Source organism: Lissotriton vulgaris, chromosome 10 (genome assembly GCF_964263255.1).
Source record: "Lissotriton vulgaris chromosome 10, aLisVul1.2, whole genome shotgun sequence".
Lineage (NCBI taxonomy): Eukaryota > Metazoa > Chordata > Amphibia > Caudata > Salamandridae > Lissotriton > Lissotriton vulgaris.
The window spans coordinates 918,648,970-918,721,058 of record NC_141698.1 but is presented as its reverse complement, the minus strand read 5'-3'; positions in this window follow the sequence as shown (position 1 = coordinate 918,721,058).

Sequence of the window (72,089 nt, the reverse complement as noted above, 5' to 3'; positions counted from 1 at the left end):
ATTGCACACATTTCCTCTCGTTTCCTCAACCACACCCTTCTGAACCAAATCATGAATAATAGCCAAAAGCGCTCTCTCACCATCACTAGATATTTTGTATTGAGGAATACATGGCAATTTGACATTGGGCTTAAGTGTAACAACATAAGGTGGAATTTCAAGACGCCCACATCATTTGGGCCTGTAGCCCAGAGCTTTTCAGGAAGAGAAAGCAACTCAGGTGAAAATTGGTCTCGGGACAAGTACATTGATGAAGTCAATTTTCTACCTAGTGTGAGATGCACACCAGAAGGAGAACAATGTAATGTCGCATACAACCTTTTCAACAAATCCAAACCCAATACGTTCTCACCACAACTAGCTGTCAAAATAAGTGGAGCCTTCAAGTTATAAGGACCAATTGTGATGGGCAGTGGGCAAGAGACCGGATTACAGACAGGGGCACCAGAAAATCCTACAGATGTATTCATTGAGCCAGACAAAGGTGCCCCAGGGAGTTTAGAATGAATGATAGAACTTCTCATCGCACCAGTATCCAAAAGAAATGGTTCTAAAACACCCATAGTATTGACGATAACATAAGGCCAATTCTGGTCTACTGGAATCGATACAACTCCCTCACTTTGTCCATGGCTGTCCTATTCAGTGTGGAAACCTTCGTTCCCATTGTCCACACAACAATCATCAGTGCAGTATTGTGCAGACTGAGCTTTCTGTGGATCGAAATAATTCATAGCATTCGGAGGCGGGAAAGAACGCTGTTCTTGAGGGAATACACCTCTTCCTGTACCCCTGGATGGTGACAGAAAACCACCGCGACCACGTGGAACAGACATCCCATTACTACGCTGTAACAGAACTGGGCAACTAATCTTAAAATGGCCATCCTCTTTACAATAAGCACACTGGTTAGGGCCCAACAAAGGACGAGGAACAAAAGGCTCAGGTTTTTGAAATACCTTCTGAAATTGCGGAGGCTGGGGGAACTGATGCTGAGCAAAACGTGGAGGATAAGCCTGTTGTAAAAGGACCTTAGTTTTCAGATCTCAATTCTTCTTCTCTTGCTTATCTTTCTCCTCCTTATCCCTATTCTCATAATATTGTGCAGTGGCTAATATCTGGGCAGGAGAGGAAACAGCCCATGAACTCTCGGAACTTTTCAATTTGTTGGATAACTCGGGAAGTAAGTTAAATACAAACTTGTCCACAAACAAACGTTGGCCACTCTCAGTAGTCATGTCCTGCCCGCTGTGATCAATAAATGTCTCCTCGAAACGAGTAAAGAAATCGGAGACACTCTCATCTATCTTTTGTTTACATGCAGCCAGCTTATCCCAATTTACTCGTACTGCGGGCATCATTGTCTTCATTAGAGTAATGATTCTACCAGGGAGTTCCGTAATCAGGACATCGGGCTTCGCACCGCCCACTTGCGTTGCTTCTGCGGCACGTATAGCAGCCCAATCACCACCTAATTCTGCTGCATGGTCCTCTCTACGAATCCGAGCCCATAAGGATTGCGGGACTACATTCCCAAATAACATATCGATATCGGCTAAGTTCATAATACAAGCCTCAACCGTCTGGGACAATTCTTTATAGTAACCAGTAGGGTTTTTGCAAGGGTCTGGCAGAGTCTGTTTAAGAGCCAAAACTTCAGACCTTTTCCAGGGGACATGAACCCATACACGCTGAAAGTGGGCTGGTACGGGATGGGCGCCACCCACTGCGTCCCTCCATACTGGAGGGACTTCACGCATCGGATAGTGCTTTAATTCCTGGCCGACAATAGGATCACATTCTGGAAGAGTCAAGGAAGAGAATATCGTTCTAAAAGCAACGAGCGCATTTATAGCCTCCTCGACTTTTGGTCCCACTATAAGACCCTTGTCAAAATCAGCCTGAACTCTCAACAAATCCGGGGGAACTGTATCCAACTCCATATCCTCCCATCCCTTAACCAGAGTGTCACACATAACATCGAAAACATATCTCTGGGTGGGCTCGGTCCATTGGCGGAAAGAACTCATAATATCTCATGCACTATATATTGCACCTTCCTTAATCCACCTGTGAGCGAGAGAACCCAACACCGTTTTCTCGTCTGAAAGCGGAATTTGCCGACGGGATTGCCGTTGAGAAAGAGCCGGAGACATATTTAACGGTCCAAGTAAAGGAGAAAAGAAACCTGAGACAGCGTCTACCAGTCACTTATGCGTAGTCGGGGTATCACTTAAAAGAACAGGTGACATAAGGGAAGTGGAAGACGACACCGGCGGACGCGTAGTAGATTGCAGAGGCAAAGAAGTTGACAACGAGGGAGGTGGGGGCTGAATTACTGGGAGGGGCAAATGTGGGGGAATAGGAACAGGCAAAGCAGCAATGATCGGTTGTGCTGGTGGCTGGACAACCGGCAACTGAATGGCCACTGGCTGAGTGAGAGGTGCTAACGGGGGTGCAGTAGCACCTTGTGCATAGGGTGGAGGCAACCTCAATAAGCAGGCCATTAAAGGATCTTCCTCAGGATCCCTACTCTTCTCTGGAGGGGAAATAGGCAACGCCGGATAACACCTATCTATCGCCATACGATGTTGTCATTCCGTTATCTCCATCGCATAATCAGACTCATTATTTGCAAACTGTTGGGCAGCCTGTGTAATCGTCATACCTTGCACTTTCCATTCTCTTTTTGCCAGCTTTATTTCTCTCTGTTTGGCTTCTTTTCGCCAGAGGCGGAAAAAGTCAAACATTGCCGGCCGGGCTTATCTTTTAAATAGACTTGTTTCTTTCATTTTCTAATATATCGGTATCAAAGCTACCATTCTGTGGCCAATGCAGAACACCATCCTTTTTAGTATATCGGATCCATGTCTCATTAAAGGTAATGGGGCCGATACCATGTTTTGAATATAACTCATAAGTGGGAGTTCCAACCGGAGGGATCGGACAAGAGTCCTCCAGCTGGGAATCCCTATCACAAGAACAACAACACCAACGTTTAAACTTACTGAAACCAGGCATCGTTATTTCACTGGTCTCTTCTCAATCATCAAGGGGTTAATGCCAATAATACTGCACAAACGTACTTACCCCTTGGCTTTGGCCACTGCAGTAGCCGAATAGAAACACAAAACAGAAACAAAACAAATGTGTGGGAGCGACCCACCAAATACTTAACTAAGTGTCTTCTTACACCACCGGAGGTCCGTCCACCGTCTCGCAATAGCAATCATCACCGAAAGGACCAAGGCAGGGCGGCAGTCAGGGCAGCAGTCGTCAGCAGCCGTCAGCAAAAAAGGGGGAAGCCGCGCTGTAAAGACCTTCGGTCCACTTATGACATGCAGGGGCCAATCGTGTGGTGCGCTTCCTCCGGGATTTCTTGCGGGGCTCCTCACAATCCTTAGGCTGAACCGCTCCCACTGAAGCCGCCCCACGTTGGGCGCCAACTGAAGAACCGGGGCCTTAAGGGCCCGGCGGCGCAGAGTACGCCTAAATCTTCGAGTTCTCCTGCCTGGTCGAACAGAGACACCGGACACTCCGTTGGCGTAGAAGATCATATTTTATTAGCTGCAGCCAGCACAGTTGTCCCTGAAGTACAGAAAGTATGTTCAAAGGAGACTGCTCTCGAACTCCGTGGCACACAGGTTTATATACATTTGAGATACACAATGAACAATCCCAAGACATACAAATCCGACAAATGCGAGGGGCTCGGAAAGCAAAGTATTACGTAACTTCAAACAAGCTTGGTTGTCGGCTGTTTTTGTTACCCAACCCCTTAAGCTATTTGCAAATGAACCCACACAATCCAACTTGCAGGTGAAGAAACACATTTGTATGTTTAAGAAGGACAGTTGTGGAATCAGAGAGTTCATGGAGGGAATGGCGAAGGACAGCAGATAAGATAGCCTCAGGAAAGAATGGTGCGAACCTACAGATAGTCTGGACGGGGATTAGTTAATGATACATGGATTGTTGTACTCGGTCAGACCCTGACACTAGACTAGTAAATAGAGGCAAAAAGGTTACTTAGTATGTGAATGCAGGAAAACGACAAAGAAATACCTGGCTGGCTGTGCTGCCTGAGTGAGGACAACACAAAATGGAGGCAAGTCGCAAAATGGCAGCCGAACACGAACAAAGTCGCGAAATACAGAACCTCAGAGTGAGAAGCTAAATGGAGGCAACACTCGCCTCCCTGAATATGGTGAATAAATACACAAGAGATGGCTAAGCTATCTAGTAGTGAACTCTTAGGGCCTGATTATGAGTCTGGTGGTCCACGGACTGCCAGACTCATTGTGGTGCTTCAATGGCAGTTAAGCCACCACCGCACCGGTGGTCTGACCACCTCATTATAAGTTGGGTGGTCAGACCGCTATTACACCTCCGCAACCGCCAGGGACCCGTAATCCCAGGTGGTGGCACAGTGGTGTGAGGTTGCAATATGCTTGGCAGGTCCGATGTGGCCCCACCAAGCATATTACGAGTTTCCTCACTGGCAGCTGTCTCATGGTGGGCCTATGATCCTGTGAAATAAAGCGCTGTGGGCCAGCCGTTGCAGGACACCCTGCCCGGATTACAACTGCCTTCAGGATCCTAGTTCTGTTTAGTAGCAAGGTCCTTTGACAAGAATAAAAACCGTGGGATGTTTAGCAGTATAATGGTCCCTTTGAAAGAGCTTGGCTTACAAAGTGCGTTGAGCCCACCCACTCATACTTTTCATTCACTATCCAAAATTGCCTCATCTCTCACCACCAAGATTGTTCATAAGTTTAAACGTGTTTCTGAAACATTCACTCAGATCAGATAAAATATACAATCCTGTACAAAACCACAAAAAAAAATTGTGCTGGGAAAATTTTGAAAAAGGTTAACATGAAGTCCTCAATCAGTCTAGGTCCTCCAGAAAAAGTTCTTGTAAGACAAGTAAGCCAATTTCTTCCACTTGGCAAAGTAAGTTAACGCTCACACCATTGTGGCTAAATACTGTAAACTGTTCCAAGGCACATAGTGCCATTACATATGGCCTTAATATTGGCCAAGTCAAACTTCAAATCTAGAACAGAATGCAGACCTAGATGACCCCAAATCTTCCAACTCATTAAAATTCTTCAATTGCTGTCAAAGACACAATAAAATGATTCTGCATCCCACATCAAAGGCTTCATTTTGTATAAAAAATTACTTGTAGCCTATCAATACTGTTTTTGGTCATTTCTCAGCATAGATGTGTTGATTTTAAGGATGTTAAGTTCAAGGGCCAAATGGACAAAGATTGCCATTTGTGAATTCCTAATAGCGAATTTTTGTGATTCGCTATTTGCACATCGCAAACAGCTATGTGCTAATGTGTCTTTGATACTTTTAGCGATTCCTAAGGGGGTCGCAAATGACCTATCTCATTAATATTCATGAGGTAGGCCGCAATTTGCGAGCCATTGGAAATCACTAAAAACATAGATGATGCCTGCTGGGGACAGCAGACCACTATGTCTGTGTTTGCTTTAAAAAAACAAGTTTTAAAAAATTCAGCCCATTTTTCTTAAAGGAAATGAGATGAGTTTCAAAAGAAAAAACTAAAAGTTTGCATTTCATTTTTTAGGTGTAGGCCGTGGTCTGTGTGCCTGCTCTTAAAAAAAACTTTCACATAAATTCACAAAGGGGAAGAGGTTGCCTAGGGTCCTCTAAATCATATGCTCATACGGGTACCCTCAACTTCAGAGATGTAATAATCCACATTTGTGAAGCGCACAATCACCCGTAAGGGTCTCTAGGTGCTGGGGGCCGCCGGGAAGATTAAGCAAGCTATTGCCCAGAGTCACATGGTGCTGGGCTAATCTGCCGCCGGCCCTGGGGATCGAACCGTGATCCCCAGATTCCGGAGTCAGTCACCCTGGCCGCGGCACCACACCTACTACTGATCCTAAACTCCATATGGTGTATCAATTTCAGAAATACATAGGTTACCTTGATACCTATTTTTACTCAGTACACATTGACAAACCCTTGTCTGGTGCAGCTCAGTTGTTGGCTCTGGGCACCTCAGGTTCCTGGAAAATCTTCAAACCCTATAAATCCACACAACCTAAAGGGTCTAGCTAACGTAATGGTATATTGTTTTTGTAAGTCGGCCAACATGACAAAAAGTTACAGATGAAAACATTGTTACAAATGGATGTTTTTTCCTACTCGTTTTCAATATTGATTTATTTCAACAGTTAGTTTCTTTGGGAAAACCTTGAGGGAGCGACACGTGTGACCCATTGCTAAATTTCGAATTTTGTCTACTTTGCAGAAATTTATAGCTTTCCTGGATCATCCATGGGTTTCACATTGGTTTCCACCGCAAACTGAAAGTAGGTTGGAAGCACAACAATTAGGCTACCTCTAAAAAAAAATGCCAAAACTATGGTAAAAAGTTAGTTTTTTTTATTCAACTCTGCATCTTTGTGAAAACTGGGAGGATGGTGACTTAAGCACATCAAACCGTTTGTTGATGCCATTTTAATGAAAAAAAGACACTTTTATTCAGAGCACCTGTTTCCTATTTTTCCCCAAAAACTCAAAATGTAGCTATATTTTGGCTATTTTTCTATTCCCCTATGAGAGAATCCACAAACCCTGAGCACCTTTAGAATTCCTAGGATGCTTGAAAAAATGGCACAAATCTGGCATGGATAGCTTATGTGGACAAAATGTTATGGATACCTAAGGGCAAGCTACCCCAAATAGCCGAAAAAAGGTTTAGCACTGGAAAAGGGAGAGGGAAAGTATAGCAGCGAAAGGGTTAAAATGATTAAAAACAAATATTTTTACAACTTTATTAATGAAAACAATATTAAAAACATTACCGAACTTACTAAAAATGCAATATTCTTGACAGCGATATTCTGCACTGCTATCTTTTTGTACTAACAATATTTTTGGACGATACTTGTCTATCACGATATTCAGAACTCAATGTTTTGTCCAAATACCACTTTACTAGCTCAGAGCCTGAGAAACAAGAAGGCCTTCACCCTGGAATCTGACTTTGAAATCGTGGTCCACTCACTGTTATCTTTGAGATTGATTTAAAAATGTTCTTTTCAGAAAGACAGACTAATCACTGTACACACTATACTTGATGGCTCTCGTTCCTGCCCTCTGTGCTGCACTGCTTTGGCCACATGAACCTTGCGAAGAAATCCATAAACTGACTCTTAAAATCAGGAACACCTTTAAAACTGCCAACCTGCCTTAAAATATGGAGCTCAAATTACACACTTCTGGGAAGGGACATTCAATTCAGAGCAAAGACTCACTGTGTTTGGAGAAATGAGCCTACAGAAAACAAAAATGGCTTATGGGGATCAATTGTTAGCTATTCCCTCCCCAATTTGAATCTCCTCACCTCTATCCTACATTTGCCCACAATTAACTCGATCTTAAGACCATACTGTCCAATACTGTTTCACATGAATCCTACATATGTCTTAGGTAAATGACTGCCTTATTGTTGAGTTTGTGGAAACCCTGTCCATATCTGTGGGATTCTGTGACCATATATCACTACCGGAAGTGGTGTTCACTGTATCCCTTCTTGCATCTATTCATTATGACTTATTAAAGAAACTATAATCTCTTATTGCATGTTAATTCATTGTGCATGTTTTGCTAGGTCTCCTCCTCTCATTTGGTGTGTAGTGTTGTGATGCTTGTGGGCCTGGTTAGTGCAATATTATACAGCAAATATAATGACAAATATATCTGGTATTAAATTGTTGATGTATAGTCTGTAAAAAGTGTAAACCGTTTCTTTTGATTCAAGTTCTACCACAATTTAAACACTCCCAAATAAGAAATAGTTGTTTAATATTTAAATGATAGTGAAAAATAATTTCCCATGAACATTACTTCTCAAAATTACAATTGACAACTATCACAAAAATGTGTTTGATCTTTTTCTAAATGTTTACTGTTTTCCTTAATAATTCTGCCTTTCAGCATTTCACTTGGCCCCTTCATTCTCACAAAAGCTCCTGCTTTTCACATATATTTTCTCATTGGCTCAGTAGAACTTTGGGTAACAATTTGGCATAGACATCTAATTGAAAAACTTTCAGTCCTGCTTTAAGGAATTCCAACAGATATAAAGAGATGCCATCATCAGAAAGAACAAGTATTATTCTGGCATGCTGTCAAGGGTATGTTTTCCCTTCTTTATCCTATGATTTACCCAACTACCTTTTTTATTACAATTCTTGCTACCGTCTAACAACTATAAAATAATTCAGTTAGAAAGCTACCAATTTTTCCTTTCCTGATGTAGGGCAAAGCTTAACGTATCACCCCGAATCCCTGCCTTTGATGCATCCCAAACTATCGTCTCTTCAGTTGTGCCCTTATTAACTTCTAAAAACTGAGTTGCCCACCTTTGTATGTGGTCTAGGTATTCCTCATTGCGTAGGCGTTTCCTATCAAAGGTCAATGTGGGTCGTGGTTTACACACCTCTTTCAAGGAAAACTCAATGCTGAGGGGATTGTGGTCAGATAGTACCCTAGGGGGACTCCGGGTCTTAGCTGGGTTGGTCAGCACCCTAGATACGAAGAAGTAATCCAGCCTGACTAATTTATTGTGACGATGTGAGAAAAATGTATATCCTGGATTTGGGGCCATAAGCTTCTCCCACACATCATCACGACCATGGGTCTGGACTAGACTGGTGAGTGCTTTAAATACCATAGGTTTCCTTCCTGTATATCCCTGGGTTGTTGTTCTTTTTCCCACCTCCAGATGTATATTAAAATCCCCACATATTACCAATGGGGTTGGCAACTTCAAGAACTCAATATTTAAAAAATTCAACATGTCGGCTGCATCCATATTAGCCCTGTAGATTGAACGCAACGTAAACCGCCCTCCTATCTTACAATCTAATAATACCCACCTCCCCATTTTATCTGATAATTTTCAGGGGACAATGCAACAAGAGTGCTTCTCTAATATAGATACCCCTTTAGAGGTCAGGCCTCATGAGATATCCAGAACATTAGTAACCCCTAAACTCACCGGATAATAGTAGGAGTTAGAGTTAATATAACACACTTTGTCAACTGTTAGAATGCTATTAATTATCATCAAAGGAAACTGGAATGTTATGAATATGGGGAAAATGTGGGTCATCTTTTAGCCCTTAGTACTAGGCAAAGGGAGGTAGCTGTGGGGATTGAGGAAATTGAGGATGAGGTATGGAACAAACATACAATACCCTTGAAAATTAATAAAGTGTTTAAAGCATTTTATGATAAATTATAAACCCAATATAGGCAACTTACAGTAGGGGAGGATCTCGAGACATTACAATTATTTGAAGGGGGATGCAGGATTCAGATGATCAGTTGACTCTCGAGCAACCAGTATGCCAGTGTGGCAATAGGGTCCCTTGACTTTGGTAGGCTATGGGACCGGATAATATTACTTTAGAATTTGATATTGCATTGCTGAAGAAATTAATGGAAGAGATGTTGACGGTCTTTCAGAAAAGCTCAGGGAGGGAAACACCAACGTCATAGGGAGAAACCCACATAGTTGTGTTTAAAAAAAAAACAATCCCCTATTAAAGCCCAGATCTTATAGACCGATATTAATTAATTGCGACGCTAAGATCTATTCTTAGATGGAGAGAGGATGTAGCCTTACGGCTAGAGCTGCTGACTTTGGTGCTGGGGAACTGGGTTCGAGCCTTGGTGTTGGCTCAGTATCCTGTGATTCTGGGCAAATCACTTAATCTCCTGTGCCTACTAAATAATGAATGTGCCCTTGTGTAATGTAACTGTTGCGCATGTAAAGTGCTCCAATACCTTTGGGTCAAGTTTCTGCTATATAATCTGCAAAACAAATAAAAAATGTTATAAAATCTTAGCAACTCGTCTAGCAAAAGTAATTAAGAAATTGGTATGTCTAAGGAAGCACAGCTTCATCCCTGGTCGTTGAACCACAGATCACATTAAAAAAGTGATCACGCTTTTTGACATTGTAAATACCACCCGGGGGAAATGAGACTGATTTTGTTAGATGCTGAGAAGGTATTCGACCGAGTGTCCTGGCCCTTTCTTTGGGCAGTACTAGGGAAACATGTTTTTTGTCCCAGATATATCAGGGCTATTAAATAACTGTATTTAAATCCTAGGGCTAAGCTGCGCATCATGGGAAGAGAATGTGAAGAGATCTATATCTCTAGGGGCACAAGGCAAGGGTGTCCATGCTCACCATTACTGTTTGCTCTATATATTAATCATCTGATTATGATACTAGAAACCAGCCCTCACATTAATCCAGTAGTGGCTGGCCAGGCAGAGTATAAAGTATTTGCATATGAAGACGACATAGCAGTAGTGGCCACAAACCCACAAAAGGCTTTGAGAGATATTGAAGGAATAGCTAAATCATTGGGCTCCTCACTGGGGTATAGGATTAATCAGAAAAAACTCAAATATTTTGCACTAGTAATATTGGGCAGCCCGACCCCCAGGTAGTGAATGAGGCAGCCTATCTAGGAGTACACATGACTTCAGCGCTGGATGATATTGTTAAGCTAAATCTTAGCCCCTTGTTATAAAAGGTTGAACAAGATTTGAGAAGATTAAACCATCTGTATCTCTCGTTGGTAGGAAGAAGGAATGTGATTAAAATGACAGTTCTATCTAAATTAATGTATTTATTCAGAGCCTTGCTGCTCGAAATCGAATGCAACTAGCTAACGAAATTGGAAAGCAAATGCTATGGATTTTTAAGGGTGTTCAAGAAGGTAAGAAGAGCCTCGAAGTATTCGACACTGCCTAAACATCGGGGGATGGGGAGTGCCTAATATAGCCATGTACTATTGGGCAGGTATGTTACAAAATATGGACATTTCAACACCTGGAAACTTGCAGGTGCCTGGCCCAGCAATTTATGAGCTTATGATGGGGGAGGAAGCCAAAGGAATTGTTTTGAAAAATCTTGAACCAAGCTACTATAAAAACAAAACAAAATTTAAGGTCTTGATGGAGGCATTTAGAGTATGGCGACAAGTGGGGAAAACATTTAACTACCTAAGCATAATTACTACATACCGCTGAGGGGGAGTCTCAGCCTTCCATGAATATTTTGCAATCCAATAGTGAGGGAATGGGGGCAGAAAGGTATTCACTGGTTGGGGGATTTCTAATGATAATGTGATGTCTTTTGCTGAGCTGCGGGAGAAATTTGGGATTCCTACGTAACTTTTTTTTAAATGTCTCCAGATTCAGGATTTTTTAAATAGACAACAGAAGACCATGGGAGTAATGAGTATATTCATCATTGAAGCAATGGGTAAAGGAGCTAGGATTGGTGTAATATATGAATTTTTGATGCCACATCTCCCAGATGATGTAGCTACACAGAATGTGAGGTGGGAAAGGAGACTAGGATTGGAGAGAATGGTTCTGCAAGAATCTTAGGATATGGGCGATAGAGTATTATTAACAGCTGGTTTCAAGACTCAGCATTTTAAAACTGTATTTGATCTGTATTATACGCCTGATTTTTTAAATGAGGAAAGAGGCAGGGTGACGGATGTCCACGTTGTGAGGAAGTTGGAGCAGAGATCGTACACATGTTTTTTTGTTGCCAGAAGCTAGGACCCCTAAATCGGGATATGGCAAAGTTTCTAGAAGAGGTGATTGGAACCCAAATAACAATCAACCCCATATTGGTACTCCTAATATGGTACTTCTAATATATAAAAGAAATAAATAAAAAAAAGAATGTATCACAAAGATTTCATAGCTTTAAATGCAAATATGTGCTTGTTAGATCTTCTTGAATGGCATTTAGCCTTAGCTAAAGACCTTCCTGACTGTGCAATTGTAAGGTTTAAGTTTCCTTCTTTTGTATACTATGACAACAAAGAAGAGTGATTGATATCATTGTGGCACAATCAGCTTAAAGACCACGATCAACATTTCATTAAAATGCAGTCTGTAATTATTGAGGCAGAGGTATGGGCTTAGAACACAAATTTGGTATTGCACTCTCACAAAGGGTCTGATTATGATTTCTGTGGTACTCCCACGGGTCTAGTAACAGGAGTTTCCAGTCTCAATGGGATGACAGTAACACCTTTGCATTCATAACATGTCAGAGGACCTCTGGAGAAAATGGGGAATTACTGTGTGTTTGAGGTGCCGAATAGCCAATTCATCTAGTACATTTTTAAATTTGTGGATAGCCTTCTACTACACCTTATAATCTCATTGACTCTCACCACTATCCTGTGAAATCATCAATAGCCCCACATCAGTCATATGGGAAGGGAATACTGGGCCAACATTTGGTGCAATTGTAATGAGGCCCAAAATCGGAGGTCGCAAAAAAGGTAAACTATTAAAACAGAAAGTTAATATCCAAAGAAACTTATAACAAAAAATAACAACTTTATAATATTAGGAAGTATAAATTGCCTAGCTGTAAAAACTCTGTTAAGTAAAGGAGAAGGATTAACTTCTATTTATATTATGGCAAAATATTTTTTTAATGAAATAGCGCACAAGAGCAGAAGAACGCTTTTGCCCTGGTGTACCTTGGTGAAGGGTGTCTGGTGCTCTATCACTATTGATTCTGCAATTTGGCTCTGTTCTGGCCTTTTTGTCTTTGTACTAGGACCAAAGGTTGTGCTATAAAGGACAACTGACACTCCATTTTCTCACGTGATACTGAGTAAACCTTCTATGAAAGCACTTGGTTAATACCAGTGCGCATTACTGATAAAGGTATTATAGCACATCAATGACTACATTTCTAAATAAATATGTAATGAAAATTTTGCTCCGTCAACACTTACATGTAAACAGGTAAACTAACACAGGGCCGAAACGAATATAACCCCCTCCAGTCCAGATCTTCCATCTGGCTTGATCAAATACAGTGGTTAACTTGAGCAGTTGATTTAGGGTGGGGCCCACCAGCATGCATTTTTATGAACCAGCACTTGGTTTTCCACATCAGACTTTGGCGCATACCAGGAGTGAGCAAAAAACACAAGGGAGAAAGAAGAAGGAAGAGAAAGACAGAAAAAGAGACAAAAGGAGACAGTAGGAATCTGAAGAATGAAATAAAGTGATAGAGAGTGTAGGGTGATTGGTGAAAGTGGTACGAGGTGAAATCAAGTCTACACACCCTTGGTATTCAGCACAACAGCACCTGTGGGCTTCTTAGCAAAGCTTTGTGTCACATCACTTATTCTTTTTGCAAATTAATCCCTAGCGATTTGCCTTATGTTTACTTTCTGGTCCAAAAAATAATGTATTAAGTAGTTATTAAAATTGTTTGCTGGGCTGCTGTAATTTGACAGTCAACTACATTGGAAGATTTGGAAATCGTTATTGATAGCAGGAAAGTTATTTATGTGTCATATACAGTACATGTATGACGACTGCAATATTTCATCTAATTTAGTTCTTTGACTACCCTTATGCTGGTTCCTTTGCAAAGTACTTTAAGTAGTGCACCCTGCCTTAGAATATGAAGAGTCATCTCATTAAATGTTATAGAAATAGTTACTTACTTATCGAGTGTTCACATTTTTTAATCAATGGACGGATTAAAGTTATAATTTATTTGACAAATGTGTATTTCGCCACCTCTATTTTCCAATTACATTTTTACTTTCATGTGATGTTCCTTAACTTCACCTGACAAAATCCTCCAACATCTGTAAACAGATACGCAAAGGTATTTGTACAACTAAAGGACATTTACCTGTACACAAATAGCTGTATTTAAGGAGACAGGTTAGTTTTACCCTACTGATGATGTGTTGTTGCAATAGTAATCCTGCTCAGTACGAGAGGAACCGCAGGTTCAGACATTTGGTGTATGTGCTTGGATGAGGAGCCAATAGGGCGAAGCTACCATCTGTGGGATTATGACTGAACGCCTCTAAGTCAGAATCCCCCCTAAACCGTAATGATACCGCAGTGCCGTGGAGCCTCGGGGGGCCGTGCGTAGAGCCGCTCGCTTGGGGACCGGAGCGCGGACGTAAGGGGGCCGCCTCCATCGCCCTTAGTGCACCGCATGTTCGTTGGGCACCCGGTGCTAAATCATTCGTAGACGACCTGATTCTGGGTCAGGGTTTCGTAAGTAGCAGAGCAGCTACCTCGCTGCGATCTATTGAAAGTCATCCTCTGAGCCAAGCTTTTGTAAAAAAATAAATAAAAAAATAAAAAATAAGAGCAACAGTGCTTTACCAAATGTGGACATTTACTCATAAGTGGATTTACTCACATGTCACATGTTGACAGTGTGGTATGATTGGATACATGAGCACATCTCCTCACTGTCAAATGGGTGCGCATTCCAAGGTGGGTACATCTGCAACAAATGGCCATTCACAAGCACTTTGCAAGAAGTCGTTTCATCATTACAAACTGTTGCAAATTGAGATCTTTATTAAGAGCTGCATTAATTTCTAATGCACTCTAAATACTAAGGAAGGGGCATTGTCACTTTTTGGTGGATGTTTTGCTCTGTCAGATTCTAGATAAGTCCCAAGGTCCTATCAACTTTATGAGAAAATCTGTTACAAGGTGCGAAAGCGTTTGGCTAAACAGCTATAAAGTAGCAATTGGAACGTTAAATGTCATTAAATGTGTTGTGAACTTTCTTATTGTCACCCTACTTGAAGGATAGAAAGTTTCCTGGCTTACCTTTACTTTCGCAGAGCAAAGTTTTTTCTGCTTTGTTCACATTATGATAACATAATTTTCACTCCAAACCGTCGCTGTCATCTGGGAAATGCATGCAGACTATTTCTCTGTATCTTTACCTTTGGTAAACCTTCTATGTACTAGTGTGTTTTTCTATGAATTAGCAATTTGCAAGAAAAGAAAACTAAGGGTGCTGTTTTTGAGTTTGGTGGTCTGGCCGTCAAATATCTGGAATGGTGGAGGCCCTGCTACTCCAACTCTGAAGCAGCTCACCCATCATGTTATAAGTTCCCAGTGGTGCTGCTAAAAGTGATCCTACCGATATGGCATTCAGTGAGAATTTGATACGATGTCCATAATCTCAGCACTATTTTGTTCTGCTCAGACCAGTACCTTCAAAGTGAAGGTTACTTTTAGAAAAAAATTAATTTTCCTGCTATGTACCGCTTTCCTTTACCTGGCGGAACTGGAAAGACACAAGGTGTGTTTTAAGTGCTCTCTTGCATAGTGAAGGCTTTCTGGTGTACTGAAGCTGGTTGCTGTGTGACAGGTGGGGTACCGGAGCAAGGTTTCTTATATTAGAGCTAACAGAGGCTCCAAAGTTGGCAATCCGAAGGTTTCACCACGACTATGGGCCAGATGTAGGTCACCTATTACCGGTCGGTATCGGCCGAAAATCGGTAAAATCGGCCGTTACCGACCGGAATCCATGAAATGAGATGTAGGAGGCCAAAAATTTCTGAATCGGAAAACACGAGTCGGAATAAATCCGACTCTGTAAATATGAGTCGGAATGTTACCGACCTGGTAAATATGAAAGTGCAAAATTACCGTGGCGGAATCTACCGAATTCATATATACCGAATTCTAAGTTTCCGAATCGGTAAATAATAAACGATAAAAAAAGGCCATGGAGATGTAGGTAAGCCCAAAAATACCGAATTTGCAGAAATTCGGTATTCATGAGTCGGTATTTACCATTAAGTGAATGCAGGTGGTAACCAGGGGAGGGCTACAAAAAGAGTCCCAAAATGCACCTCTGCACCCATAATGGCGGCTTTTTACGTCATAGCAAGACGGCTAAGACTACAGGCAGCAGGAGAGAGAGAATGGCTAAGGGAGGAACAAGTGTACAGGCAAAGGATAACACTGTTCCCACTGACAGAGCCTGAAATACTCCAAAGGTACAGGCTACACCCTGACACCATCAAGGACTTGATCAGGGACCTACACCCACTCATGGACCACCCAACACCCAGGGCCCATGCCATCCCACCCCATGTCCAGGTGCTATGTTGCTTACACCTGCTGGCCTCTGGGAGCTACCAGAGCGTGATAGCTGCAGTCGGTGGTGTGTCCCAGGGCTGCCTGTCCCACTTCTTCAGGAGTTTTCTTGACGCCATGATGCAGAGGATGGGGCATTACATTTCATTCCCTGCTACACCAGCAGAATTAGCAAAAACCAAGACAGATTTCTATCACCTGGCACACTTTCCTCACGTGATAGGCTGCATCGATGGAACCTACGTCCCACTCTGTCCACCTGCAGCCACAGAGCACATTTACAGGAATCGTAAATCGACGCACTCCATCAACATCCAGGTCATTTGTAACGCAGGGAACATCATCACAGACATCGTCGCCAAGTTCCCCGGGAGTACCCATGATTCGTATATATTCCAGAATAGTGGAATTTACACACGCCTACTTGCCGGAGAATTCGGAAATGGATACCTGCTAGGTAATTCACATTGACACACCATAACACTCACAGCAGATCTACGTCTCATGTACATGCAATTAATGTCATTCTTTCTCCCCCCTAGGCGACAGTGCATATGCCCTGCGGTCCTTCGTGCTCACTCCCTACCTCAACCCATCCACCAGGATTGAAAGGCGCTACAATGTTGCTCACAGATCTACACGCAACGTGGTGGAGCGCACATTTGGACTCCTTAAGAGCAGGTTTCGCTGCCGCCACAAGAGTGGAGGGGCACGGCAGCACACCCCATTAATCTGCTGCAAGATCATAGCGACATGTGCCATGTTACATAATCTCGCTACAAAGGAAGGCACAGAGGTGGAGATCACTCATCATGAGGACATTGATGACGACACAGAGGAGGCAGAGCCCCATGCTACGGTGGCAGCAGCAGCTACAGATGAGAGACTGAGACAAGAAGAGATTACACAGCAATATTTCTGAGTGAGTAATGATACACAGGCAGGCAGAGTAATTTGTGTAAGTAGTTTAATTTGCACTACGCCACAGAATTGATAGCACACATTGGGCACACAATGTCAAACAGTCCATGACAGTGTTTTGTCACGGTTAACACCACCGTGACTTCTTCCTTGGGTGGAGGGCAATGTCATTGTCTGTGGCCACGGACCACAGGGCGGGACTGCTGTGGCTGTGAGCCAATGTTCTCAGTGTTGCCTGTCTCACTTACACGACGCCTGCCGCTCCGACGTAAGTCTTGCACAGGAGTGCTTGCACCACTCCTGCTGGTATACCCCTCACTTTTCAACACACAAGTGTCGCCTCCAGTGCCAGTCTGTTGAGCGAGCACGAGCTCCATTGCAGAGGTCATCCTGGCCATTCCTTCAGATAAATTGTTGCAGCACTGCACTATTGCATCCTGCATCCTCACTGACCGTCTGCACAGCACGTTGGTAGCAGTGGCAAACCTGTTCAAGGCTATTATCTGCTGCTGCTTATCCATACGGGCCTTGCGTCTCTCTAAATGGTCCCTGTCCAACTTGTCACACAGGACAGTCATGCACTGTGTAATGTCAGATATTCCAGACGCCATAGACTGCATGCTCTCTGCCATTTCCCCTATGCCCTTGCCTACTGCATCGAGCTTCTTGTTTGTTGTGTGTGCCTGCCTCTGAACCTCCATCATCGCTTTTGCTTGCAGGCGCTGAACTTTGACCATGGTGGCCTCCAGTCCGCAGAAGACACCCTGACCTTGACGCACATCCTCTGCCTCCCGTGGCCTTCGCCCTCGGACACTGGCCCGTGTAACTCTGGGAGTGGGCAGCCCTTCGGTGTTGCCTGTTTCCTGTGTGTTAACCTCCTCCTCCTCCTCAGATGTTTCTAATATTCTACTAGGGGGCCCATCATGGCACCTTGCCCTTCCCAGCACTTGGGATGGTGTTGTGGGTGTGGCTGAATGTCCTGTCGCTCCTGTCTCCTGACTCTCGAATAGGAGAGGGGACTGTGGATGTGGTGATGTAGGCTCCTCTGCTGACACGGCTGCCTGCTCTTGGGCATTCCCACTGTGTGATGTGCTTGGTCCTGCTCCTTCCTTCCTCTTCTCTCTATCCTCTGCTGTGCTGCGCATTGACTCTCCTGTGGACAGACATGGACATTGTGTCAGTGGAGTTGTTCAACTGTGTCTCATGATAATACACAATTCTATTGCACCTTTGCCTGTCTCTCATTTGCCTATGCTACTTGTCTGTTGGTCCCCTTGCTGCAATGCATGCTGACTGCTCTGAGGTATCTACACATGACTACATTTCCCAGGATGCATTGCAGGACATTAGTTAAACCTGTTCTGGAGTCTGATTTGGGCACACAGAGTGTGTGAGGGGAATAGGTACATGGGTAAATGACAATGTACTTGCATCTTACCTTGTTTTTTTGCACCTCTTCTTGAGCTGTCTGCGTCCCCGGTGCCGTGGATGCATTCCTTCTCAAGGGTGGATGCCACCATCTCCTCGATGTCGCTGAGTCTAGGGGCTCGGTTTCTTCCTTCCCCTGTTGCATCACTTTCCTTGCGGTGGGCAGCAAGTTTCTTCTTTGTAATTCTCCGGATGTCATACCACCGTTTTTTAAGATCTTCATGGTCACGGTGGATGACACCAATGGCATTTACCTTGCCTTGTATTTCCATCCAGGTGCTGCGCTTGATAGATTCTGCAACATGCTGAGATTGCTTGCCAAAAAGTTTGCTGTAATTGCTTGTCACCTCTGATACAAGCACATGAAGTTCTTCCTGGCTGAACTTCTGCTTCCTCTTGCGCTCTGCAGCATCCCTCTGTGCCTCCTGACTCTCCATGGCGCTGTGTTGGTTAGCTCAGGGAAGCCTGCTCCAGTACTCCTGCTCTCCTGACTGTTGGTTTCTGCACCTGCATGGGCGTGGCCAGTCCCAGGTACTGGGGAGGGGTGCTTGGATCTGATTGGTTAGTTCCCCAGTGGATTTGGATTTGGGTGTGGTTGGAGTTCCTGATTGGTTCACAGGCTCACATGTTTGTCAGTTTCAAATTTCTGACTCGGATTTTACCGATTCGGGAATTACCAAGTCGGTTTTTACCGAGTCGGTATTTTCCGAATCGGTACTGCCCATTCATTCTTATGGGCCATGGAGCCGTTGGTGTGATTGGGTTTTACCGATTCGGATTTTACCGAGTAGGTAAATTCCGACTCGGTAAATACCGATATGGGATACCGACTGATTCCGATTCGGTAATTTTTACCGATTTTTTTATCTACATCTCGTTTTCCGATTTTGAAATACCGATTCGGTATGACTCGGTATTTTAAAATCGGTAAATGAGATTTACCTACATCTGGCCCTAAATGAGGCCAGAGTACTGAATATTTGGTGGAGCTGGACAGCTGGATAATGCAGGGTGTTGAGACAGAATATCGAGTTGGAAATGTCGGTATTCAGAAATATCGACAACAAGAGTATTGTGGTTAGAATATAGAAGGTATGAAATATTTTTCTTAATAATATAGAAGTCATTAATATTGGTTGCAAAAATATAGTTGTTTAAAATAGCGATTTTTTAATTAGCGTTATGCATTTTAGTTTATATCATAAATGTATTTGTATTTGTATATGTATATTAGATTTCTATAGCGCCCTATCACCCAGGGGTCTCTAAGCGTGATGTGATGTATGTTTTTTGTATAAGTATTGTTTATGTTTTTTAATATATGTGTTACATTTTTAGTAGTTATACATTTATTTTAATTACATTTTGCATCCTTTATTTCTGTAGCGGGTTGTGGGGTTTATAGAGGTAAAGGGTGGAAAGTAATTTTTTTTCATTAATTAAAAATTAGCCGTTAATTTATATTTATTAATTGATTGAAAATTAATTATGGAAATTGTGTAATTAATTTTAGGTGCAGCCTGTGGGGTTTATAGGGGTACAGGGTGGGAAGTAATGTTTAAATAATTAATAATTAGTTGTTAATTTATATGAACTAATTAATTGATAATTAATTATGGTAAGTGTGTGATTTTGTTTAGGTGTGGGTTGTAGGTTTTATGGGGTAAGGGATGGGAAGTAATTTATTTGTTATTAACCCCTTCACTGCGGCAGCTATTCAGCTGCAACGCTAAGGGGGCGGGGCGGCCACGCGGCGGCCGCATGCTGGTGACAGAACCGCTCCGTCATCAGCCGCGGTTGGGCTGTGCTTATGACAGAGCGGTTCCGTCATGGTCCCTCCCGCTCAATAGAACGCGCCCGCTGGCGCGAAATCAGTGCCGCGCAGGTGCGGCTGCCGGGCCATGACGGAACCGCTCCGTCATCAGCACAGCGCCACCGCAGCTGATGACGGAGCGGTTCCGTCATCAGCATAGAAAGGGTTAATTAATACATAGGGCCTCATTAGGATGGCGGGCATATTGCCCCCGCCGGGCCGGGGGTAGTGACCGCCGGCCCGGCGGGGGAAATCCGCCCTTCCCCGCAGAAAAGACCCCCGCCATATCACAATGGCTGGGGGGTCCGCGGCGGACGGAAAGACCATCCGTCGCTTTTCCGCCTGGTCAACATGTCGATCGGGCGGAAAGGGGCTCAATATGGTGGCAGTGTCTGACAGACACCGCCAGCCATATTACTATGTGGCCTTGAACATACCTTTCAGTGGCTGCATTGCCGCCACAGACAGGCAAGTGGATTCTGCTTGCGGAGCCTGTTGTGGGCCCCCAGGGACTCCAGATGGGTGGGAGGTGCACATGGGGGGGTACCTATGGCACCTAGGGGTACCTGCAGGGTTGTACCTATGGTACGCCCCTGCAGTTCCATGCATGTTGAGCATGGAAGTGCACAACATGCTTTCCTGGCATTGTGGCGGGAGGTGCTGAGTGCACTGCCCACCACAATGTTAGGAATGCAGGATGCGCCCGCCACTGTGGCAAGCACATCCTAATGGCACCCACGGGACCCCCGCACTTATGGCGGGCGGTCCCTTTTTACGACGGGATGGCTGGCTGACTTTGTCCCAATGTGCCCCTGAGTTCCTAATTAAAATAAATTAATTGATTGAAAATGAATTATGGGAATTCTGTACCTAAATTTAGGTGTGGGTTGTGGGGTTTATTGGGGTAAAGGCTGGGAAGTAATTTATGTTTAATAATCGATAACTCATTGTTAATGTACATTACCTAATTCATAAATATTAATTATGGTAATTGTGTGATTTCTTTTTAGGAGTGTTTGGGGGTTTTTGGTGTAAAGGGTGGGAAGCTCTTTATTAAGAATTAAATATGGAATTTGTGTAATTCATTTTAGGTGTGGGTTGTGGGGTTTATAGGGGCAAAGGGTGGGAAGTAATTTATGTTTAATTATTAAAAATTAGTTGGTCATTAATATGAATTAATTAATTTATATTTTTTTAAGGTATTTGTTTATATTTTAGTGTATGGGTTTTGTGGTTATAGGTGTTTAGTGTGGGGAATAAATTAATTTTACTTACTTTATAATTAGTTGTACTATTAGTTTTTTAATTGAAAATAAGTTTTAGTTGTGTCATTATTTTCTTATAGTTTTATTTTAGCTGTGGGTAGTTGGGACTATGGGGGAAAAGTGTGGGAAGTTAAATAATTTTTATCAGTTTTAATTTATTTTTAAATGAATATGTCTTTAATTGGTAATTAATTATGTTAATTAAGGAAGTACATTTTTAGAATTTAGTTGTGGGTTGTAAATTGTGTGGTGTTATGGTGTAGGAAAGCAAAAGTACATTTATGTAATAATTAATGGTTTTGTTTCTAAATAATTTCTAACTAAAATATTTATTTTTTTAGAAAATATGTTTTATTTTGTTTAATATAATATTATTAGGTATTTGTCATATGTATTTAACATTATATATATATATATATATATATATATATATATATATATATATATATATATATATATATATATATATATATATATATATATATATATATGTATATATATATATATATATATATATATATATATTTATACATATATATATATATGTGTCTATCCAGCCCGTCTACACCAGTGCTTAGCTGCACAGAAAGGCACACAGACCAGGAATTAGCACGCCCAGGCAAAAGTCAGGTATCCAATGTTTTATTTTGAATCATGGTGCGGTGGAAATATATATATGTATATATATATATATATATATATATATATATATATATATATATATATATATATATATATATATATATATATTGCCACCTTTTGCCCCCAGCATGCAGAGGGATTGAACACACTCGAGACTCCAGGTGAGTGTACAGTTCCTTTTATTCAGGCGTTTTGCATGACGCGTTTCGTTTTGTGAAAAACTTCCTCAGATGCCGCCCAGGAAAAATGCAAGTGCTTGTGCCGCCCTCTTAACAACAGGATGCCTCGTTCCGATTGGTTAGTCATCCCAGGTGCGTGAGTATGGGGAGAAGCACAAACCCAGGACTGGATTCACGCAGAGCAGACACCCAGCGTCAGTACTAACCCCAGTGGGCGGTGTCTGCTCCTTTCTCCCAAATACACACCAAGTTCTCACACTGTGGCGGTATTACACTTCTCCTCAGTCTCTCACCCCGCGGCTTTTCTTCCTGATAGGAGCTCGCGCTAGGCGCCTTAGTAGGCAGCATAGTCCTTCACGGATTCGTGGTCCTCCAATGGTGGCGAGCTGGTCCCAGGTGTGCGGCGTGTCCAGGCGCTACCACAGAACATGTAGTTTGACCAAAGGTTGCCACCAGCTGCGCCGGACTCTAAAGGGGTTGGTGTTCTTTGGGACGCTCGTGGCTGCATCCCCAAACATTGCCACCTCTTCCCCCCAGCATGCAGAGGGATTGAACACACTTGAGACTCCAGGTGAGTGTACAGTTCCTTTTATTCAGGCGTTTTGCATGGCGCGTTTCATTTTGTGAAAAACTTCCTCAGATGCCGCCCAGAAAAAATGCAAGTGCTTGTGTCGCCCTCTTAACAACAGGATGCCTCGCTCCGATTGGTTAGTCATCCCAGGTGCGTGAGTATGGGGAGAAGCACAAACCCAGGACTGGATTCACGCAGAGCAGACACCCAGCGTCAGTACTAACCCCAGTGGGCGGTGTCTGCTCCTTTCTCCCAAATACACACCAAGTTTTCACACAGTGGCAGTATTACACTTCTCCTCAGTCTCTCACCCCGCCGCTTTTCTTCCTGATAGGCGCTCGCGCTAGGCGCCTTAGTAGGCAGCATAGTCCTTCACGGATTCGTGGTCCACCAATGGTGGCGAGCTGGTCCCAGGTGTGCGGAGTGTCCAGGCGCTACTACAGAACATGTAGTTTGACCAAAGGTTGCCACCAGTTGCGCCGGACTCTAAAGGGGTTGGTGTTCTTTGGGACGCTCGTGGCTGCATCCCCAAACATTGCCACCTCTTCCCCCCAGCATGCAGAGGGATTGAACACACTCGAGACTCATATATATATATATATATATATTCTTCCTCTCAAGCACTAACACCACAAGTTGACGAAACTATGTGCTGGCCAATAGTATTTTATTTTCAGTCAGCCCTCGGACGCGTTTCGCCTGACCAGCAGGCTTGATCACCGAATATATATATATATTTTAATATTAAATATATTTATATTTTAATGTTTAACATATTTTTATGTGTTTTAGTGTGTTTTGTTTCTTAAATATTTTTATTAATATTTTGTTTATTTTTAATTTTTAACTGACTGGATTGAGAATAATAATTGTTATTCGCTGCAATCCAACACTTTCCCTACTGTTGCACTCACTGTTATGGGAATAGTCATTTTTACCCCCTCTACTATCCAACACTTTCCTACTTTTACAATTATTGGAGCAGGAATAGTACATTTTATCCTGCCACTGTCCAACACTTTACCTTCTGTTGCACTCATTGGAGTGGGAATAGTAATTTGTACCCCTCCGATATCCAACACTTTCTCTACTGTTGTACTGACTGGTGTGGGAATACATTTTTTTACCCCTCCGCTATACAACACTTTCCCTACTGTTGCACTCAGTGAAGTGGGAATATCAATCTTTACTCCTTCGCTATCCAACACTTTCCCTACTGTTGCACTCACTGGAGTGGGAATAGTCATTTCTACCCCTCCACTATCCAACACTTTCCCTACCGTTAAACTCACTGGAGTGGGAATAGTCATTTTTACCCCTCAGCTATCCAACACTTTCCCTACTGTTGCACTCATTGAAGTGGGAATATTAATGTTTACCCCTTCACTATCCAACACTTTCCCTGCTGTTGCACTCACTGTAGTGGGAATAGTAATTTTTACCCCTCCGCTATCCAACACTTTCCCTACCATTGAACTCACTGGAGTGGGAATAGTCATTTTTACCTCTCCGCTATCCAACACTTTCCCTACTGTTGCAGTCACTGGAGTGGTAAATCTTAGTTTTAAGATTTTTAAATAGCTTAATGTTTTAATTTATAATAGAATTTTTTTAATGGTATTGGTACACACACATACACGCATATGTATATATATATATATATATATATATATATATATATTACCTACTGGCTATCGCCAGTAGGTATATATAGTTAGAATTTTTTCTCTATGGGACTTTTGAAAATTCTATGTCTAATAACTTTGGCGTTTGTGGACGGAATCGGCTGAAATTTTCAGGAAAATGGCACGTTTTGATTCTGAGCAGCCCCTGAAAATTTGGTGGAGTTTCGTCAAGGGGGGGCTGAGAAAAAAGGGGGGTCCCAAAACGCGTTTTTTCCATTCATTTTTCCATAGGGCGGTTGGACTCACTTTTAGCTCGAACGGCTGAATGGATTTGCACGAAACTTGGCAAAATTGTAGGGACTGTTAGCCCGATGTGCCTTTGCTAGGTCTCAATATATGTGCTCCAGTAGTTTTTGAGAAATTAACGTTCAAACCAAGATATATATCTGTAACAGCGCTCTGGGCAGCGATCCGGTCCGCTTACTTTTCGCTTATCGGAACTTTGCGCGCAGAAAGCTGATTGGCTCTCCGGTGTCTGTCAACATTCTAAACAGTCCGGAGCGGATGCCATCTTGTCTCTCGGTAGGATCGAGAGAGAAGAAGAGGTGGAAAACGAAGGGGGAATTTAATGAAAGGGGGCAAGGTATCCCCCTCTTGACCCCCTAGGAATGTTGTTGGGGTTATTAAAGGGTCCCGTGGGGAAAATAAAAAAAAAATGATTTTTCACGGTAGAAGGGCGGCCGCGAACTGGTAGCGAAACGGGAATTCGCCATTTTGTGCTTCGTTAATTAAATTACTAGTTATAAGTGGGTGCGGGAGACGTATCCTAATCCCCTATGTTTCCTGAGGGTGGCTGAGGAGGCTGATATATGTTGATACATCTCTTCCAGCGGCTGTGCGTGAGCTTTTTTTTTTTTTTGCTGCGTGACAGTCCGGAGCGGCCGCCATCTTGTCTCTCGGTAGGATCGAGAGAGAAGAAAAGGTGAAAAACTAAGGGGGAATTTAATGAAAGGGGGCAAGGTATCCCCCTCTTGACCCCCTAGGAATGTTGTTGGGGTTATTAAAGGGTCCCGTGGGGAAAAAAAAAAAAAAAATGATTTTTCACGGTAGAAGCGCTTCACGGGCCGCGAACTGGGCCGCAAACTGGTAGCAAAACGGGAATTCGCCATTTTGTGCTTCGTTAATTAAAGTACTAGGTATAAGGGGGTGCGGGAGACGTATCCTAATCCCCTATGTTTCCTGAGGGTGGCTGAGGAGGCTGATATATGTTGATACATCTCTTCCAGCGGCTGCGCCATCTTGCCTTTTTTCGAATGCCACAATTTTGTCGTGCACGGCAGCCATTTTAGATGCCAGGCTGGTCCCAGGCTATCACCTAACCCTGCGGATGTAGTTTATGGCCCCAGCTGTAGAGAATTCAGACATGCCAATCCTCCTGATTCAGGCGTGTGACTACTGATTTCAGTGCTAGTCTCCCGCCTCCCGATTTCTGCAAGCAAAAACCCGGGGGCATATTACGAACAACTAGCGATAATTTTTGTCTCTAACTTGTTTAGAGACAAAAATTATCGCCGCACATCGGCGATTTTTATCGCAGATAAACCTTGCTATTATCGCAGAAAAGTCAGCGATATTCATGTATTATCGACCTAATGCTCTTAGCCATGTTATCCACCTCCCATTGGATAACATGGCTAAGAACTGCTCAGGGCAGGTGTTAGATTTTGGAGATATTCGCGCTTAGCGCGAATATCTCCAAAAGTTGGTAATAGAAGGTAGCGATGTTAGGGACTGTTTCCAGTCGCTAACATCTTGGCACGCCACTTTGCATGTCATTAGTGATAAGTATCACTGACATGCAAAGCGGGGCCCAAGATGGTCGCTATCTCCTTTTAGCTGTCACTAACTGGTGTTAGCGACAGCTTGGTAATAGGGAGATCATTTTATCTCCGCTTTCAAGGCTTTTAAAGCCAAAAAAGCGGAGATAAACCCCCTTGATAATATGCCCGACGATTCCTTGGGGGTTTCAGCTGACAGGGCTTGGTATTGTGTTACATGGTAATTTTTCCATGAAACGTCAGAGGGTCGATGCAGGGGTTCTAGAAGAGGTGATAAACCATTTAAGCCTCATGAACAAGCGCATGGTCTTTTAAAGATTTGTGAAGTACTCGGGGCGGCGGTGTGTGTGTGCCCTCTTTCAGGAGCGGGCGGGGGGCACTGCCAGCAACTTGCCAGGTCAGGTAGTGTTCAACACGTGCATCACCCTTTCTCTGCCTGCTATTGCGCTCCATGCTTCGGAAAGGTAAGAAAAAGAACGTGCATTTGACTTTGAAATGTCCGATCCTGCAGCAGCACACTTCCAAAGCCCACACATGACAATAACCCGATTCAAGGCCCCATTCACCCGTTTTTAAAAAAATAGATAACACTCCAACAAAGTAAGGTTATAAAACTTTATTAACTACTAACTTTAACGAACGGAACAAAAACTAAAAACATTTAAACATTTCTCAACACAAAAAGCAACAATGGTTAGAAGCTGTCTTTTGTGCGAATAGTCCCAAGGCAGCACAACGTGCAGAGTTCTGGACGGCACCCAGGTGATGTCGCCTGGGTGCCGCACTGGTTTAGGGATCCTACAATGCTGCTCCGAAAATTGGCGTGGGGCGTCCCGGGTGGGGCGGGGGGAGGCCTCGTCAGTAGCGGTCTGTTGTGCGAATAGTCCCAAGGCAGCACAACGTGCAGAGTTCTGGACGGCACCCAGGTGATGTCCCCTGGGTGCCGCACTGGTTTAGGGATCCTACAATGCAGCACAGAAAAACAGCGTGGGGCGTCCCGGGTGGTGCGGGGGGAGGCCTCGTCAGTAGCGGTCTGTGTCCAGTGTCACATGGCTGACACAACATGTACGACAGGCACCCAGGTGATGTCCAGTAAACTGCCGCACTGGTTTTGGTATCCTACAATGCTGCTCCGAAAATTGGCGTGCGGCGGCCCGGGGGGGGGCGTGGGGGAGCCGGCGTGAACGGGCCTCCCCAGGTGGCGGCCATCTAGCTGAGTTGCGCTCGCTCTTGCGGCCACAGCATCTCGCTCACCATGTTGTTGAGTTGCTCCCACTCTTGCAGTGCAGCGATAGGCGGCTGCCACATGGCTCTTAAAATGGCGGACAGCTCCTCGGTTTTAGGCCTGGTCCACTGAAATGGCCCTGGGACACTTTGGAACTCGGACGCTTGCCTGCTAGGGCTTGGGCTCCATTCTCGAAAAGCGTCCCCTCAGCCGTGAAGATTGTATAAAAGTCTTGGGGGCCCCCGACTCCCGCAGGCTTCCGGTGGGGAGCGGCTGCCATGATTGCTCGCGGAATGACCACGACGGAGCCACGAGATGGTGGTGCTCTCATGCTGACGCCAGCTTCAGTCTGAATGATCCAGAAACAAGGTGGGGCTTTCATCGTTTGGGAAAAAAAAATGTTCTAAACCAATGAAAAGTGTTATTTTTAGGTCATATGACCAAGCCTTCCATCTTTAGGAAACCAAAAGTAAAATGAACCAATGAAAAGTTTTATAAACAAGTCACATGACCTGTTATGCGGCATAGGGCTACAAAAAGCGTAGAAAATCCGTTGGCACGTGAGGTGGCGTCAGTAGCGGACCGATGTGCGAATAGGCCGAAGGCAGCACAACGGGCCGAGATCCGGATGGTACCGAGGTGGTGTCCAGCAAATTGCCGCACTGGTGTGGCCATCCTACAATGCTGCGCCGAAAGACGGCGTGTCCAGCTGAGTTGCGGTCACTGTTGCGGTACAGTGACTCGAACGCGCCGAGATCCGGATGGCACCGAGGTGGTGTCCAGCAAATTGCCGCACTGGTGTGGCCATCCTACAATGCTGCGCCGAAAGACGGCGTGTCCAGCTGAATTGCGGTCACTGTTGCGGTACAGTGACTCGAACGCGCCGAGATCCGGATGGCACCGAGGTGGTGTCCAGCAAATTGCCGCACTGGTGTGGCCATCCTACAATGCTGCGCCGAAAGACGGCGTGTCCAGCTGAATTGCGGTCACTGTTGCGGTACAGTGACTCGAACGCGCCGAGATCCGGATGGCACCGAGGTGGTGTCCAGCAAATTGCCGCACTGGTGTGGCCATCCTACAATGCTGCGCCGAAAGACGGCGTGTCCAGCTGAGTTGCGGTCACTGTTGCGTACAGTGAGTCGAACGCGCCGAGATCTGGATGGCCCCGATGTTGTGTCCAGCAAGTTGCCGCACTGGTGTGGCCATCCTACAATGCTGCGCCGAAAGTCGGCGTGGGGTGCCCCGTTGGCTTATGAGGTGATGTCAGTAGTGGACCGATGTGTGAATAGGTCGGAACCAGCACAAGGCACCAAGATCCGAATGGCAAGTCCTGGATGTTGAGTGCCTCAGTTGAGAGTTCTGAGCAGTGCTTGTAAGACTGTCTGAAGCTTATTTGCACCTGCTGCAGCTTCACTAGGTCCGGCGGAACTTTTTTCCTTTTCCTTTCTGCTTCTTTTTCTACAATGCGTTTCATCTGAAGACACGACCAGGTCCCTGAATGTGTGCAGGGGGACGCTATTGATTGAATGAAAATGGCGGCTTGACACAAAGCTGACTCAAGCGTTACTGTTGGTGCTATACAGACAAAAATTGGTTTTCAGTTTGTACATTCTTCAGGTTTTTTTTTTCCATCCAAGTCTGATTGAGAGTTTGTAGAAAAATGGCTTCAGATTTTCCACATACTACTCTTCAACATTCTTCCTAAATGTAACAATGTGAAACTCACTAGGAGAACGGCTGTTTCTGTTTCCTTTCAAAATGCTGCCACCAATATTTTCTGAATGGAAGACACCATCTTGTAGCATAAAGGGCCGAAAGGGGTTCTGGTCTGGCCGATGGTTGGTGGAGACATTTTGACTATATCTTGGACCTGCCCGGCCTCGCCCAAAATGGCGCCGGTATAAATGGGACTCGTAACTCCTTGCCCGCAAATGTATATCTAGAAAATGTTATTGTAAGTGGCCCTGTCGTATTTTAATTACAAAATGTACGTCCACCGATTCCGCAACTGTTAGACACCTTTGTTCTTGTCACCTAATGGCCCGCTCGTTACGTTCTTCTACAGTGTAAATGTCTCCTCATCATATACGATTTCAGTTTGCTCCGTGGCCGGCCCACGTGGTTATAGGCCCGTATTTGTATACTGACATTTTCACAATAAAGGTTTTTAAAACAAAACACGGTAGTAGTATTTACATTTGTAAAGTTTTTACTTTTAGTGACTGTTTTCGAATCAGTAAAAGGCAAGTGAAATAAAGCAGTCCAATTACATGACGGATAAAAGGTATAATATGTAGGAACGCAGTAAAGATAAATGGTCAAGGGCAGTTGTGTTTTTCATGTCTGCAACATAAAGTGATCGATAAGAATCTGATAATCAGGCGTATCGGCGACTAAGACAGCAGGCCGAATCTCTTTTACTCAACGGCTCCGTCATGGAAGGAAGAAACGCCCTTTTTCTCGAAAAAGGAATATATTTTACTTGCAAGACAGTTGTAAATTTTCCGGGAAAGTACATTAGCCTGGAATATTATAACATATGTTTGAAAAAAAAATATTGTTCGAAAATAATAAAAAGCGTAATTTTTAGGTCATATGACCAAGCTTTTCATCATTAAATTAACAAAAGTAAAATGAACCAATGAAAAGTTTTATTAACAAGTCACATGACCTGTTATGCTTACGTTACGCGCTGCGCGCCGCGCCTCGGATCACTTCCGGGTGCGCTAACGCGGCGTGTCATAAAACGCATTACGCGACAACGTAGGTCAAGAATATAGTCTAAATGTCTCCACCAACCAGCGTTCAGAACACAACCCCTTTCAGCAGTCCAAAAAGTTCTGTTAAATGACAACAGAGGGGACAGGCAACAAGAACCATCAGTCAAAGAGGGGAGGGCAAGTTCTTCTCTTCCGGGTCATGTTGGGGCGCTACCGGAACTGATCGAATTGGTAGTCTATAGTGTTTCTGGATGTTTCAGACTAAAGCTGGCGTCAGCATGAGACCACTACCATCTCGTAGCTCCGTCGTGGCCATTCCACGAGCAATCATGGCAGCCGCTCCCCACCAGAAGCCTGCGGGAGTCGGAGGCCCCCAAGACTTTTTTAGAATCTTCACGGCTGAGGGGACGCTTTTCGAGAATGGGACCCAAGCCCTAGCAGACAAGCGTCCGAGTTCCAAGGTGTCCCAGGGCCATTTTAGTGGACCAGGCCCAAAACCGAAGAGCCGGCCGCCATTTTGAGAGTCCTGTGGCAGCCGCCTATCGCTGCACCGCAAGAGCGGGCGCATCTCAACTACATGGTGAGCGAGACGCTGTAGTCGCAAGAGCGGGCGGTAAACAGCTGAATGGCGGAAGAGGCACTGTGTAGCTAAAGCGGGCGGAATGGCAACTAAAACGATAAAGGGGCGCCCCACTACAGCTTGTCTTCAGGTCAAACGGATTGTGGGACAAGGTTCAGAATTGAAGAGTCATCAAAAGGCAAAAAGTTCCGCCGGACCCCGGGAGCCGGCCGCCTATGTCGGGGGCGATCTCAGGCTACACCAGTGCTATAAGACTTGGGGAGGGTGTCGGAGCCAAGCGTCTTCTCCGAGTCCATGGCCATCACACCGCCCCTCAGGGGCCTCCGTCAAGCTGTTTAGGAAGGTAACATATCACATTGTTTTCTAATGCAGTCAGGTCCACAAACGACACTCACTTACTTTGAGAATAGTGAAGCTGCAGTAGGTGGAAATAAGCTTCAGACAGTGTTACAAGCACTGCTCAGAACTCTTAACTATGGCACCCAACATCCAGAACTTATGCTATTTGAGAATGGTAGTGACATCGAAGCATCTCAGGGACCAAAACCATTAACGTACTTTCACGTATGAAAATCTTACTTGGGGAGGGGGCAGGAGCGAAGCGCCCCCTCCCAGTCAGCGCCACCACACCGTATGTTGAAAATCTGAAGCCATCGTTCTACAAAGTCAACCAAACTTGGATTGAAAAATCTAGAAAAATGTACAAACTGAAAACCAGTTTTGGTCTGCATAGCATCAGTAGCAACGCTTGAGTCAGCTTTGTGTCAAGCCGCCATTTTGATTCAACAAAGCACAGGCATTGAAAAAGGCTCAAACTCAGAACTCTGAACTATGGCACCCAACATCCAGTAGCTTGCCATCCGGATCTTGGAGCCTTGTGCTGCTTTCGACCTATTCACACATCGGTCCACTACTGACATCATCTTATAAACCAACGTTATGTAAATAGTTTTTTAATAAAATGTTTTACCCTGTTTCTTTGCTGGTGTGTTGTCTATATTTTTAATATTTGCATAGGGTTTGTCGTTATTTTGTGCGGGATGGGTGATGGAGCCGAGCTGTCTTGCAGCCCTCATGGTGTGGAGCTCAGTTCATCTCACTATTTTCGTATTTCTCATGAAGGGTTGTTCCTAATATTTCTATTTTAGCGAGGTCAAAAAGAGATCCAATTAGTGGCCTACTGATTTTGCTCGATTACTTTTATTTTTTTCACGATTTTTCACTATCTGCAAAGACTAAACAGAGTATTGCGACTTTGTGCTTGTTTGTAAATAGAGAATGATCCAAAGAGAACCAATTCTAAAACAGTAAATGCTTGGACAACAATCAATCAAATGGAGAGACAAGCAGGCACGACGGATTACAACGGGGGCAAAGGCTTGCGTAAACTACCATTCACTATCTGCAAAGAGAGAGTACTACTAAGACAAAAGAGGGGAGGGGGGGGTGCAGCGTTCAAAGCACATCAGCGTGCATAAATACGAAAATGTTTTTATCTATCACGTACTTGACATTTTAAAGCTTTTCATATTTGCTATTAAAAAACCAATGAAATTCACAGAAAAAACCATAGGTTATAGTGGATATATAGTTAGGAATTTGCATTTACAAAACCTTGAAAATTCAATGAAAAAACCATTGGTTTTAGGCCATATATAGTTAGGGATTTGCATTTACAAAACCTTATTTTACTCGCATAAAACCATTGAAATTCCATATATAGTTATAAGCGCTAACTATATATCGCGCACCCGCAATCCACTGCTGATGATGTCACATATTACATCATTCATGACATGGTTAGTGACATCACTGATGACATCACTGATGACATCTCAAATGACATCACTGATGACATCACTGACATCTCATTTGACATTACTGATTACACCACTGATGATATCATTTATGTGATAATACATCTTCAGACTCTAATATAACCTTAGATACACTCAGTGTAAACAGGCACTCACAGACTGTCACACATCCATGGAGTTACTCACACACCTAGTCAGTCATGCAAAGAATCAATCACAACTCCATTTCCTCAACTATATAGTTATACACACTTTACTTATTCAAACATATAGTAACACATATTTACTCTCTTATACAATCCCTGATACAAGCTCACAGTGATTCATACAGCCACTCACACATTCACTGGCTCTTATCCACAGTTATTTATATATGTCAACTCTCACATGTATTGTGTTTTACATACATACTTACTTGCACATGTAGCACTGAGATATCCATTCACTCACCAATACACTCGTACACAGTTAACCACCCATACAGCTGTTTCCACATGCACTCTTGAACTCATACACCTAGTGAATCAACTGCTTACACATCTATGCACAGAGTCACACACCTCCCAGCCACCCACACACACACTCAGCCTCCCATTCAAATACTTGGGCAACCAATCAATAACCCATATAGCCACTCTTATAGCTACTGATCAACACATGCAGCAGCTTACACAACAACAGACATACTGATGCACAAATTAAGACAGTTTAGTCACTAACCCATGCACTCAGTGAGACACATTTAATCACTCACTCATACAGTCAGTCATGCACCTACTAAATCCTTCATCCAGACACTTATACATCCACTCATTCTTCAATATGTAAGACATATTTTAACTTTACAGAAACATACAGTCACTGGATGTTGTCATCAGTGATGTCATCAGTGATGTCATTTGAGATGTCATCAGTGATGTCATCAGTGATGTCACTAACCATGTCATGAATGATGTAATATGTGACATCATCAGCAGTGGATTGCGGGTGCGCGATATATAGTTAGCGCTTATAACTATATATGGAATTTCAATGGTTTTATGCGAGTAAAATAAGGTTTTGTAAATGCAAATCCCTAACAATATATGGCCTAAAACCAATGGTTTTTTCATTGAATATATATATATTTACATATATATATATTTGTACTTTTTTATATCATTTTACAATTATAAAATAAAATGAATAGTTTATTTAATGGTTTTAAAGTAAATATATATGATTTATTATGTATGTGCGTTTCACTTTTTATAAATACGTTTTTTAAAATTTATGTTAAATCTACTTTATTCTTTTATATTAATTTCATTATTTATCATATTTAACCCCTTCCATGCTGATGACGGCCCCCAGCCGTCATGCATCACGGTGGGCTTGTGCTGATGACGACTGGGGGCTGTCATGAACCCGCCCACTCATTCAAACGGCCGCACAGGCGCAGAATCGCGGCTGCGCCCAAGGGGTTCATATTATTTATTTTATTTTATATATATACATTTCAATATTTTTTACAACTATAATTTTTACATAGATATATGTTTTCTCGATATTTTTGTACTTACCTTTTTCAGTATAGGAAGTCGATATTTTTGCATTGTATATTTTTTCATCAATATTTTTTACTTCTATATTTTTTGCATTGATACTTTGACAGTGAACCCCATTTTTTTTAAAACTAAGGATATATGTGAGATAAATTGTCATCGTTTCCCAGGAGTATTCGTGGAATTCTATGAATCCCAAGAAAGTGGAATATGTGTTTCAAACCATGAAGAAAATGAAAGAGTGTGAGAGCAATTTTGCTACTTGTTTTGTGTGTAGGGCCCATACTTGAGCCTTAATCTGCTTTTACATTAGAAAATTCAGATAACACAAATTGCATTTACAATTATGCTGTGATCTTTGCCCTCGTCGTAAATTTTTGTTTTCCTTCTTGTTTTCATGTTTTGTCAAAATAAAAATGTACATCATTATGTGTAGAATCTAGAAGCATTTCATGCAGCCCAGCACAGCAAGTGAAGTGGCTAAGAGGCATGAAAGAGATCGAGCGAGCAGAACTGTGCCATGTTTTCAAAGACAAAGTACAGTTCTGCTCTTTTCTATACACACCAAAATTATCTTTAGAGACGTTTTCCTCTTCGCATTTGGACATGCGAAGAGAAATAACAAGGAGAAAACAAGATATTTCTCCTTGTTCCGCTAGCATCAGGCAGTCACCGCATGTTAATGCAAACTCATGTCTACGACACTTTGTGAATATAGGTTTGCGTCAAACTATATTGGTATATTCACAAGAACGCCCATGCGCCAGGCATGAAATGCCTCCCTGACCGAAATTAACACAAGGCAGCACAATGCACTTTGTTGTGTCATTCTTATTTTTATGAAACAATGCAAATCAACATTTATGTTGCTTTGTAAATACCAAAAAAAGGGTCATGCGTCAGGATTGCATAAAAAACCCAATGCAAAACGTTTAACAATCTGGGCCATTGTTTGCACATGTGTCAACTCGTTTGTATCTCAAATATATAGATTTTCCTAATTGTAAAACAATTTGTTTCATATGTAACATGGCTGTCTCCTTTCTAACAACGTTGAAATGTCTTGTTTTGTAAAAAATCTACTGCCTGTGCTCTCATGTTAGGGTTAGCTAAAATTTCACTCTCTTTGGGACATGTTTCTTAAGACATAAAGGGCCTGATTGCAAGTTTGGTGGTGTGGGAGCGGACTGCCATGCCACTGCCCCGCTCCAACACCGCCAAACTTGTCTGCACACCGCCCGCCAGATTATGAGTTAATTTGTGGTGCTTTGGTGGTTTCACAGCAGTGCCTGTTAGAAAGGCACCGCAATAGAAGTGCCGAAGCAGGTTCCTGCACGGCATGGACTGGGTGTACATGCAAACAGGGGGGCGCAAAATGTGCACCCCTGTATGCATCCCCTGGCCCAGAAGCAAATGGGGGCCATGTGGCCCCTTTAGTGTTCTAACTGTCACAGTTTTCATGTCACGTCACTGCCATGAAACCTGTGACTGTGAGAAAACTCATAATTTGCTTGGCAGTGCTGCATCAGCACCTCCAGCATATGGCTGGGCAAGACAGCCACGTCACAGCTGTGGGACCACGAATTCCTGGTGGTTGGGACAGTCCTGTGGCGGTGAAACTGTTGCACTGATAATGTGGCAGCCAGACTGCCAGTGCAGCGTTTCCTGCCACGTCACCATGAGTTTGGTGGCCCGATGGACCGCCAAACTTGTAATCAGGCCCAAAGTCTGATGACTACAGAACATACGTTATAATGCACCCAGTTAGTGTTAGCTGCTATTGTTGCAAAGCCTTCAAAGTAAATTAATCAACTAATCATTATAGAGAGGCAGAGAGTTTTGACACACTTAGCTAAAGTTAAAGCGGACATTGCCTGTTTACAAGAATCACACCTCTCAGCTGAGGAGTCTATCAAACTCAAAAGAAATTGGGTTGGGGAAGTATTTTTTCTCCTGGTGACGGTAAACGCAATGGAGTTCTCATTTTATTTCATAAATCTCTTTCTGTCAAATTTGTTGCTGACTCAGTGGACCAATCTGGCAGATGGGTTTTGGTTAAGTTTGTCGTTGATAGTACCCCAGTTTCCCTCCTCAATATCTATGCCCCAACTACAGGTGATGCTTCTTTTTGGTCTTCCCTATCCCCTCACATCACCCAATATTATGAAGACAATTTTATTTTGGCGGGAGATTGCAATGAGGTTTTGACCCTTTTTTAGATAGGAATTCTGTCACTACTTACAATCCCCACAAATCACATAAATCTTTCACGGCACTTATACATCAATTCAAACTTATTGACGCCTGGAGGTTGTGTAATCCTACCTTAAGAGAATATTCTTTTTATTCTCCACCACACCAGACACAATCCCGACTTGATTATTTCTTTATCTCACATCATCTTTCTCAATCTCTCTTTGCATCTGACATAGGTTCCATTTTGATATCGGATCATGCACCAGTCTCCATTCATCTCGACATTTTACAGAAGCCAGCTCTAAACAAGAAATGGCGTTTTAATAATTCTCTCCTTCTTGACTCCGATTTTGTTTCACTCTTTACTACCTTTTTTCATGATTTCTTCCTACGTAATGAGTCTTCCGAGGTGTCTTTTCCTGTAGTGTGGGATGCCTTTAAGGCATCTGCTAGGGATTTCATTATTGGTTTTGTTTCTCGTAAACGTAAGAAAGCTAACCAAATCAATACTGAACTCTTCCATAGGATCAAGAATCTAGAACACTCATATTTTGCTTCTAAATCTTCTGATTGCCTACACGAGCTCATAGCTACTAAGTTGCAATTTAATAAAGATACCACAAACAATGCTTCTAACTACCTATTGCGTTCTACTGCTAAATTTTATGGAGTCCAAAATAAAGCTGGCAAACTATTGGCTAATTATTTGAAAATTAAAAAGAATAAGACCAATATAGATAGTATTTATGATCGGCATTCTGTCTTAAAACACACAGATGAAGACATCTTAACGGAATTTCTTCATTTTTACAAATCACTATATTCCTCAGAAACAACCTCCTCATCACAGGATATTTCTCAATTTCTCTCTGTCATTGATTCTCCTTTCACTACTCCCCCTGATTTTTCTTCATTAGAGGCACATATGACTCAAAAAGAACTCCTTAGTGCTTTGAAGACTCTCAAAAAAGATAAGGCTCCTGGTCCGGATGGCTTTACTGTAGAATTTTTTCTTCACTTCTCAGCTTTACTTATTCCAAAATTAACCTCTCTTATTTCTTCTTTTCTTGACTCCGGTTCTTCCTCCGGTTCTTTCTCTGATGCTCTTATTTGTATTCTCCCCAAACCAGGTAAAGATCCACAGTATTGTAAAAATTATAGACCCATTTCTCTGGTAAATATTGATTACGAACTTTTTTCAAAATCCTTGGCGCTTCGTTTAGAATCTTTCTTACCAGATTTATTAGGGAAGGAGCAGTCTGGCTTTGTTAAGGGTAGATTGCTTTCAGATAATACTAGATTGTTCTTTGACATTCTTTCCAAGACTTCGCACTCCTCTCATCCTCTTGCTGCCATTGCCTTGGATGCGGAAAAGGCTTTTGATAGAGTCGAATGGTCGTATCTTTTTCAAACGCTGAAATGGTTCGGATTTGGTCCACGTATCTCAACCCTCATTTCTCTTTTATATTCTCACCCCAGAGCTGCTATTGCAGCGAATGGTGGCATTTCTTCTTATTTCCCCCTTGCTAGAGGGGTGCTTCAAGGTTGTCCTCTTTCTCCTTTCTTGTTTAATCTTGCCCTAGAACCCTTTCTTTTGCGAATCCGCCAAAATGATGCCATAAAGGGTTTTACGTTTCATCAATCCACAATCAAAATGGCTGCGTATGCAGACGATGTCTTATTATTTTTGTCTGAACCCACAACTTCCCTACCTGCTTTTTTAAATGAAGTCAATTCATTTGCCTTTGTTTCAGGTTACAAATTAAACAAGATAAATGTGAAATTTTACCTCTTACCAAATTTACTTATAAATCTGATTTCATTTCTTCCGGCTTTACGTGGAATCCTAATTGCATCAAGTATTTGGGACTTCATTTCACCCCCACTCTGTCAGGTACGGTTTCCCGCTGTATGGATGTTTGCATTAAAAAGTTGACAGATCTTACCACTAAATGGCACCCCTTATATCTTTCTTGGTGGGGTAGGCTGGATACGATCAAGATGATGCTTTCCCCCTTGGTCTTATTTATGATTTCCAACATTCCTTTTTCTATTCCTTTATTCCATTTCAAGAAAATTAACTCCATCTTGTCTTCATTTTTGTGGGGTCGCAAGAAGGCTCGTATGTCTTTATCCAAGTTAACAAGACCAAAGGAGGGGGGTGGGGTGAATTTTCCAAATTTTTCTCTATATCATAAATCTTTTTTATTAAACCAAGCTTCTAGATGGCTCGATGTTTCTCCTAATTTTTCTCCCCTATGGACAACACTGGAATTGGAATACATTTCTCCATTCTCTTTCCTAGAATACCTCTCTTTTTCTCGTTCACCACAATCTATTTCTACTCCAATTCTCAAATATACCTTAAAAATTCTACCACCTCCTTTAATCTCTTCCTTTCATGACCAAACCATATGGCACAACTCTTCGATTTTAATAAATAATAAGCCTTTCTTCTGGAAGTCATGGAGAAATCGTGGTCTTATCTGGGTGCGCCAATTATTGCATCAATCATGTATTCTCCCATTTTCAGTTGTTGCAGAATCCTTCCGTCTCCCTTCTTCCTTTCGCACCAATTATCTCCGATTAACACAAGCACTTCAATCTGCATTTGATTTACATATCCGGTTACCCTCTACATCCCTTCAGGAGCATATCTCAACTACGCACTTTACTTACTAAAGGGTCCAGGGCGTCAAAAATATACTCTTTCTTACATGCTCCAACATCACCACGCACCAAGACAAAGGTGGAGGAGGCATGGGAAGTTGACATGGGCCTTTCATGGCCTATAGATCTTTGGGATAGACTATGGGTCAAATTACGAAAATCATCTAGGGCTGCAAACACTATTCAAACTCTATTTTTCATCTATAATAGACTCCTACTTTCCCCATTAACACTTAGTAAAAGATACCCTGCCCTATCTCACGCTTGTTGGTCCTGCTCAAATCCTCAGGCGAATCTACTACACATGCTTTTCAATTGCAATCTGGTTCACCGGTTTTGGGTTCAGGTTTGGTCTCAAATTAACAAAAATGTTTCCACTACCCATTCGTTTCATATATCTCATATTTTTTTAGGTAGTATTTCACCTATCTGGAACCCTTACAATCCCGAATATAAAAATAATTGACTTACTTCTTGCAGTAGCTTTTCAGCAGATTACCAAAGCTTGGAAAGACTCCACTAAACTCTCTTATCAGGCTTGGTGGTATGCTGTGTGCTATAATCATAGATTAGATATAACATTTGTTTATCCACCTGTTTTAGCCCCAAAAAGAAAGCAGTTATGGGACCCAGTTACTTCATTTTTTGATTCTTGTGCCCTTCGTTCTCTGCCTAAATCTCCCTTTCAACAAGAAGTTGCTAAACCTCCTTGAGTTCCTCTTTTTGTATTATCTTTTTTCTCTTTCATAATACTCACAAAATTGCTATGTTGTTTACTATTATATTTCAAAGTAATGTATTACTCTTTATCTCCTAGCTGGTATTTTTCTTATTATTTTTTTTTCTTTCTGTATTTATCTCATTTGAACTGTTTTTTCTTATCTAATTTTTGATTCTCGTTCCCATGTATTTCATTTATTCTTTCTATATCAATTTCATGCATTCGTGTATTTAAATTGTTTATATGACTTTTTCAAAACTTTCAATAAAGCTTATTTTGAACTTAAAAACTAATCATAATAGAGCCCCAAGGATATAATGTAGAACATTGGTGGGTTAGATCTTGGCACTGAACAATAAATACATCATATTGAGAGAAAACACACTTTGAAGTAAATTAGAGAGTAATGACATGAGTAAATCATTACACAAATTGCCATTTAGGAGGTATGACTATTTCTAAATTAAGCTTGGGTTTGAAAGCAAGCACATAGTGTAATAGGGTGAGATTTCAATATAACAGTATTTATATCTGGGTATGTGTTGCCCAATACCTATTGTTGGAGGCTAAGTCAAACAAATTGAACAGCCACATGTTCATAAAAATATATCTGTTATGTCGGGTTGATTTAGCAGCTATGATTGTTCTACTGAATATTGAGTCAGAGAATGTTTTGGTACAAGAATATCCAGTGACAAAATGTAGAAAGGTAACTGCATTGAAGGAAGTATAGATTCTATTCCCAACTCTATATACCTTGAAAACATATGTACCAAAAGGAACAGATATGTGGAGTTAGGGATAGAAAATCTAGCCTTACTTACCTGTCAATATATTCTTTAAATATTTTTATCTCGATATTGTGCCCCATCGATATTCTGGGGTTGATATTCAGGATGCACACCAAATGATAAACAAGGCATTTAAGATGACAAGCTGCATTGAAAACAATAGGTAGAATGATGGTTGTTTGACCCGGATGGTCACGCAAGTGTGTGAAGACATAATTAAGAAAAAAAGGCAATGGCTCGGTTATGACAATGTACCTAATAATTTTTTTGCCCATCTTCACAGAAGCTTTACAGTTTTCCATGCCTGGCCTTGGCATTATCTACATTTTCTGTGCAAACTTATAAGGAATTGTATTTATGTATTTTATTTGGGGTTTATTACTGAGTGTGTATTTAGCTCCAGGAGTGAGCGAGCACTGTACATAGAACCATGGTATATAACCTTCATGAGGAAACAAAGCCATGGAGGTATACTTAGAATAACAGATCATGACAACAAATATGAAAAACATATAAGAAAAAGACATCACTTGAATGGGGATAATGGCACACAATTACGCCTGATGTGATGTTGTAGACTGCTCATGGTGAATACAGCAATTCACATTGAGAATAAACAGCAATAGGCAGGGAAAAGTTAAAGGAGATGGCACACTATTTAGCAAGGAAGACGCTTGTGAAAATGTTGGTTTTCTGACCTTTCTAGAACTGCACCAGTGAGGTTAAGGGGTCCGTGTGCAGAGACAGGGAGCGACCGCTGAGCCTTCTCCAAGGCAAGGTCGCCCCCACTCCCGCCGGCCGCCGCCTGAGCCTTGTTCCGAGGCCTCGTTGCTGCCTGCTGCCTGCCTGAGACTAGCTCCGCCCAGCCCAGCTGCCTTTTGCATTCTCCCCCTCCTGCTGCCCCCGCTGCTGCCTACTTCGTTTTTATTTTTCTTTCCCCTCTGCTGTGACTTCGTCCCCTGTCTCCTTCTCCCTTCCTGCTGCCCTGTGCACCCCTTCCCCCCTCTGCTACCCTCCCCCTTCCGTGGGTCTCCTCCGCCGACCCAGCCGCCGCAGAGCCGCCCTGAGAGCCCCTTCCCGCCACTGACCCCCGCCGACTCCGCCCCCCCTGCCCATTGGCCGCCCCGCTCCCGCCACCCAGCTGACCCGCCCTCCCGCCTCCTCTCCTATGACGTCCCCAGAGCGACCGCGCAGAGGACGCGTGCAGCGGGAGCACCGAATGAGCGCCGAAGGTGCGCCAAAGGTAAGCCCATCTGCGCCCGCCCGCGCCTGGACCGCGCCCAGTGCCAGGACCCCTGGCCCCCGCAGACACCAGCCCATCCGCCAGACCTACAGTGCCACCGAACTCAACGCACTCAACCCCGGCCGAGTCCCGGGTTGCTACCGAGCCGCACCCAGGGACCCTTCGGCTGCAACTCCTGCAAGTTCACCTGCATCCGGACCTGCACCACTCCAGCAGTGCCCAAGACCTCGACGAGCAACAGCAGCAGCCACCTGAAGTGCATCCTGCTCAACACCCGCTCCGTCCACAGACACGCCGTCGAGCTCTGGAACCTGCTCAACACCACAGCCCCAAACGCCGCCTTCCTCACGGAAACCTGGATGAACGCCTCCTCAGCGCCCGACATCGCCATCGCCATCCCGGACGGCTACAAGATCATCCGGAGGGACCGCGTCAACCAGACAGGAGGAGGCATCGCCATCGTCCACAGGAACTCCATCCGCATCTCGACCAACACCCTCGCACCCGCCGAGCACCTGCACTTCCAGATTCACATCAACCCCAAGACCACCCTCAGAGGCACCCTCATCTACAGATCCCCGGGACCACGCACACAATTCAGCGAGGACATCGCCGACTTTGTCAGCCCGCAGGCCCTCCCCTCCGCTGACTACATCCTCCTCGGGGACCTCAACTTCCACCTGGAGAACAACAATGACCGCAACACCACCACCCTGCTGGACAACCTCGCTAACCTCGGACTCAAGCAACTGGTGACCACCCCCACCCACTACGCCGGACACACACTCGACCCCGTCTTCTCATCCAGCAAGGACATCGCCTTCAGCCAAGCCACCGGACTCCACTGGACGGACCACAGCTGCGTCCACTTCAGCTTCAAAAGGACCACGCTCCACCACCAACAGCAACAGGTTGCACGCAGAAGCTGGAACAAGATCACAGCCGACCAGCTCGCGACTTCCCTGAGCATGAACCCACCCACCAGCGCAACGAACCCCAGCCAAGCGGCCACCAACCTCACGAAGTGGATCAGCGACTGCGCAGACGACCTCGCCCCTCTGAGGACCCCGCCTAGCAGACCCGGCAGCAAGAAAGCCCCATGGTTCACCGACGAACTGAAGAGTTCCAAGAAGGACTGCAGAGCCCTTGAGAAAGCCTGGCGCAGAGACCCAACACCGGACAACATGACTGCCCTCAAGCTCGCCACCCGAAAACCCCACCAACTGATCCACACCACCATGAAAACTGCATTCAAGGAACGACTGGACAACAACGCACACAACAGCAAGGAACTCTTCAACATCATTAAAGAGCTCTCCAACCCCAACGCCGGAAACAACAACATCACCCCTTCGCAAGACCTCAGCAACTCCCTCGCCTCCTACTTCCACAACAAGATCGCGGATATACACAACAGCTTCAGCACTCAACCGACGCACGCCACGACCGAACCACCGCCCCCCACCACCACCCTCCGCACCTGGACCCCGATCAGCACCGAAGACACCATCCGCACGATGAACTCCATCCACTCCGGATCTCCGACCGACCCTTGTCCCCACCACGTCTTCAACAAGGCCGACGCGGTCATCGCACCCCACCTGCGGGACATCATCAACACCTCCTTCAACACCGCTACCTTCCCGGAGAGCTGGTAGCACGCCTAAGTGTGAGCGGGAAATCCGTTACGCTCGCAGATTTTGCGGATTTTTGGGAAATCCGCGAATTTTGCGGATTTCCCGCAAAATCCGCAAAAACAAATCCGCGAACGTAACGGGTTCAAAAGTTGAACCCCCACTCATGCAACTATTTTACAATGGCGCCAGCAAGCTGCCAGCGCCGTCGTAAAATAGTTACAAAGTTAGCTTGCACAGGAACCACTAGATAAAACGAAGCAGGTGCTGCTTTATTTTATCTAAGTGCTTCCTGTGCAAGCTAACTTTGTAACTATTTTACAACGGCGCTGGCAGCTTGCTGGCGCCATTGTAAAATAGTTGCATGGCTGGGCACAGGTCTACAGCTCACTCAAGGGACCCATGCGCCCTTCGGTGCGATTGCATAGTAACACACACATGGTCGCTCGAACTAGTTGATGCTCAAATTCAGTGACTCATTCATTAGCCCAAAAACAATTGTGAGCATCGTCGAGGCTGGACAGGTGTGCCTTCTTCCCAAATCTACCGTGGAAAATCAGCTGTGATGCTGGATAGGCTTTGCATCCTTGACTTTCAGGAGTGCAATACCCGTGCTGTTCCTGTGACCAGGAGCTTCTTTCTCTTCATCTGCTGAACTGATCTTTCTCTGACCTTTTATTCACACAAGAGGCACAGACCCTACTGGGCACATTGTGTTCGCACGGGTTTCTGCAAGTTTGCACGCGTTTTGTACAATTTCGCAATTTGCGAAATTGTACAAAACCCTCGCGAACTTGCAGAAACCCGTGCGAACATAAAAAAAAAAAATCCGCAAATTTGCGGGAATTCGCGGAATTTGCGGATTGCGAGTTCGCAAATCCGCAAAATTCGCGAACGCGAGATTCGCAAACTTCGCCCATACTTAAGCACGCCGAACTCAGCGCCCTACTAAAGAAGCCATCAGCCGACCCCACCGGCCTCAAGAACTACCGACCCATCTCGCTGCTCCCGTTTCCCGCAAAAGTAATTGAGAAGACCGTCAACAAGCAGCTGGCCGCCTTCCTCGAGACGAACGGATCCCTCGACCTCTCACAGTCTGGCTTCCGGGCCAACCACAGCACCGAGACCGCCCTGATCGCAGCAACCGATGACATCCGAGCCCTACTCGACAACGGAGAAACAGCGGCCCTCATCCTCCTAGACCTCTCCGCGGCCTTCGACACTGTCTGCCACCGTACCCTAGTACAGCGCCTCAGCAACGTCGGAATCCAGGAGAAGGCACTGGAGTGGATCACCTCCTTCCTCGCCGGAAGGACACAGAGAGTCTGCCTCCCCCCGTTCAGATCAGAAGCCACCGAAGTCATCTGCGGCGTTCCCCAAGGCTCCTCGCTCAGCCCAACCCTCTTCAACGTCTACATGAGTCCCCTCGCAGCCATCGCACGCCAGCACAACCTCAACATCATCTCCTACGCCGACGACACCCAGCTGATCCTCTCCCTCACTAACGACCCGCCACCGCCAGAGCCAACCTACACGAAGGGATGAAAGAGGTAGCCAAATGGATGAAGAACAGCGGCCTGAAACTGAACTCGGACAAGACGGAAGTCCTCATCCTGGGATCCTCACCCTCCGCCTGGGACGACTCCTGGTGGCCCCCCGCCCTAGGCAGCGCACCCAAACCAACAGACCACGCACGTAACCTGGGCTTCATCCTGGACTCCTCCCTCTCCATGACCAGACAAGTTAACGCCGTCTCCTCGTCGTGCTTCAACATCCTACGCATGCTACGCAAGATCTTCCGGTGGATCCCCACCGAGACCAGGAAGACGGTCACCCAGGCCCTCGTCACCAGCCGACTGGACTACGGCAACTCCCTCTACGCCGGAACCACCGCCAAACTCCAGAAGAGACTCCAGCGGATCCAGAACGCCTTCAGCACCACTCATCCTGGACATCCCCCGGCGCAAACACATCTCCGGACACCTGAGAGACCTGCACTGGCTCCCGGTCATCAAGAGAATCACCTTCCGTCTCCTCACCCACGCACACAAAGCCCTGCATAACCAAGGCCCGGGATACCTCAACAGCCGCCTCAACTTCTACGCTCCCAAACGTCAGCTTCGATCGACCGGCCATGCCCTCGCCGCCGTCCCCCGCATCCGGAGAGCCACCACAGGGGGAAGGTCCTTCTCCTACCTCGCCGCCAAGACTTGGAACTCCCTCCCGACCCACCTCCGCCTGACCCAAGACCACCTCGCCTTCAGGAAGCAGCTCAAGACCTGGCTGTTCGAGCAGTAGCGGACCCCTCCTCCCATAGCTCCTTGAGACCCTCCGGGTGAGTAGTGCGCTATGCAAATGCTTTGATTGATTGATTGATTGAAGATCACTCCAGAGTCTTAGACAATATGCCAAAACAACTTTTAGCATCTGCATTCTTTGGGGGTCTATTGAATTTCCATCCTGACAAGGCATGTACTTCTATACTGCAGGTTCAACCAGATGTGCTTAGTTTACAGGAAAGATAGATAGTGTTTGTGAAGTAAGTTTGGTTTATATAACACAAAGTAGATGGTGAAAAGAGTTCTGGTTAAAGACAAGAGCCAATGGAGTTCTTTCAAAGTAGGGAAGATAAACTCATGCCTCTTTTGAGTGGTGATTAGTCAAGACATTGCATGTAGATTTGCTTTGATTGGTGTGAGTGAGGGCTCTAGGAAACCAATGAGAAGATCATTGCTTCCATCGATGTGTGCTAGGTACAGAACCTGGACAGTGGTTCACCGTTTTGTAATTTTGTGCAGTAATGAAAGCTGAAACAATTCTGTCTGTGTCTTTTCTGATGCAGTCCTTAAAGGATAAGTAAGAGAAAGCTTTGAAGTTTATTGGATAATGAAAAGTGGTGTGAAAAGGCATTGTGGTCCATACAGTTGAGCAATTCCTGGATGAGAAGCTGGGTGCAACCTCTGTTTATTTTGGTTAAATTTCAAATAAACTGCAAACATCCAGGTTTGAATAAGAGCAAGGCAGGCTATGACTGTAAAAATATAATTAGCCAACTCCACTTTATTGTATTATTGTATATCCTCAGAAAATTGATGATAAGAAATGTCTTCTTGGCTTAGCATTGTAACCTATGGCTCCACGCAAATGTAAAACATCATGGGAGTGAGAATAACCCTGTGGATTTGGGAGATCTAGATGTTTCCATCTTTACAATTTGATTGTGCTGGAGAGATATTAGATAAAGCAATTTACAACAGTACTGGTGATGCCTATACAACACTGGCGAGTTTTGTGTAAGACATAATGGCCAATGGTAATAAAAGTCACTGAGAACTCAAACAAAAATACCCTACAATGTTTTACCATCCATACCATCTTTTAGCATCTTATAACATCTAATAAATCCAAAGTAGCACAGTAGCTTCCCTTAACAGTGCCAGCAGCAGCCAACCATCTCCATCCAAACTACAAGCTCCCTGAACTCAGGCACAGACATTATCTTTAGTGGGAAAGACCCTGATATCCCACAAGCAATACTCACAACAGCCCACCTTTACACAGGAACATTAAAGAAACCATAGTGAAAAAGTTTGGCCAAACTGTAGCCATGATGGCTACTCTCCTCTAGAGCTCGATGATTTTCTGTGGGCTGGTACTGTCTCATGTACCATTAGACAAAGGCCACTGCTGGTATGGGGGCCCACGGAAGACCAGATACCTGTGCAACCATCTCTTCGCTGTGGGATTGTGCTGAGTGATGGCTCTCAGTAGCTGTGTAAGGGGTCCCAGTGCTCAGAGCATAAACCCATCCTGGTAGAGGCAGTAACAAGAAATCATTGGAACTCTACATGGAACACCAAGAGTCTGAGATGATGAAATGCTGTGTGATGCTCCTTTTGCAGCTGCTGCCACACTGGCATCTTTGAGTAGAGACTTATCCTACACCTTTAGTTGACTGACTGTGCCGTGTCATCCCTTCTACCCTGGGCTGCACATTGGATTAACTCCAGGGGCCATAAAGGTAACCCTGGCAACTAAGGCTGGTGTCTTCTGGCCTAAAAGTGGCAGCCATCTTTTAGGTCATTTTTTTTTTTAAAGCAACACTGGTCCCATGCAGCACAGGATAAAACAAGTAAATAAACACAGACACAATGGATTCCGTATTGCGGTGACTTGTCCAGCCGGACAGTGGTCAGCATGTATTTTCCATAACAAAATATTTGAAAGAATATCCTTCAGCGGTATCACAGTGTGGGGCACACGCCTGTACCTCAATTACACATAGACACTTTTGTACACTCAAAGTGAACAGAAAAGGGCTTCTAGGCAGAAAGCTAATGTTCATTTAAATCGCAGTGTGAACAGATAGTATCAGATGCGCCATTACATAAACCTTGCACATAGTATACGAACAGTATATGGCACATGAATATGGTCGACGGCGTTTCGATCCCGTATGTAGATCACAGAGATCATCATCAGGACATTCCACAAATGCCAAATAATAAAATGATTTCAAACATAGACATCGTGGTGCCTCAGTGCTTAAGTGAGTGTCTGGTGAGAACAACTTGATACATAAGACAATAAAAATTATGACGCCGTGAGCGTGGAGGGCACGTGACTTTGTTCCAAGTTGGGCCAGGGTCAGCATTGTCTTTTTGTGACTGGTAGTGCCCCCGTGAGTAGGAGTCTATTTCCGTGCAACAGTGGTGGTAGCATATTTTCAAGTCCACCTACTCGTAGAACTGGCTAGAGCATGGAACGTTCACGGGCTGGTGTCCTTGGAAAGATGTGGTTTTACCGTGACAATGAGCACAGGGCGGGAGATAAAAAACTGTTGCTCATAATCCTGATTAGTGCCTCGACGTTGAGTGGAAGCGTACGTAAATTGCGGCGCAGTATCGAAATCAGCATTGTCTTATTGTGACTAGGAGTAAACTCGTGAGTGAGAGTCTACTTCCGTGCAACAGTAGTGGTAGGGTACTGTCAGTTGCAACTGCTCGTGGAGCTGGCAAGAGCATAGTGGTGGCAAGTACACGGGCTGGTGTCCTAGGAGAGGTGTGGGTTTACTGTGACATTAAAAACAGGTCGGAAGGTAATTAATGTTACTAACAATCCTGGTTGTACCACGATGTTGGATTAAAACGTACAAAAGTTGCGGCGCAGTGTGAAAGTGCTAATAGACGGCGCAGTGAAAAAGGGGAAGCCAGACTCACCTTGTAAATAGCAAGGCTTGGTTCTGGGTGAATGGGTTAATTAGCAGGGTTCACCTGGAAAGGGTCAAAAGTTGCATTTAGTGGAAATGAGAGGAAAGTTTAGAACCTAACAGAAGCAGGGATATGGCGGAGTCTTACCCAAGTGGGGACCGTTAGGCACGATTCGGGAATCCGATAGGTTTCTTGACACCAGGGAGTACCTAGGAGGGGAGGATGTAAGGAGTTAGGAGGGGGTTCTGTGAGCATAAGGGGAGGATGCTCAGGTGTTCGCCAAAGGCGAAGGCTTACCGGTTCAGTCGGTATCTAATCCTCCTCGTCAATGCGAGCTGGGTTCGGCTGGTGCAGGGGACTGGCCTCGAGCATGCGCATAATAAACCAAGGCCGAGGGAATTAGTGGAAATGAAAGAGGGCTCGGACCAAGGGGAAGGGAGTGTGTTTCTATGGCGGCCATCTTAGGATGGTCCGTAATTAAGGACGTGCCGGGGAATAAACCGGGGCGGTAGTGCTAGTGACAGTGATCACCCAAGTCAACCTTCCACCCAGAGGAGGTGACCTCACAAGACTCTTGAATAAAGAGGAATTAAAATGGATCCTGAAAACTGACAGTTTACATACCGGACTTAATCTCCAGGAAGACTGGACGAATCTAGTCTGACCAATTGTCATCATTGTAGTGCATGCAATGTAATTTACCTTGCTTGTTGTGTTCAAAATTGTATATAAAACAATAACTGAAGTGGACTTTTCCAAATAAGTGGCTAATCGTATTCACAATCATCGTGCACTTCACAATCACTGTCACTAGCACTACCGCCCCGGTTTATTCCCCGGCACGTCCTTAATTACGGACACTCACTTAAGCACTGAGGCTCCACGATGTCTATGTTTGAAATCATTTTCGTTGATTTAGTTCTTAACTCTTTGAAAAACTTTTTCTCCCCTTTTGCCTTCTTAGGTTTTGAGAGGCTTGTTATTATTAGGCATTTATGGAATGTCCTGATGATGATCCCTGTGATCTAAATACGGGATTGAAACGCCGTCGACCATATTCATGTGCCATATACTGTTTGTATACTATGTGCAAGGTTTATGGAATGGCGCATCTGATATATCTGTTCACACTGCGATTTAAATGAACATTAGCTTTCTGCCTAGAAGCCCTTTTCTGTTCACTTTGAGTGTACTAAAGTGTCTATGTGTAATTGAGGTACAGGCTTGTGCCCCACACTGTGATACCGCTGAAGGATATTCTTTCAAATATTTTGTTATGGAAAATACATGCTGACCACTGTCCGGCTGGACAAGTCACCGCAATACGGAATCCATTGTGTCTGTGTTTATTTACTTGTTTTATCCTGTGCTGCATGGGACCACTGTTGCTTTCAAAAAGATTGTTCCCTAAGGTCCTCTGCTGATTTACTTGGAGCCCCTAGTTGTTTTGAAACATCTTTTAGGTGATAGCAATTTTTTCTGATGGGTGTTACAATTTTATAATTTCAAGAGGACCATCATATGCACAAATGCGTGCTCATACATCATACCACACTGCCAGTCATTTCTCATATAGCACAGGAGCATAAATGATTGACATTTTAGAACAGTAAATTAAAAAGCATCCAGGGGTGCCAATAGGTAAGCACTCGCCTTTTCAAAGTAGAACCTCTTGTTTTGCCAGTGCTTGTTATACCTGCACAATGTAAATAAATGAAACACTGCAGCAGCAGTAAATTAATATATAATTTGCACCCAGCATGTCTGGTGTCTGAAGCCTGAAATGAAAGACAAAGTCATTTGTGAATTTACAGAATATTAGCTCTATTGTTTGCGTTTCTAACTACTTTAAATAATGTCCAATAAATAATTTAAAATGTGCCTAGAAGACATTTCAATCTGGGTTTACATCCATGTGTGTCGTGACACTGAAAACCATCATTGACTGCTTTTGCTTGTCTATAAATGGAAAGTTTATGTTGCTCCACCTTCTTGCATTGTTACTGGCATCAAGAGTAAAAAATATTGGATTATGATTACCAATAAGATTGCTACAAAATTATACTTCAACTTACTTTCTCTCTAAAATAATAGGATAAACAATAAAATGACCATAAAATATTGTAAATTTCTCCAAAGTATCAAGAATCCTAAATAAAAATGAGGTTGCTTGCTTTTGCTTGGTTTTGAGTTGGGCCTGGTTGTTTTTATTAGGCCAGGGCGTAATTTTGATTTTGTTCGTCTTTATGGAGTAATTTTGGTAATTCCATGTTACTATTTGTTGAGGAAATATCAATAATTACGTGATTACTCCTGCACACGTAATTTTGAGTAATTTGGGAGGGAGAAACCCTACCGTGAGAGCACATTTAGTGAATGTGAGGCTGCTCCCTATTCATGTTCTACTGCATTTAGGTCGATTTCTTATTGTAAAATGCATCCTCACGTTCATTTTGGATGTGAGGGCTCATTTTGTGCTGAGGAAATAAGCGACAAATGCTGGCAGTAGGTTGGGGGAAAATTCTACCTCAAGAGTACATTTAGTGAGCATGAGCGTCTGCTTTTGTCCATTATATGTGTTTTAGTGCATGTATTGCTATATTTTAGTGCAAAATGCAATATTGCTTCCATTTTGGATGCGAGGAGTGATTTTTGCCCTAAAAATAGCCCTTAATGTGGAATTACTCTTGCATGATTAATCGTAATCTTGTGGAATTCTCAGATAATGCAGAGTGATAATGCTACACTGAATTATGTGAGTTACACCCACCCCTATTTTTTGTACGGTGTGAAAAACATTTGGTTAATACTGATCTACAATGCTATCATCAATGGTGGTAACAAATAGATCATATCTCATTACATCAGCAGGTGGATATTAGTCCCAAATATGCCATTCTCCAACCACACACTATTCATCTAAACATGCAGGTCTTGCTATAATCGCTCTGAGCAGTTTGAGTGCTACAATAAAACACCAACCGTGTGCTATGCAAATGGTAGAAAGGCATTAAAGAAACAATGAGAGGCCTGCAGTTTGAGAAACTGCTGTCATTTATGTATAAAGATGTCACACAAGCTAGAATGTACCACTGGGAATGTGAACTCACACTATTAAAAATGCAATTTAATTATCAAGTGATCTTTGTAGTCGCTGCTGCTTTTACAAACTGCTAAATAACAGACGTTCCTATTAGCCAATATGATAACACTCAATTCACATTAAACTATGCCCTGTTTGATGGATTTGCAACTCAAGAAGAATGCGAAAAAAAGATCCTCAAACACAATCTCCTCAAATGCTGTCCTGAAACTGAGGACACTTATATTTCCACTAAGGGCACTGTGGTGACAGACCACATCTTCTGCACTAACAGAAGAGCCCAGTGAAGAAAGTAGTCTATCTTCTGAGCTCCGTTCCAAACAACTGACCAAAATACCTCACGGTTTCCATTTAACCACACTTCCCTCCCCTGCCCTTAAGGTAGATCTGATCATTTCCTTATACAATAATGGGAACATACTTATTCAAGCTTCGGACCTGAACCTCAAGCGCTTTGACTCTATATTTATGAGGATTAAGAACACCTGATAAAACTGCATCATCTGTTCCTTGCACCTCTTCTTCTCACAATTCTGCATCCACATCGCCTTCCTCCTAAAGTGCTCAATCCCGGATTCGCTCAAGACAGGCCAAGTTGTCCTCATCCTAAAAAATCCCACGCTGGACCCTGCCGCCACTGAGAACTATAGATCCATATCAAACATCCCACTCCTTGCCAAAGTTCAGGAAAAATTTGTGCAACAGCAACTAAGTCTACACATCAACAACTTTCACCTGCTAGGTGACGTCCAATCAGGTTTCAGACCAGGGCACAGCACGGAAACCACCCTCCTCCACATTGTGGATGACGCCCTCCAAGCCCTAGACCTAGGCAAAATCTGTCTCCGAATTCTTCTAGACCTTTCCTCCGCCTTTGATACGGTGAACCACAAAATTCTCCTAGAACGCCTCAAACGCAGGATGCGAGTGGATGGCACCGTCCTAGAATAGTTTAGATCCTTCCTCAGAAACTGCTCACAGAGTGTCCTCATCAACGATGATTTATCCGCCCCCTCGCCGGTTCCTGTTGGAGTCCCACAAGGATCAACCCTCTCGCCCACTCTCTTCAACCTTTACCTTGAACCTCTCACCGAGGTGCTTCGTGCCGCCAACATCTCCTACCTTTTGTACGCCGAAGATACAAAGGTCTACATAACAATCTCTTCCCCTGAGGACATTCTCTTCCTTAACGAGGCCCTGAAGCTGACAGTCCATTGGCTCACTGCCAACCAGCTGAAACTCAATGCAAATAAAACTGAATTTCTTCTTATCTCCCCACCCAAACCCAATCATGACATCCAGGAATGGATCAAGACCATCACAGCACGAAACTGCCCTCCTACCATTGTTAACTCAGCGAAATCCCTTGGAATAACCCTTGACAGCAGCTGGAATATGAAAGGCCATATTAACTCTATGGCCAAAACGGCTAGATTCCACCTGAGCTACCTAAGAAACCTAAAACCCTTCCTCAATGCGTCTGACCTTAAAACGGCAACCTAGGCCCTAGTCATTTCTAGACTTGAATATGGATGCTCTACTCTTGCAGGGCTACCCAAGAACTCTCTGGCCCCATTGAAAGCCTGCCTCAACACCGCCGCCAGACTTCTAACAGGCTCAAAAAAATTTGACCACATCTCTCCCCACCTCAAAGCACTGAACTGGCTTCCTCTTGACGCCAGAATACAATTTAAACTGGCCTGCATTACTCACAAAGCTCTGTACTCCAATTCCCCTTCATTTCTCGCACAAAAACTCGTAATATCCGGGGGAACCAGAAACTCCCAATCTGCCAAAGACCTGCTTCTGCAACCAGCACGCTTCCGGAAGAAAAAAACCTACAATCGGGCCTTCTCTGGGGCCGCACCAAGAATCTGGAACTCTCTTCCACCCTCCATTAGAAGACTTCCGTCCTTGGCACACTTTAAAAAAGAGACCAACACATTCTTAATGGGAAAATACCTCATTTAATGAATACCTTTCAATCACCTCATCAACATGTTCCACCCTCCACCTCGGCATTATCCAAGGCCTCCACAAAAGAAACTTTTTCCTGCATTCCGGGGCATCCCCTCAAGAGCTGAGACTGCATGTATGTTATACCTTCCTGCTTTCATTTTTAACTACTTTAATATTGATTCCACACATAGCTTGGACCCTTGATGGCACGCACCTCATGTATAATGCAGCCCCTGGTATTTTTTATCTACCTGCTTTATTTTTTCCCACATGTATCTTGAACTATAAACTGCGTGCTCCTCCCTTACAATGTATCCCAAACTTTCCCAATGTGATCCCTCCCATCCCCTTGCTTTGTATTCCTCCCCCTTAAACCTGTGAAGCGCTCTGATACCCTCACAGGTCTGGTTCGCGCTCTATAAAACTGTAAAATAAATAAATAACACCTATTTCCCAGACAACTCTATCATTCCTCACTTGGGTGATGATATTTCCTGCTTGAGGTCCTTCCTCCAAGATGCTGTCCCCAGTACTTTTCCTCTTTTCCCTCTTCTCCCATCAAATAGCACAGCACTCTTGTCTTCCACTGTACCCTCTGTGAACACCAACAACGGGAGGCCTGGGCATGCGACCAGCTCAAACAACCATGATAACCCTTTCACAAGGCCTGGTTTTACCAACTTGAGGGCCTTAGACCTGGCTCCTATCTCCAGTACCCTGACCTGTAACCCACACACACCCTCCTCTTCCTTCTGTGCAGCCACTTGTGCCTTGGTTAAATTCTCCTTGCCCGTTACTAACCCCTTTCCAGGATCTGCTCAGCTCCCCCCTGCACCTATTCCTAAGTCCTGTCATGCTATTCTGCCCGTCTTGGTGGATGTAGAAACCATTCACAAGTTGGAGTCTATCTCCCACTGCAATTGTGCTAAGGGACTCACTCGACCCTCTATTGCCCCTCTCACAGTGAGCTGAGACATTTCTTTGCACCCTGGGTCAGCTGCGGAGGGCACCAACCACCCTTGCCTTGAAGAGAAGATTGCTGACATCAAACAGGATTTACATGCTGTTAAAGAGATCATTCAGACTCTTCTACAGTTGTCCTTGAAGATGGAGAAGCTCTGGATTACACACCCCTACCAGTGGATCGATCAACACATTCCATGGAAAATGTCCTATGTTGGTGACGATCATTCCTCTATCCTATCCTCTTTTAGAGCCAGCTGTAGCTCTAGGCCTCTCCCTAACCACCCTTCCAGGCCCCACAGGCTCCACCCGCAGCTTTCGGAGGAGGACACTCTCGCTCTTCTACTCTCGTACAGTGGCACGAGGATACTTTCCTCCCCCTCTAACCCGCCTTTGAGTATCCCTACTATTACTTCGAACCTAGTGTGAATCATATATCAGTTAACAAGGGAAACCTACTTCAAATAGCTACAGCTCACCTTGAAGGGATCAGTACCAACTATAACATCAAATTCATGCCACTCAACTGCAGATCGGCGGTGAAACATGCAGTGGATATCTCGGATCTCATCATCTCGCAAGACTTGGACCTTCTGATTCTCACTGAAACCTGGCTCAATGGCACGTCCTCCCCTGTCCTCGACATATTAATCCCCCCTGAATGTGCTAGTATCAGACTCAATCGACCTGTCAAAGTGGGGTGGGGGACTTTGCTTGCCTTCATTGCTCCAGCCTCAATTTAAAGCAATCTCAATGTGCTTTGCTGTCTTCTTGTGAGCATCTACTCATGGAAATCTGCCTTTGTGCTTCACTCGAATTATCATCCTCTGGGTGACAGTCTGATCTTTATAGAACAAATCATGGAGGTTATTAGCTCGTGATCTTACCATCTCTGCCATATATTCCTCTGAGACTTTAACCTCCACAGGAATGACACTAATGATCCCTAGTCTGCTCCTTTAAGGCTTTACTCTCTGATCTTAACTTCTCACAGTTCTGTAAGGGACCTACCCACAACAAGGGCGCCACTCCCAATCTTATCATTGCTAAAGACTATAGCATATACCTGGGTAACATCCTACCTTGTGACGGGTCAGATCATCATCAAATTTCCTTCCACATCCTAAAAAAAAGACAGGGTCAACCTCTTAAAGTTAAACAACTGTCTCGCAATTTGAGAGACATCAACACCAATGATCTAACATCCATCACCAAAGATACATACATGACCAACCTTGATGAGCTTTTTGATCACTACATTACCACTATGGCTAATATTTTTGATACTATGGCACTGAAGCAACTCAAAAGGATTCCAGTCAAACAATCCAACCCTTGGTTTAATGGTGCACTAAATGATGAGAGACGCAATCTCAGACTCTCAGAGAGACTTTGGAGAAATACACCTTCTACCATAAGCCTCTATCAGCTAAGGAAGGCGAGGAGTATTCACAACAAGCACATCCGCATCACTAAAATAGACAACTTCAGGGCTCAGCTGGATGGCACGATGAATAGACCCAAGAAGCTCTTTGAAATCATCAAGCAACAAGCTAACCACTCCAGCAATACTTTTGCGACTCCCCTGTCCTTGCTTCCTAGTGGAGAGGACTTCTCAGTGCACTTCTCTGAAAAATCAAGGAAAATTGAACTGGAGCTGAATCTTGACTCACCCTCGTTTCGGCCTCCTAACCTCACCGCCTCATCAGTTGAGCTGGCGAAATCATTGGAATTGTCCTTACCCATGGGTTGTTCCCTCAAAAATGAGGCCTCTTGGAATTATTTCCTCCTTCCAATGTCACAGAGCTGCTCCACAACATGTCGTCCCTTAAACCTTCCAACCATTTCTGTGACCAGCTGGGTGGTCGCTCCCAGTGCATCTGGTATCGTAACGCTGCATTGCCTCCTTTGCTTCTCCTCTCAATATTGCCATTCAATTGTGCTTACTGTGTGCTGCTTTAGCGCTTTGTTTAATTTGCGCTCTGTGTTTGTTATAGCGCTGTTGAAAGTGTGCCAGCGCGTTCACCTCTAGTTTGCTCCCCCCTCCGCCTCCATTTTGCTTGTTGTTGTCCTCGTGTGCCCGCCCCGCCTCCCAGCTGAGTCGCCCTCCCACGGAGCTGAAATAGCGCTCCTCTCCCCATAGGCGCCGTGACTCGCTCTTCTCGCACGAGCTGAGTGGTCGCTCCCAGTGCATCTGGTATCGTAACGCTGCATTGCCTCCTTTGCTTCTCCTCTCAATATTGCCATTCAATTGTGCTTACTGTGTGCTGCTTTAGCGCTTTGTTTAATTTGCGCTCTGTGTTTGTTATAGCGCTGTTGAAAGTGTGCCAGCGCGTTCACCTCTAGTTTGCTCCCCCCTCCGCCTCCATTTTGCTTGTTGTTGTCCTCGTGTGCCCGCCCCGCCTCCCAGCTGAGTCGCCCTCGCCCCTCCCCCTCCACTCCCCATATATGACAGCTGTTCCTGCGCGCAGCGTCCACGCGCAGCGACCGCGCCCCATTCGCGCCGAAGGTGCGCCAAAGGTAAGCCCGTCTACGCCCGTCCGCGCCTGGACCGCGCCCAGCGCCAGACCCCCTGCCCCTCGCGCTTCCCAGCCCTCCCGCATTACCTACGATGCCGCCACCCTCCTAGCCCTCAACCCCGGTCGCGCCCCCAACTGCGTCCAAGCTGCTCCTGGACTCACCCATGGACCTTTCTCCTGCTACTCCTGCAAATTCAGCGGCACCGACAACATCTCCGCTACGACCACACCACAGATTCCCGACCCCAACCACCTACAATGCATCCTTCTCAACACCCGCTCGGTCCACAGACACGCCATTGACCTATGGAATCTACTAGACACCATCTCTCCAGACATCGCCTTCCTAACGGAAACATGGATGAACGCCTCTTCCGCCCCAGACATCACCATTGCCATCCCTGAAGACTATAAGATCACTCGCAAAGACCGTACCGGCCACACAGGAGGAGGAATCGCTATCGTCCATAAGAAATCAATCCGCATCTCAACCAGCTCTGACGTCAACCTCGCCAACTCCGAACACCTCCACTTCCAGATCCACATCGACCCCAAGACCACACTCAGAGGCACCCTCCTCTACAGACCACCAGGACCCCGCGCAAAATTCAGTGAAGACATCACGGACTTCATCACTCCACACGCGCTCCCCTCCAAAGAATACATCCTTCTGGGAGACCTCAACTTTCACCTTGAAAAGATCAACGACCGCAACACCACCACCCTCTTGGACAACCTCGCCAACCTCGGACTTAAACAACTGGTCACTTCCCCCACCCACATCGCAGGTCACACACTCGACCCCATCTTCACTTCCAGCAATCATGTCTCCTTCAGCCACACTACGGATCTCCTCTGGACTGACCACAGCTGTGTTCACTTCACCTACAACAAATCAAAACCCACCATCCACCTCCAACCAACTCTGCAAAGAAACTGGAACAAAATCACCACCGACCAGATCTCCTCATCGCTCCTTCTAAACACCCCAGCCCACTCTTCTAACCCAAACCAAGCCGCCGCCAACTTCACCCTATGGTTATCCAACACCGCCGACACCTTAGCACCACTGAAAAAACGTCAAAGCAAACCTAGCAACAAGAAGGCCTCATGGTTCAACGATGATCTTAAGAAGTCCAAGAAACTCTGCCGCTCCCTTGAAAAGGCCTGGAAAAAAGACCCAACCACCAGCACCAAGGTCGCCTTCAAAAACGCCACCCGCACTCACCACTAACTAATCCGAAAGGCCAAGAAAACAGCATTCAAGGATCGACTTGACAACAACGCCCACAACAGCAAGGAACTCTTCAACATCGTCAAGGAATTTTCCAATCCCTCGGCCAATTCCAACGACATCACCCCCTCTCAAGCCCTCTGCGACTCCCTAGCCTCATTCTTCCACAACAAGATTGCAGACATCCACAACAGCTTCGACAACCAACCCGGAAACCAACCCACCCAACCATACGCTGAACACTCTCCCCCCGCGAACACCCTTAACGACTGGAACCCAATCTCCACTGAGGACACCATCCGCCTGATGAACTCCATCCACTCAATATCCCCCACAGACCCATGTCCTCACCACATCTTCAACAAAGCAGACTCCGTCATAGCACCGCACCTCCGAGACGTCATCAACTGCTCCTTCAACTCCGCCACCTTCCCGGAAAACTGGAAACACGCTGAACTCACCGCCCTTCTGAAAAAACCCACAGCAGACCCCACCGAACTCAAAAACTACCGCCCCATCTCGCTCCTTCCATTCCCGGCCAAAGTAATCGAGAAAGCTGTCAACAACCAGCTCGCCGCTTTCCTCGAAGCCAACAAATCCCTCGACTCCTCACAATCTGGCTTCCGAGCAAAACACAGCACTGAAACCGCCCTCATCGCAGCAACAGACGACGTTCGAACTCTACTGGACAATGGAGACACAGTCGCCCTCATCCTCCTCGACCTCTCTGCAGCATTCGACACAGTCTGCCACAGCACCCTCTTACAACGCCTCTGTAACATCGGAATACAAGGAAAAGCACTTGAATGGATCACCTCGTTCCTCACCGGAAGAACCCAGAGAGTCCGCCTTCCACCATTCAAGTCCGAGGCCACTGAAGTCATCTGTGGCGTACCACAAGGATCCTCACTCAGCCCCACCCTCTTCAACGTATACATGAGCCCCCTCGCGGCCATCGCCCGCCAACACAACCTCAACATCATCTCTTACGCGGATGACACTCAACTCATCCTTTCTCTCACCAAGGACCCCAGCACCGCCAAAACTAACCTACACGAAGGAATGAAAGAAGTTGCTGAATGGATGAAACACAGCCGTCTGAAACTGAACTCAGATAAAACAGAAGTCCTCATCCTAGGTACATCCCCCTCTGCATGGGACGACTCTTGGTGGCCGGAAGCCCTTGGAAAAGCACCCATCCCGACAGACCACGCACGGAACCTAGGCGTTATCCTGGATTCCTCACTTTCAATGAACAGACAAGTCAGCACCGTATCCTCATCCTGCTTCAACATTCTTCGCATGCTCAAAAAAACATTTCGCTGGATCCCCACCGAAACCAGGAAAACAGTCACCCATGCTCTGGTCACGAGCCGACTGGACTACGGAAACACCCTCTACGCAGGTACTACCGCTAAACTCCAGAAGAAACTCCAGCGAATCCAAAACGCCTCAGCCAGAATCATATTAAACATCCCGCGCAACGAACACATCTCTGATCACCTGAAAGACCTCCACTGGCTACCCGTCAATAAGAGAATCACTTTCCGACTGCTAACCCACGCACACAAATCACTCTACGACATCGGACCAGAATGCCTCAACTCACGACTGTCCTTCTACACCCCCTCCCGCCAACTACGTTCTTCCAGCCAAGCCCTCGCCACTGTACCTCGCATCAACAAGACCACCATGGGAGGCAGATCCCTCTCATACCCGGCTGCTAAAACATGGAACTCACTCCCCACTTACCTTCGCCTTACCCAGAACCACCTAGCATTCAGAAAGCAACTTAAAACGTGGATATTTGACAAGTAATCCTCCTCCCCTTCCTAAGCGCCTTGAGACCCTCTGGGTATGTAGTGCGCTATATAAATTCTCTGACTTGACTTGACTTGAAAGAGCTCAACTCGGCCATTCTCCCTCTGTGGTCCCGGATCGTTCATGAATCTCTCTTACAGGGTAGGATACCTGATTGCCTCAAGACAGAGCAAGTCACTCCCATCACGAAGAAGCCCAACTCAGATTTATTTGACCCTAACAACTTCCGTCCTATCACCAGCATCATGACTCTAGCTAAATTGCTTGAGAAATGCGCCCACTTGCAGTTATGCAACCACATAGAGAAATGTCAACTTCTTGACCCTTACCAGTCCGGTTTCAGAGTAGGGCACAGTACTGAAACAGTCCTAACGCACATTGTTGTTGACGCCCTGAGATTCCCTGATTAAAATGCCCCTTGTCTCCTGATCCTTCTGGACCTGCACCTCAGCATTTGATACTATCAAACATGAAAACTTGATTGCTCTTCTGCAACATAGGATGGGTCTCTGGGGACCGGTCCTAAATTGGTTTACTTCTTTCTTACATAACTGCAAAGAAATAATCAAAATTAACCACTCCCTTGCAACCAGTACCCCTGTTACGATTGGAGTTCTGCAAGGTTCTGCACTCTCATCCACTCTTTTCAACCTCTTTATGGAACCTCTGACCGTCATTCTGAACCATTCTAACATTCCGTATCACATGTAAGTGGATGACAAGCAACTGTACTTGAAGATCTCTTCTCAAGAGGACATAAAACCCATAAACAATGCTCTTTCACAAACGCAACAATGGTTGGCCCAGAACCATCTTTTGTTAAATACACTCAAAATGGAATTCCTTCTCATTACTCCCTCCAACCACTCTGCACCTACCATGGACTGGCTTAAACAATTCACTGCTCTTAATTGCCGCCCTCATGCGGTTGACTCGGCTAAATTGTTAGGCATCACCATGGATAAATACCTCAACATTGAAGTGCACATCAGTGCAACTACTAGGGAAGCCAACTTACAATTCAACACCATTAAGAAAATCAAGCCTTCCTTCGTCCTGAAGTCATCAGGCCTGCTGTACAATCCTTGGTTATCTCTCGTTAGGAAATTGGCTTGGTGACCCCTGCTGGTCTGCCCAAAGCTAGCTTGGCCCCTCTCAGAGCTACTCTACACGCATCAGCCAGGCTCTTCACTGGCTCCAGAAAACATGACGACATTCCTCCCGACCTTTTGCAACTAAATTGGGTGTCTTTCGTAATCTAGGATATTCTTCAAGATAGCTTGCTTGACACATAGAGCCTTACACTAAAACACCCCAGCTTACTTGGCAAATAAGCTTAAACTATCTGGCACATCTTAGAACTTAAGAAGCACGTCTCCCCAACTTTTGAAGCCTCACAAATTAAAAAAGAAATGATCTTACAATTGTTCTTTCACCGGACTTGCCCCAAGAATTTGGAACGCTCTGCCTTCTGAGATCAGATCCAGTCCTTCCACTACGTCTTTCAAGAAACATGTCAAACTGTTATTCTTGAGTGAACACTAACAGATTCAACTTGTTCTCATTCCACGTCTGCAAGTTTGATTCCTATTTTTATAACGTTGTGTTGATGTATTTCATCTTTATATTATTTTTGGTACCTTGCTCTAGGGCAACTGATTCTTACTTTACTCAGTTTTTTCGACTTATTGTATTCTTACCTGTTAATTTTGGCATCTGGCTCTAGGGCAAATATGATTAGGCACGGGTCGGGCCAACTCCCCAACTCCTGACCTTGTTTTTTTCCCTCCTCTGTTTGACAATACACCATGTGTACAATTGTGTTTTATTTGTGCTTTCACTACATCTGCACAGCGCTCTGATACCCGTAAGGGTCTTGTTCGTGCTTTATAAAAATGTTCACATAAATAAATAAAAAAATAACAAATAATGTTAACGTGCTAAGCGTCCCTTATATTCCATGCAGATATATTAAAGGTGTCAACCCTATTAGTAAAATTAAAATAATTTTCCGCCCACTTCATCTCCTCCTCTCACAGGATCCACATGAAAACAAAGATTCCTGCACTGTTGTTTTTTTTTGTAAAAGCCGGATAAATTTTATAGAGATTCATTAAACTGCCCCAAAGTAAACAAAATATGAAACTATTCCGTCTACTCTTTAACTTGGTCCCTGTTTTTGAGGCTCAGCACAGAATGAGACATATAAGTAGAACGGTACACATGCTGAGTAACTTCCAAATGACATGCAGACCTTTCATAGGATGGGACCATTATTAGAAAATTAGCACATAGTAACTTCCAAAGTAACTGTGTCCCCTTGAAGGAACTGGCAGACATTTAAAAATGCAGAGTTACAGTAAACATGCTAAGCATTTGCCAAATGTTGTGCAAGCACATCAACTGGTGTCAAAATTATAGGCAAATTTAAAAAAAACTTTTTCGGGTTTTGACGTATCTCTAAATTTAACCCATCCTGCCTAACACGTTTTTCAAATACTAATATCTGAATAAAATACATAATGGATTTATATGATTTGAAACAGCAAACAAGCATTATCCAAGGCCTCCACAAATGAAACTTTTTCCTGCATTCCGGGGCATCCCCTCAAGAGCTGAGACTGCATGTATGTTATACCTTCCTGCTTTCATTTTTAACTACTTTAATATTGATTCCACACATAGCTTGGACCCTTGATGGCACGCACCTCATGTATAATGCAGCCCCTGGTATTTTTTATCTACCTGCTTTATTTTTTCCCACATGTATCTTGAACTATAAACTGCGTGCTCCTCCCTTACAATGTATCCCAAAGTTTCCCAATGTGATCCCTCCCATCCCCTTGCTTTGTATTCCTCCCCCTTAATCCTGTGAAGCGCTCTGATACCCTCACAGGTCTGGTTCGCGCTCTATAAAACTGTAAAATAAATAAATAACACCTATTTCCCAGACAACTCTATCATTCCTCACTTGGGTGATGATATTTCCTGCTTGAGGTCCTCCCTCCAAGATGCTGTCCCCAGTACTTTTCCTCTTTTCCCTCTTCTCCCATCAAATAGCACAGCACTCTTGTCTTCCACTGTACCCTCTGTGAACACCAACAACGGGAGGCCTGGGCATGAGACCAGCTCAAACAGCCATGATAACCCTTTCACAAGGCCTGGTTTTACCAACTTAAGGGCCTTAGACCTGGCTCCTATCTCCAGTACCCTGACCTGTAACCCACACACACCCTCCTCTTCCTTCTGTGCAGCCACTTGTGCCTTGGTTAAATTCTCCTTGCCCGTTACTAACCCCTTTCCAGGATCTGCTCAGCTCCCCCCTGCACCTATTCCTAAGTCCTGTCATGCTATTCTGCCCGTCTTGGTGGATGTAGAAACCATTCACAAGTTGGAGTCTATCTCCCACTGCAATTGTGCTAAGGGACTCACTCGACCCTCTATTGCCCCTCTCACAGTGAGCTGAGACATTTCTTTGCACCCTGGGTCAGCTGCGGAGGGCACCAACCACCCTTGCCTTGAAGAGAAGATTGCTGACATCAAACAGGATTTACATGCTGTTAAAGAGATCATTCAGACTCTTCTACAGTTGTCCTTGAAGATGGAAAAGCTCTGGATTACACACCCCTACCAGTGGATCGATCAACACATTCCATGGAAAATGTCCTATGTTGGTGACGATCATTCCTCTATCCTATCCTCTTTTAGAGCCAGCTGTAGCTCTAGGCCTCTCCCTAACCACCCTTCCAGGCCCCACAGGCTCCACCCGCAGCTTTCTGAGGAGGACACTCTCGCTCTTCTACTCTCGTACAGTGGCACGAGGATACTTTCCTCCCCCTCTAACCCGCCTTTGAGTATCCCTACTATTACTTCGAACCTAGTGTGAATCATATATCAGTTAACAAGGGAAACCTACTTCAAATAGCTACAGCTCACCTTGAAGGGATCAGTACCAACTATAACATCAAATTCATGCCACTCAACTGCAGATCGGCGGTGAAACATGCAGTGGATATCTCGGATCTCATCATCTCGCAAGACTTGGACCTTCTGATTCTCACTGAAACCTGGCTCAATGACACGTCCTCCCCTGTCCTCGACATATTAATCCCCCCTGAATGTGCCAGTATCAGACTCAATCGACCTGTCAAAGTGGGGGGGGGGGGGGGCTTTGCTTGCCTTCATTGCTCCAGCCTCAATTTAAAGCAATCTCAATGTGCTTTGCTGTCTTCTTGTGAGCATCTACTCATGGAAATCTGCCTTTGTGCTTCACTCGATTTATCATCCTCTGGGTGACAGTCGGATCTTTATAGAACAAATCATGGAGGTTATTAGCTCGTGATCTTACCATCTCTGCCATATATTCCTCTGAGACTTTAACCTCCACAGGAATGACACTAATGATCCCTAGTCTGCTCCTTTAAGGCTTTACTCTCTGATCTTAACTTCTCACAGTTCTGTAAGGGACCTACCCACAACAAGGGCGCCACTCCCAATCTTATTATTGCTAAAGACTATAGCATATACCTGGGTAACATCCTACCTTGTGACGGGTCAGATCATCATCAAATTTCCTTCCACATCCTAAAAAAAAGACAGGGTCAACCTCTTAAAGTTAAACAACTGTCTCGCAATTTGAGAGACATCAACACCAATGATCTAACATCCATCACCAAAGATACATACATGACCAACCTTGATGAGCTTTTTGATCACTACATTACCACTATGGCTAATATTTTTGATACTATGGCACTGAAGCAACTCAAAAGGATTCCAGTCAAACAATCCAACCCTTGGTTTAATGGTGCACTAAATGATGAGAGACGCAATCTCAGACTCTCAGAGAGACTTTGGAGAAATACACCTTCTACCATAAGCCTCTATCAGCTAAGGAAGGCGAGGAGTATTCACAACAAGCACATCCGCATCACTAAAATAGACAACTTCAGGGCTCAGCTGGATGGCACGATGAATAGACCCAAGAAGCTCTTTGAAATCATCAAGCAACAAGCTAACCACTCCAGCAATACTTTTGCGACTCCCCTGTCCTTGCTTCCTAGTGGAGAGGACTTCTCAGTGCACTTCTCTGAAAAATCAAGGAAAATTGAACTGGAGCTGATTCTTGACTCACCCTCGTTTCGGCCTCCTAACCTCACCGCCTCATCAGTTGAGCTGGCGAAATCATTGGAATTGTCCTTACCCATGGGTTGTTCCCTCAAAAATGAGGCCTCTTGGAATTATTTCCTCCTTCCAATGTCACAGAGCTGCTCCACAACATGTCGTCCCTTAAACCTTCCAACCATTTCTGTGACCAGCTGAGTGGTCGCTCCCAGTGCATCTGGTATCGTAACGCTGCATTGCCTCCTTTGCTTCTCCTCTCAATATTGCCATTCAATTGTGCTTACTGTGTGCTGCTTTAGCGCTTTGTTTAATTTGCGCTCTGTGTTTGTTATAGCGCTGTTGAAAGTGTGCCAGCGCGTTCACCTCTAGTTTGCTCCCCCCTCCGCCTCCATTTTACTTGTTGTTGTCCACGTGTGCCCGCCCCGCCTCCCAGCTGAGTCGCCCTCCCACGGAGCTGAAATAGCGCTCCTCTCCCCATAGGCGCCGTGACTCGCTCTTCTCGCACGAGCTGAGTGGTCGCTCCCAGTGCATCTGGTATTGTAACGCTGCATTGCCTCCTTTGCTTCTCCTCTCAATATTGCCATTCAATTGTGCTTACTGTGTGCTGCTTTAGCGCTTTGTTTAATTTGCGCTCTGTGTTTGTTATAGCGCTGTTGAAAGTGTGCCAGCGCGTTCACCTCTAGTTTGCTCCCCCCTCCGCCTCCATTTTGCTTGTTGTTGTCCTCGTGTGCCCGCCCCGCCTCCCAGCTGAGTCGCCCTCGCCCCTCCCCCTCCACTCCCCATATATGACAGCTGTTCCTGCGCGCAGCGTCCACGCGCAGCGACCGCGCCCCATTCGCGCCGAAGGTGCGCCAAAGGTAAGCCCGTCTATGCCCGTCCGCGCCTGGACCGCGCCCAGCGCCAGACCCCCTGCCCCTCGCGCTTCCCAGCCCTCCCGCATTACCTACGATGCCGCCACCCTCCTAGCCCTCAACCCCGGTCGCGCCCCCAACTGCGTCCAAGCTGCTCCTGGACTCACCCATGGACCTTTCTCCTGCTACTCCTGCAAATTCAGCGGCACCGACAACATCTCCGCTACGACCACACCACAGATTCCCGACCCCAACCACCTACAATGCATCCTTCTCAACACCCGCTCGGTCCACAGACACGCCATTGACCTATGGAATCTACTAGACACCATCTCTCCAGACATCGCCTTCCTAACGGAAACATGGATGAACGCCTCTTCCGCCCCAGACATCACCATTGCCATCCCTGAAGACTATAAGATCACTCGCAAAGACCGTACCGGCCACACAGGAGGAGGAATCGCTATCGTCCATAAGAAATCAATCCGCATCTCAACCAGCTCTGACGTCAACCTCGCCAACTCCGAACACCTCCACTTCCAGATCCACATCGACCCCAAGACCACACTCAGAGGCACCCTCCTCTACAGACCACCAGGACCCCGCGCAAAATTCAGTGAAGACATCACGGACTTCATCACTCCACACGCGCTCCCCTCCAAAGAATACATCCTTCTGGGAGACCTCAACTTTCACCTTGAAAAGATCAACGACCGCAACACCACCACCCTCTTGGACAACCTCGCCAACCTCAGACTTAAACAACTGGTCACTTCCCCCCCCCACATCGCAGGTCACACACTCGACCCCATCTTCACTTCCAGCAATCATGTCTCCTTCAGCCACACTACGGATCTCCTCTGGACTGACCACAGCTGTGTTCACTTCACCTACAACAAATCAAAACCCACCATCCACCTCCAACGAACTCTGCAAAGAAACTGGAACAAAATCACCACCGACCAGATCTCCTCATCGCTCCTTCTAAACACCCCAGCCCACTCTTCTAACCCAAACCAAGCCGCCGCCAACTTCACCCTATGGTTATCCAACACCGCCGACACCTTAGCACCACTGAAAAAACGTCAAAGCAAACCTAGCAACAAGAAGGCCTCATGGTTCAACGATGATCTTAAGAAGTCCAAGAAACTCTGCCGCTCCCTTGAAAAGGCCTGGAAAAAAGACCCAACCACCAGCACCAAGGTCGCCTTCAAAAACGCCACCCGCACTCACCACTAACTAATCCGAAAGGCCAAGAAAACAGCATTCAAGGATCGACTTGACAACAACGCCTACAACAGCAAGGAACTCTTCAACATCGTCAAGGAATTTTCCAATCCCTCGGCCAATTCCAACGACATCACCCCCTCTCAAGCCCTCTGCGACTCCCTAGCCTCATTCTTCCACAACAAGATTGCAGACATCCACAACAGCTTCGACAACCAACCCGGAAACCAACCCACCCAACCATACGCTGAACACTCTCCCCCCGCGAACACCCTTAACGACTGGAACCCAATCTCCACTGAGGACACCATCCGCCTGATGAACTCCATCCACTCAATATCCCCCACAGACCCATGTCCTCACCACATCTTCAACAAAGCAGACTCCGTCATAGCACCGCACCTCCGAGACGTCATCAACTGCTCCTTCAACTCCGCCACCTTCCTGGAAAACTGGAAACACGCTGAACTCACCGCCCTTCTGAAAAAACCCACAGCAGACCCCACCGAACTCAAAAACTACCGCCCCATCTCGCTCCTTCCATTCCCGGCCAAAGTAATCGAGAAAGCTGTCAACAACCAGCTCGCCGCTTTCCTCGAAGCCAACAAATCCCTCGACTCCTCACAATCTGGCTTCCGAGCAAAACACAGCACTGAAACCGCCCTCATCGCAGCAACAGACGACATTCGAACTCTACTGGACAATGGAGACACAGTCGCCCTCATCCTCCTCGACCTCTCTGCAGCATTCGACACAGTCTGCCACAGCACCCTCTTACAACGCCTCTGTAACATCGGAATACAAGGAAAAGCACTTGAATGGATCACCTCGTTCCTCACCGGAAGAACCCAGAGAGTCCGCCTTCCACCATTCAAGTCCGAGGCCACTGAAGTCATCTGTGGCGTACCACAAGGATCCTCACTCAGCCCCACCCTCTTCAACGTATACATGAGCCCCCTCGCGGCCATCGCCCGCCAACACAACCTCAACATCATCTCTTACGCGGATGACACTCAACTCATCCTTTCTCTCACCAAGGATCCCAGCACCGCCAAAACTAACCTACACGAAGGAATGAAAGAAGTTGCTGAATGGATGAAACACAGCCGTCTGAAACTGAACTCAGATAAAACAGAAGTCCTCATCCTAGGTACATCCCCCTCTGCATGGGACGATTCTTGGTGGCCGGAAGCCCTTGGAAAAGCACCCATCCCGACAGACCACGCACGGAACCTAGGCGTTATCCTGGATTCCTCACTTTCAATGAACAGACAAGTCAGCGCCGTATCCTCATCCTGCTTCAACATTCTTCGCATGCTCAAAAAAACATTTCGCTGGATCCCCACCGAAACCAGGAAAACAGTCACCCATGCTCTGGTCACGAGCTGACTGGACTATGGAAACACCCTCTACGCAGGTACTACCGCTAAACTCCAGAAGAAACTCCAGCGAATCCAAAACGCCTCAGCCAGAATCATATTAAACATCCCGCGCAACGAACACATCTCTGATCACCTGAAAGACCTCCACTGGCTACCCGTCAATAAGAGAATCACTTTCCGACTGCTAACCCACGCACACAAATCACTCTACGACATCGGACCAGAATGCCTCAACTCACGACTGTCCTTCTACACCCCCTCCCGCCAACTACGTTCTTCCAGCCAAGCCCTCGCCACTGTACCTTGCATCAACAAGACCACCATGGGAGGCAGATCCCTCTCATACCTGGCTGCTAAAACATGGAACTCACTCCCCACTTACCTTCGCCTTACCCAGAACCACCTAGCATTCAGAAAGCAACTTAAAACGTGGATATTTGACAAGTAATCCTCCTCCCCTTCCTAAGCGCCTTGAGACCCTCTGGGTATGTAGTGCTCTATATAAATTCTCTGACTTGACTTGACTTGAAAGAGCTCAACTCGGCCATTCTCCCTCTGTGGTCCCGGATCGTTCATGAATCTCTCTTACAGGGTAGGATACCTGATTGCCTCAAGACAGAGCAAGTCACTCCCATCACGAAGAAGCCCAACTCAGATTTATTTGACCCTAACAACTTCCGTCCTATCACCAGCATCATGACTCTAGCTAAATTGCTTGAGAAATGCGCCCACTTGCAGTTATGCAACCACATAGAGAAATGTCAACTTCTTGACCCTTACCAGTCCGGTTTCAGAGTAGGGCACAGTACTGAAACAGTCCTAACGCACATTGTTGATGACGCCCTGAGATTCCCTGATTAAAATGCCCCTTGTCTCCTGATCCTTCTGGACCTGCACCTCAGCATTTGATACTATCAAACATGAAAACTTGATTGCTCTTCTGCAACATAGGATGGGTCTCTCGGGACCGGTCCTAAATTGGTTTACTTCTTTCTTACATAACTGCAAAGAAATAATCAAAATTAACCACTCCCTTGCAACCAGTACCCCTGTTACGATTGGAGTTCTGCAAGGTTCTGCACTCTCATCCACTCTTTTCAACCTCTTTATGGAACCTCTGACCGTCATTCTGAACCATTCTAACATTCCGTATCACATGTAAGTGGATGACAAGCAACTGTACTTGAAGATCTCTTCTCAAGAGGACATAAAACCCATAAACAATGCTCTTTCACAAACGCAACAATGGTTGGCCCAGAACCATCTTTTGTTAAATACACTCAAAATGGAATTCCTTCTCATTACTCCCTCCAACCACTCTGCACCTACCATGGACTGGCTTAAACAATTCACTGCTCTTAATTGCCGCCCTCATGCGGTTGACTCGGCTAAATTGTTAGGCATCACCATGGATAAATACCTCAACATTGAAGTGCACATCAGTGCAACTACTAGGGAAGCCAACTTACAATTCAACACCATTAAGAAAATCAAGCCTTCCTTCGTCCTGAAGTCATCAGGCCTGCTGTACAATCCTTGGTTATCTCTCGTTAGGAAATTGGCTTGGTGACCCCTGCTGGTCTGCCCAAAGCTAGCTTGGCCCCTCTCAGAGCTACTCTAAACGCATCAGCCAGGCTCATCACTGGTTCCAGAAAACATGACGACATTCCTCCCGACCTTTTGCAACTAAATTGGGTGTCTTTCGTAATCTAGGATATTCTTCAAGATAGCTTGCTTGACACATAGAGCCTTACACTAAAACACCCCAGCTTACTTGGCAAATAAGCTTAAACTATCTGGCACATCTTAGAACTTAAGAAGCACGTCTCCCCAACTTTCGAAGCCTCACAAATTAAAAAAGAAATGATCTTACAATTGTTCTTTCACCGGACTTGCCCCAAGAATTTGGAACGCTCTGCCTTCTGAGATCAGATCCAGTCCTTCCACTACGTCTTTCAAGAAACATGTCAAACTGTTATTCTTGAGTGAACACTAACAGATTCAACTTGTTCTCATTCCACGTCTGCAAGTTTGATTCCTATTTTTATAACGTTGTGTTGATGTATTTCATCTTTATATTATTTTTGGTACCTTGCTCTAGGGCAACTGATTCTTACTTTACTCAGTTTTTTCGACTTATTGTATTCTTACCTGTTAATTTTGGCATCTGGCTCTAGGGCAAATATGATTAGGCATGTGTCGGGCCAACTCCCCAACTCCTGACCTTGTTTTTTTCCCTCCTCTGTTTGACAATACACCATGTGTACAATTGTGTTTTATTTGTGCTTTCACTACATCTGCACAGCGCTCTGATACCCGTAAGGGTCTTGTTCGTGCTTTATAAAAATTTTCACATAAATAAATAAAAAAATAACAAATAATGTTAACGTGCTAAGCGTCCCTTATATTCCATGCAGATATATTAAAGGTGTCAACCCTATTAGTAAAATTAAAATAATTTTCCGCCCACTTCATCTCCTCCTCTCACAGGATCCACATGAAAACAAAGATTCCTGCACTGTTGTTTTTTTTTGTAAAAGCCGGATAAATTTTATAGAGATTCATTAAACTGCCCCAAAGTAAACAAAATATGAAACTATTCCGTCTACTCTTTAACTTGGTCCCTGTTTTTGAGGCTCAGCACAGAATGAGACATATAAGTAGAACGGTACACATGCTGAGTAACTTCCAAATGACATGCAGACCTTTCATAGGATGGGACCATTATTAGAAAATTAGCACATAGTAACTTCCAAAGTAACTGTGTCCCCTTGAAGGAACTGGCAGACATTTAAAAATGCAGAGTTACAGTAAACATGCTAAGCATTTGCCAAATGTTGTGCAAGCACATCAACTGGTGTCAAAATTATAGGCAAATTTAAAAAAAACTTTTTCGGGTTTTGACGTATCTCTAAATTTAACCCATCCTGCCTAACACGTTTTTCAAATACTAATATCTGAATAAAATACATAATGGATTTATATGATTTGAAACAGCAAACAAGCACTGGAAAAGCATATAGGACTCTTCCTTGCAATATGACTGCTAAACTGTTGGCCTTGCCAGAGCTTGTTTGTAAACCACTGTTTAAAAAAGAAAATCAAAAAAAAATTAAACAAATGGTAGAAAAGCAAGAAGGAAATGCAAATCTGTATCTTAAGGTTGGGTTATAATGCGACTTTATGTACTATACAGTTCTATGTTTTATGTGATGCCGTATAGAATGTTAAGCAATGATAAGCATGTAAGCCCTTGTGACCTCAAGGAGTTTTA